Raw genomic sequence first — 69545 nt, forward strand, 5'->3', positions numbered from 1 at the left:
AAAGCAAATATTGGTCAGAAAAAGTGAATCAGATGTGACATATTTCGGACTGTTACACAGGTGAACATGACGCGCTGAATGAAATAATGTGATTTTAAGCGTTGCAATTGATCTTGCCTCTTAAATCTATCACGTTTTGTGTTTTTTTAAACCACCTTATATCTACAAAAGACAATCCAGAGCCACAAGATCATTTCAAGTCACATTTCATAGTGTGAAACATGAAACAAAGACATTTTACCCAAGAGTCAAGAAGTTATACATATATATATATATATATATATATATATAGTACATGTCTGTAAATAACAGCCTTCATAGCTGGAAAATACTTTATATTCTCCCTTTAAATGACTTGATAATAAAACTCATCCAGTTATGATTACGTTTTAATGTTGGAGTCATTTGATTTCAGCAAGTGAACGACTGCTGTTAAAGTGTACTTGAAATACAAGACATTGTGAATTTCTCTTGGAGATCATTAAAGTATTTATCTATCTATCTATCTAAGAACATGAAAAGCAGATCAAGACAAAAAGGTGACTTGTGCTTGTAGAAGTAGCAAAGTAGATTTAAAAGATGTAATATTTTACCTGGGGATGAGAGACATCCCAGACTAGAAAACATAAATGACTGAAGATTTGAAAATGCAATCAACACAAGCCTTGTGGGTTTTTATAGGACTATTGTTTAACTGGGTTACATATCTTTGTGTCTGGGGTCAGAGGTCTGCGTCACAGTTTGACCAGTGAAGCACGAGCCACTTTAAACTCCCTTCATCGATCAATAATTACCAAACAACCCTCTCTATTCCTGGTGTACCATTGGTTCAATCAGAGGGGGGGAAAAAAAAAAGTCCCAAAAAGCCAATGAGAAAGTCACATGAAGGTTGATCCCACTGCAGTGTTCACAGTCTCGCTCTCCGCGGGGACAGAGCTCTTCAGTGTCCAGTCGGATCTTTGTCTCTGGGTCTCCACTGTCTGAAATCAGGATGTCCAGTTTAAAGGAGATATGCAGTGGGCTTCCCCTGGACCCTTTGCCTCCGAACAGGGGACGGGATCCCAGCATACCTCATGCTCCGATTCGGACCCCCAACCTGACTGCAGATGAGGAGCGGGTGAGGAAATAATAATAAAAATTAAAAAAAGATCATGTTTGCTTCTCCGTGTGTCAACTTTGTCAATATTTTGTGAATCAGTAGTCAAGGTAAATTGTTTGGTGTATTTCTTTTTAGGAGTACGATTTTATTTTATGCTGCCTGATGAACATTAGTTTTAGAGAAACAGAATCTTAACCGACAATAACAAGAGCTGCAATTCAAGTCCACACTCTTGCTTTTTTTTATTCTCCTTATGAATTATTTACGATAATACGGCTGTACACTGAGCAGCCACTACTGTACCTCTGTACAATCTCATATTATTTATCTCAGCCAAATTGAACTGATTTATACATATTACTTTAAAAAAAATATATATATATATTTATTTTTTTACTTGAGAGATTTAACTTTTCTAATAATCAACCCTCTCTTGTATGTTGATAGGGTTGCTAGAATACAACAAAAATTTTCATTTAAATCCTTTCTGAAGATCAAAACAACTTTTTTGTGACTGCAGGCCAGATTTGCTTTCACTAAGCATCAATAATTGTAAGATGAGCCTTATTAAAGCGGGAAGTGAATGTCTAACTTGACTTCAGCAAAACCAATCAGACCTCTACTGTGTTATACTTCAAATGTGTTCGACGTGAGAAAATAGTTGATATTATGCCATAGTGTGTGCTGAGTCAGATTGCATCACCGCTGTTGGCTCATGTTTCATCTTAAATATTGATTATTTCCAAAGGTCTTCAACCGACACAGACCAAAGGCTTTGGTCAATAATTGAGAGAGGGACATGCAGAGCTCTCCTGTTTACATAAGCCGAAGAAACAGGAGTAAAACATACACTCATGTCGGTCCACTGTCTTTCAAACATTTCTTCACTCTGACCTACTCTGCCCATGCTTCCTCCCTCCAGCTGGCATTGAGAAATGCTCTGCGCTACTTCCCGCCCTGCCATCATTCAACGCTCGCACCTGAATTTGCTCAGGAGCTGCGGCAGTATGGGCACATATACATGTACCGCTTCTGCCCCGTGCTACGTATGAGGTGAGGGCTTTTTTGTTTAGATGTCAGATCGGGAGTTCAGTCAAATATTTTCATGGACGTGGTTTGGAAAATCTGGCCTTGTTTTGTTTTTTTTCTTTTAATGACAGTGTAATCACTAGTTTCATTCATCAAAACGCTTTAGATGAGTATTTTCAGTCAAATACAGCCTATTGCTGCTGATATGCAGAACATTCACGTATGAACCAGACACATTAACAAGTCAGCCTAAATAAGCCTTCACAGGAACGAAAAATTAAGTTGACACTTTTGTGGCCATTTGAACAATGCTGTGCAAAAAAAAGTAATTGAACAGAGACTATACTTAACGTCTTGTTAGTGCCAAACTGCTGCCAAACACATCTAACTCTTACAGCACATTGGATCCTTATGTAGTTCAATATTTGTTTTTTTGTTTAGTTTTTTTGCACAACAATGATGTGGTCTGGCTTCCTCAGAGCTTACCCAATCGATGAGTACCCGTGTCGCACACGCCAAGCAGCCTCTATGATGCTCATGATCATGAACAACTTGGACCCGGTTGTAGCTCAGGTGATTTGTTTACACAACCTCTATTTCTGTAAAGTAGCAACGCTGAACATGTTTTCAGTTTTTGTTTTATTGTCTCCAAAACATTTCTTGATCCTTCAGTTTCCCCAAGAGCTTGTCACGTATGGGGGGAATGGACAAGTGTTCAGTAACTGGGCTCAGGTAAGCCTCATACTTTCTACAGTTTTTTTGTTTTTTTTTCTTTGATGGGACCATGCAGAGCCTGGCTGGTTTGGTGTGAGAAATTTGAGTTTGCTCTATAACGTGTGACCTCAGTTCCATCTGGTGATGCATTACCTGAGTGAGATGACGGAGGAACAAACCCTGGTCATGTACAGTGGACATCCCATGGGCTTGTTCCCCAGCCTGCCTTCCTCCCCTCGGGCCATCCTCACCAATGGCATGGTAACATCAACGCACACATCTGCTTCAGAGACGTGATGCCCGCATATATAGTCACGCTTTCCTCCTTTGCTCTGCTCAGGTTATTCCAAATTACTCCTCCAGAGATCAGTATGAAAAGATGTTCGCTCTTGGTGTGTCCATGTAAGTTTTCAAGGTGCTCCTTGCCATTCACTTATACGTTTTGTCTCCAGGAGAATGTATTCATATGTAGTCTTTTATTTTAGGTACGGTCAAATGACAGCAGGAAGCTACTGCTATATTGGGCCTCAAGGGATTGTTCATGGCACTATGGTTTGTAAAAAAAAAAAAAAAATTTTAAACAATAAATTTGAAAAGCAACAATTTCCAGCAATGCATTATCACTTCATTTGCTAAACCTATTTTATCACACCTTAGAAAAACTTGTAACTTTTTTAAAGCTCAAAGAACAAAAAAATGTCTTTCAAAAAAATAATACTTCCATTTGGAAGTGTCTTATAATCCACGTTTGTTTTGCTGTGTAGCTGACAGTACTGAACGCTGGTCGGAGGTATCTGGGCTCTGGCGACTTGTCGGGCCGTGTGTTCGTGACCTCTGGCCTCGGAGGCATGAGTGGAGCTCAGGCGAAAGCCGCCGTCATTGCCAGCTGCATTGGCGTGATCGCAGAGGTCAGATGGTTTCCTGTCATTTCCCGTCAGCGCTCACCGCTGACTGAGCAAAAATAGAGGAAGTCCTGTCTGTCCATGTGACTGTGTGCGTCTGATTTGTGTGTAGGTGGACGAGGCGCCGCTGAGGAAGAGACATGAGCAGGGCTGGCTGATGGAGGTCACCAGCAACATAGAGCAATGCATCAAACGAATCAGGTAACAGAGCAAACAATACAAAGGACAATAAACAAGTCCTTCAAGTATCTTATTGCGTCATTTCGTCCCTAAAATAACTGACTCCAATGAACCCCAATGAATGGCGTCAGTATTCAGCTTCAGGGAATGTCTCCATCTTCAAGTTCCAGCATAATTATATTAAATTCAAAGGAAAGAACAGAATGAGACCCTGCCTGCTGAGAAATGCTGTAATCATCTCTCTGTGTTTTACAGAGAAGCTAAACGCTCCAAGACTCCTCTCAGTCTGGGATACCATGGCAACATAGTAGACCTGTGGTGAGTAAAAACCTGCAGGTACACTGATGCAATCCAAGTCTGCAGCTCGAGTGAGTGAATCACCTTTTAAAATCGTTCCACGCTTTCTTCCTGCTCCATTAAGGGAGAGGCTCCTGTTAGAGTTCGAGAGGACGGGCGAGCTCCTGGTGGATCTGGGATCAGACCAGACCTCCCTTCACAACCCCTACAATGGGGGCTACTATCCAGTCCAACTCGGTTTCCGCCAGGCCAACCAGCTCATGTCGACAGATCCTGACCGTTTCAAAACCATGGTCCAACAAAGGTTCCATTCTTCTCCGAGTGTAGATCTGTACGTCTGCAATGCACTCTATCAAGCTAAAAACAGCATGTTTTATATTCTCTAACAGTCTCAAGAGGCATGTAATGGCCGTCAACAAGTTGTCTGACGTGGGCATGTTCTTCTGGGACTATGGTAACGCCTTTCTCTTGGAGGCAAAGAGAGCTGGTAAGCAACACGCGCATGCGCAGTGTCATTATTCGGTTCTCAACATAAAGGAAAATGTACATGTTTTTTCTTCATACAGGTGCAGAGGTTGAAAAAGCTGGAGGAGGAGCAACAGAATTCCGTTATCCTTCTTATGTCCAAGACATCATGGGGTAACATATTCACTTCCTCTCAATCAAGCTTTATTGAGGCAAAAGAGCTGGATTTAGTGACAATATAAGTCTCACAAATGTTTCTCTACAGTTTTTTTTTTGTTTTTTTTTATTGCTTGTTCAATTAATTTTCTTATTTTTGTCTCTAACAGAGATATTTTTTCACTTGGCTTTGGGCCGTTTCGGTGGGTGTGCACATCTGGTGATCCCCAAGATCTCGCCATCACTGACGACATCGCTGCCACCGTCCTGGAGGAAATCAGTGCCCATGTGTCTGATCGCATCAAACAGCAGTACAATGACAACATCCTCTGGATCAGACAGGCTGGAAAACACAAAATGGTTATAATCTCTCAGATGCTCCATATGCTTTAAGGCAATAAAAAAATGTACAAAGACAAATGTACAAGTGACCTTCACCACTTCCTTTTCTTTAATTAGGTTGTGGGATCACAGGCCAGAATCCTGTACTCAGACCAGAAAGGACGAGTGCGCATTGCGTTAGCGATCAACCAGGCCATTGCTGATGGAAGAGTTTCAGTGAGGGGACACAAGATTATTTGACATGTTCTGATCTCTGCATGATTTGACGTTTCCAGCCGTGTCACAGTGGTATCTTTGGTTGCTTCTCTTGAACAGGCTCCGGTGGTCATTAGCAGAGACCATCATGATGTTAGCGGCACAGACAGCCCCTTCAGAGAAACCTCGAATGTGTACGATGGTTCGGCCTTCTGTGCAGGTACCTGATATACGCAATTAATCTAACTTGTGCTAAGCTTGAAGTTAAAATATGAGTTTTATTGTACAAAATCTGGAGAACATGTGACAGATACTGTTTCATAGATGAATGAAACAGTATCACTTATACGATCTATGTTGAATCTGTTACACAGTTACGTTGTTGGTTACATGTTGCCTTTCTCCCATCACCGTGGAAGAAATTACACTATGAATTGAGTTATAGCTCACAGCATCTCTCTGTTGCAGACATGGCCGTGCAGAACTTTGTTGGTGATGCTTTCAGAGGTGCCACATGGGTCGCATTGCACAACGGTGGTGGCGTAGGCTGGTAGGTCTGACTCATCGAAAAATAAATAGCAACCTGCGTAAATGACTATCTATATTCATCAACGCCATATTCTTCCAGTCATAGTATTAGGTAAATGTGTATGCCTTCATCTAAAATCCAGGGGTGAGGTTATGAATGGAGGCTTTGGTCTGATGCTGGACGGATCAGAGGAGGCCGCGAAACGCGCCAGCCTGATGCTCAACTGGGACGTGTCTAATGGGGTGAGAGGACAACAGCAGGAGGAGACTGACAACCTCAAGTAAAAGTCCCAAGTCTGCTTGGCTTGCAGACGGTAGTTAACGTATTATACTCTGTGTGTTTCTGTGTGTTGCAGGTGGCTCGCCGCTGCTGGTCCGGAAACTCCAACGCCTATGAAACCATCCAACACACCATGGAGGAGAACCGGCAGCTGCGTGTCACCATGCCTTTTCCTGTACAGGACGAACATGTGCTGGACCGTGCCCTGCAGGGCTAACAGACACTCAGACAACAACTACTTATAGCTGCATAACAAAAGAGACCAATAACGCTTAAATAGTGATGACTAATAATTAAAAAGGCTCCCACTCATTCAACACAACAGGTTGAAAATCTGCATAATAATTTACCTGTAAAAAAAAAAAAAAAAACAGGGTCTGCCGGGAAAACAGGGAGGTCAAATTAAACTATAGCATTGGCCTTTTCAACAAGAATGTTTTCTGTGTTTTGTGCTGAAAATAAACTGCAAATGCTTACAGAGTGAAGATGGGTTATTTGTGTGTCATTTTGATTTGAAACTATATCAATCACACCGTCAATGATCGATTAATCAAAATTTTTTTTATTGAAAATGAAGATGTAGGATTTAGTTGTACACCGTAAAAAAAAAAAATCCACCACTTTAATTTAACATGATCTCTAACCACCGATGCTTTAAAATGTTGAACTGAAAAGTTCACATTTGTTCTTCGTTGATAGTTGCCCTACTGTTTTTGCATCCATGTATTTGATACATTTTTAGCAACAACACTTTGTAAATAACTGGTTATTGCAGTGCTTCTCAAATGGTGGGGCGCGCCCCCCTGGGGGGGCGTGGTGGGGTGTCAGGGGGGGCGCGAGGCGGGCGCGACTTGTCTTTATTCATGCTTGAAGGATTAAAAAGGGCCTCCAGCCACTAGGTGGCAGCAGTGCTCAAACTAATCAACAGGCTGCCTGTTCAACCAGTCGAGTAGAAGAAGTACTTTGGTACTTTGGAGTAGAAGAAGTACGACACCAACACCGGTGTACAGAGCTGGAGGAGGAGGAGGAGGAGAGGTGGAGAAGTTTCTGACAGGAGTGAAAAGAAAAAAGGATGAGGCGTCAGAGGAAAAGAAAACAGGTGAGAGTAAACATAAAGCTAGTAAGAGCAGGAGATATGACGATGCCTACATAGCCCTTGGGTTTACCGTGAACACGTCGGAAACCAGGAAACACCCGTTTGTGTTTTATGCCTAAAAACTCTGGCAGCGGACAGCATGAAACCAAATAAATGAAGACGGCACCTGAAGACCATACACCTGGAGACCATGCACCACACACCTAGAGACCATACACCCCAGTTATGTCAGTAAGCCACTGGAGTTGTTTCATGGTAAACTCCATGAGTATCGCCAACAAGCCGGTCATTTTGTCAGCGCGGCATCAGTAAGCAAAAAAGCACTGTTAGCCTCTTACAAAGTTGCCCACCACATCGCAAGGTGCAAAAAACCTCACACCATAGCAGATTTATTTTGATAATCAGGCGATTGTATGCAGAATGCTGGTGCCAGCAACTGATACAGTGGTTTATACAGATAAATAAATAAATATTATCAAGTTCTCAATGGTAGTACAATTCGGGGGGGGCCCTGAAAAAAATTATGTCCTCTAGGGGGGGCGTGACAGAAAATAATTGAGAACCACTGGGTTATTGTAACAACGCTACTCTGGACTACTTTTAGTGACATTTTGATTTGTCTAACCTAGGTGCTGAAAATCTATCATTTCGATAAGTCATACATACTATAAGAGCTATACTGATCCAGAAAGTTGGAAACCTGCGTTGTGAAGATTTGGTGTGTAGAAGTTTGTGACCTGGTCATACAGAGGAGCTCAAGAATGACCTACAGCAGGAGGCGATCATAAACAGACAATACCACCCTCTTAAGAGCCAATTACTTAATTAAAAAATTTTTTTATATGCATTTGTGCGTTTTGCACCTCCTCGCAGTGTTCCTAGTCATTTTTTTCCCCATCTGGTGTCTACTTGTCTTGCATCTTGTTCCTTTAAGAAAACTGTGAATGGTGAACTTGAGCCTCTCCGCGCTGACGTTGCTGCCTGGAGAGAGGCTGATGTGCGCCGCAGGAAGAGGCAGATAACGGGGATGGCTTCCAGCAGCCAGACAGGGGAGGGCGATCACATTTGACGTTATCGCTATTTCATTCATTTTTTTTTTTTTCAGTTCTGTGCGTGTGTTTCGTCTCCACGCAAGTGTGCTGTTTTAAACCTGTTAACCGCCTCAGCCGGTGCGAGGGGCCCGTTTCCAGACCTCCGCCCTCCTCTTGCGCACCGAACAGGGGGAGGGGGAGGGGGGGGGGGTGTGAATATATGTTGCCCTCCTCTTTTTTCTTCTTCTTCTTCTTCGTCTTTCCCCTTTCTTCTTCCCTCTACAGTGTGAACTGTGGGGTCACCGCGTCCTGCTCGGAAGCGCAAAAGTCCCGTGAGAATACGCGCGCGTGCTGAAATGCGCCTGGATATTTTCTGCGGCAGAAGCTGAAGACATCTCGTCTCCACTTTTTTTTTGGAGGAAGGAAAAAAAATGCATCATAACCAGGAGGAGCAGGCGGCGAACGCGTCCACGGCGCGCCACGGTGACTCCCACAGCCCGGGCAGCAGCGGCAGCCTGGACGGTGAGGGGGGCACCGCGGACCCCCAGACACCTGCCTTTTCCCAACTGGACTTCAAGAGACACGCAGTGACAGAGGACTATAAAGTCACCACGCAGGTCCTTGGCCTTGGCATCAATGGCAAAGTGCTGGAGTGCTATTGCAAGAAAACCGGCGAGAAATGCGCCCTCAAGGTTTGTTTTGCTTGCCTCTCTTCGGCTTTTTTTTCTCCCTCCCCGGTCATATACATATATGGGGGCCCGGAAATAGAGAGAGCGTTCATCAATTATTCATTTGCACCGTTTAATGGTGTCTTACTGTGCAAAGTAGAAATCAGATCACCATTCCATGCGGGGTTCGTATTTATTTGAAGGTGTCTTGTACAGCACTTGTGTCAAATTTGTGTGATCATATCAGACAGCAAAAACAACAACAAAAAAATGGCTGGTTGGAGAAGTTATTTGAAAGCAAATCCACTTACAGAGTTCAATAGAGTAGATGTGCTGTCTGGGAAGCTTTCAGTTCCTCTCTCTCTCTCTCTCTCTTTCCCTCTCTCTATAATTGTTGCGTGGACAATGGTGTGCTCTGTTATACTTTGCATAATCAACTGTGCCTCTGACATTTCAGCGAAGCAAAAATACATCTATGTCTTTTCACTCGTACTCAACAATATTCAGCTCACGATGTGTTGTTTTTTTTATGTGAGGCAGACAGATGTGTTGAGTAAATAAACAGCTGGCTTTAGGGTTGCAATAAAAGCCTCACAAACCGGAAGAGCAGTCCAAAGGGCACCTGAGTATGTTTACTTCTTGTAAAGTCTTTGGAGGTAAGCCATATCCGCAGTTATGGTGAGATGTTAAAAGCTATGTCCGTCAGTGAGCAGTTTACTGTGGGTGAAAAGTTACATTTGTGCATCAAGGCTTTGGAGGTAGTTTACTTATTGACTACTATCATGAATGGGTCATCTTCTTTTTTGAGCTGCTTTTGCAAATGTATTTTTAACTGGGATTTAAATGCCACGAAAGACAGAATGCCCTCTGCCTCTGGCTGGTATAATGCAGACAGTTCTATGTATGCAATAATTATCAGTTCAGTTGTTATGTTCCCAATACGTTGCCTCTAGAATATAAGCACTGAGCACTTTGCCAGGTATGTTGTCCGATTATAGTCATTGACCCCTACTGTGATATCTGGTTCCCCACCAATCAGGTCCTGGATCCCAGGTTGGGAACGATTGCTCTTATCAATAAATGACTTATTTTCAAATATCTTATCATTTACATTGATCAAACATCATTGTGTTTGCATTGAGGCATATAATCAAATGAACAAATGGCATGAAAGAATCTTCAGATTTGTACTGCTTTGCGTCCACATTGTGATAACAGATCCTCAGTGATACTCCGAAAGCCAGACGAGAGGTCGACCTGCACTGGCGAGTGTCTGGAGGTCCCCACATCGTACGAATACTCAGCCTGTATGAGAACCTTCATCAGGGGAAGAAATGTCTACTTATCGTAATGGAATGGTGAGAAACACTTGATTTAAGTGATTTTTTTTTTTTTTTTTTGTTAAGATCCACAGCAACATGTACACAAGTGTACACTCAGAGGACGTTATGAAATAAATGCATGAAAGCCACTGTTGGATGTATATGTAGCCTTGAGTCTTAATTGGTGGCGGATGAATCATAACTGAATCGATGCCTTTCGTCTGTTGCTTTTCCAGTTTTGTGTTCTTGGTAACTACGTAACGAAATGAAGTGAAACACCCATTAACCCAGATGCGACCAAACCAAGTCAACTGATTTCACATAGGGTTTGCGCTGTACTCTGAGCAGTACCGAGGCACAATGACCTGCTTTGTTTTGGTGCCATGATTGCCATGTTTGGCAGAGGTGTCCATACTGCCCCACTTCTCATCTCTTTGTGTATCCTGTCTCAGCATGGAGGGAGGGGAGCTCTTCCGCCGCATCCAGGCCCGGGGGGATCAGGCCTTCACGGAGAGAGGTGGGTGACGTCATACTTTCGCTAGTTTGAATGTGTTATATTCTGTACTGCGAGCCGCGCCTACACAGCTATGTCATGTGTGTCCATCAGAGGTGTCTGAGATCATGCATGATATTGGCACAGCCATAGACTTCCTCCATCGCATGGACATTGCTCACAGAGATGTAAAGGTATGGCTGCTCCAGTTTACATGTTGGGAGAATGCAGGGGAGATTTTTATTTATTTTTTTTTAACTGTGTAACCTCTACAAAGAATGACTCCATTCCTGTTCCTTTTCTTATTCTGATTCACACTCCAGCCAGAAAACCTGCTGTACACCACCAAGGAGACGAACGCTACTCTAAAACTGACAGACTTTGGCTTTGCTAAAGAGACCAAACTCCACAAATCCCTTGAAACCCCTTGTTACACCCCGTATTATGTTGGTGAGTATTTTGCATAATCAGAAGACTACTGTTATAATAGCCACGCATGTGTGAACTGTCCTTCACCTGTGTATTGTCAGTGTGTGTCTGCATATTACTGACTGGCTGCTTTGTCAATTTGTTTGTCATTCTCAACGTTATTGTCTGTTTATCTTTGTGTCTGTTTGTCCGTTCAGCGCCAGAAGTGCTCGGTCCAGAGAAATATGACAAATCATGTGACATGTGGTCTTTGGGAGTAATAATGTATATTCTGTGAGTATCATGTCTCTGCCTTAATGAAGTAATTGCATCTACTGGTATGCTGTGTTTTGATCAAAGGTCTTCTCTCCTCTCCTCTCCTCTCCTCTCCTCTCCTCTATAGGCTGTGTGGGTTTCCTCCTTTCTACTCAAACACAGGTCAGGCCATCTCTCCCGGGATGAAACAGAGGATCAGGTTGGGCCAATATGAGTTTCCCAATCCTGAGTGGGCCGATGTTTCTGAGGAAGGTCAGACTTTGGATTTGTATATAAATACAGGGAAAAGATTGAATGTTAACAAATTGTGGACAATTTGTGAATTGCTGTGAAACAATGGTAGAAACAATGGGGGAAGTTACAGCATGGATCTGTGCTTTATTGTCATTTGAAACACCACCACTAGATGTCGCCTGAATTTGGCACGCTGGTCAATTAACATCAATTTAATCTGGAACCATTATTGAAATCTAACAAAAACAAAGTGCATTATATTACCTTTAAAAACATCTATATAAAGAATTGAACTTTTATTAGGGGCATATTCAGGAATACTTGAATATGTCCCAAACAAAAGGGAGATATAACAAATATTTTGTCTGATTTCATCATTGTACTTCTATTTTCAATGTTTAGTATTCAACATCAAAATTTAAAAAAGAAAAGATTTGGGGTATATTTTTCTATTTTGTGGTCCACATTTGAGAGATTTGATGTGTCATGTCATCCATCTGCAGCCAAACAGCTCATCATTCAGTTGCTGAAGACAGACCCCAGTGAGCGGATGACTATCGGACAGTTCATGAACCATCCTTGGATCAGTGTAAGTTACCGACTTAAGCCTTGTAGCAGTCGGCTGTATGTGTCTGTCTGCTGTGGAATTGTGAATGCTCATGGTTTCGTACCACAGCAGTCAATGGTGGTTCCTTCAACACCTCTGCACACATCCCGCGTTCTGACGGAGGACAAGGAGCTGTGGGACGACGTGAAGGTAAAGCTATTCAATTTTCCTTTTGTCTTTAGTTGGAAAGGTGATTGAAAGTCAAGCTTCCAAATGCATTAATCTGTCTTCTTCACCAAAACAGAGAAATAGATAAGCTCCCCGGTGGAGTGCAGTGAGAAATTCAATTACCTTGCACAACATGTGTCACAATCGTAGTTACCGAACTTGTGAAATCTACTGCATGTTGAACATTCAATATTTAAAGATCAAGCATCACGCCACAGCTAATATAAAAATCACCATAACACAATAATTATCAGGAAGTTTTACGATGCAAATGACATCTGTCTTACAGTTTGATTTTATTAAGCGAGGTCACATTGAATGACATCTACACATATACTTGAGTAATTTATGATCTTGTTTTATATTAATATCTTCATCAAAATGACTATTAAAGTAGCCTCTGGTTCTAATGGAAAGGTTGCAGCCTATGTATATAGTATTGTGGGTGATTCGAGGTTAGAGCTCATAAATGCTAGAAATATATCTGAAAGAGTGAAGCCGATCCTTGGATGAATCTGTGAGACAATTGCAGAAAGTCGGCTGGATTTCATTATGACATCAAACAACAGAGGCTGCCAAGGTTGCATCCAGGTGTCAGAAAAAAAACACTCTCCTCTGGTCTGTTTATTCTCACAATGTGGACACAAGATGGCAGCAAAGTTCAGATTTAGTACACCAACGCTGTTTCCTTCACAGGAGGAAATGACCAGTGCTCTGGCCACTATGCGTGTGGACTACGACCAGGTGAAAATTAAAGACTTGGACACTTCCAACAACCCTCTGCTCAATAAGAGACGCAAGAGGCCCATGCCAGGAGGAGCTGAAGGAGCCGAGGAGGCAGACAGAGGGGAAAGGTGGAAGAGTGGCGTGTAATAGTCGCAAAGAAGCTGCATTTTCATGGACAGCATGGGGAAAAGTATTCTAAAAAGCTTAAGCAAGCAATATTTTCCCAATGACATATCACGTACGGTGTTGTACTTGTTGTTTGTGTCACTGCTCTCTTTGGTGAAAGGGATGTCACTCAACAATTTTTAAATGATTTTTTTTTTATTTGTTTTTTAATGTTTTGGAACTATCACTTTTAATGTTCAAAGTGTAAAAATCAGTCGACCCTCAGCAAACTGTCCAACACATATGTTGGATTTTAATCATGGAAAGTTGAGGATGAAGACGCACAGTATTGTAGTTTGCACACTCTGGTTCAATTCTGGGCCTTTCTGTGTAGACTTTGCATGTTCCCCTTGTGCATGCATGGGTTTCCTACAGGTCCTCCAGCTCCCTCCTATAATCCAGACATGCGTCTTAGCTGAGGTAGTGACTCCAAATCGATTGTTTGTCGCCCGTCGTAAGTTGCAGTCGGCTTCAGCTCCTTGAATTGAGCGAGTAATGAAGATGGCTGGAATTATATAGATTATGTGGTTAAAAATACAACAAATACATTACATTTTTTCCATTGTTTTAGTAGATGTCAAGAGTGGAAAAAGTAGCATTAGTTGTTTACCTACATGAAAGTAAAATGTGTCATTATATTCCTCTACAGCACTGCAAGGATTGTACCTCAACAAGTGACGATGAAGTGATTCACTTTTTATGGAGAACTTGTTCCATTGTACTTTACAACCACTCAGTATGTTCTGACTGTTTTTTCCCTAATAGTTGTGTCATTGAACATAATAGTGGTAGTATAGCGTGATATACTGTGCTCTGTTTTCATCTATTTCCACTTTTGTCATTCGTGTGTGTATATGTATATGGTGGGCCAAATATTTCCATTCTGCCTTTGAAGGTTTTCTGACCAACTCTTCATTTGTTTACCAGAAGCCACAGTGCCTATGTAGTGTTCATGAATTTGCATGATTCCGTTCCTCACTGGAAATGCAGCTTGTGAAATCAGTTACAAACTGCACTGAATGTGTTTCAGAGCAGCTTCAGGGGAAAGATTTAGGTTTAAGGTTTAAGATAAAGGGAGTTAATAGTCAAAGGGAAACAAGGACGATTATGATGGAATTCAGTGTGATTTCAGATTATGAAGGGTCTCTTGTTGATCTGTCGAAAAGGTTTTTCCTCTTCAGTCTGCTTGAACCTCAGTTCACTTCTCAACTGTCATAAAATCTCACGAGCATTTTTCTTTCAGGTCTTGTCTGTGAGAATATAAACACATTTAAATCAGAAAAAAAAAACTGTTTTGCGTATGTTTTAATCCTTTACATTAAAGAATCATGGACTGAAAATGTATTATAAAATCCTGCCAACCAAAGCTGAACTTGACTTAAGAAGGTAAGAAGTCATCTGAAAAGGGGGCACGCTCTGTGAGGAAGCACTGGCTAAGAAAATCTCTGTTTTGAAAAATCGGAATTTACAACTTCTGTCTCTGAAGTAAAAATAATACTGATTCAAAACTCTTTTTAAAAAAAGAACCCACACTTGAACTGTACACCCACTTTACACATCCCCATTAATTTCATATTCTCTATATGCTGAAGCTGCAAAGCTGTGGTGAATTGTAGAGAAAGTTTTAGTCATATTGAAAAGTGATCTATGGTGAATGTCCAGCCCAAACTCAGACAGACTGTTTCATGGCACATCAAACATGAATCCACTACAATTTCCTGTGTCTACTGTATCAAGGACCTACTACAGAACATGCTACTCCACCCACTCAACTCACATACACATACACAAAAAGAATGAGAGTGTGTCCTACTACTGATGTCCTCAAAGCTTTGAAAGTGTGTACGAGCAGCGCTGCACACACCTCGTGGAGTCTCTAACACATAACTTCCTTCAATAACAATGACGAGGCCTATCATCGTGGGTGTGCCTGTTTTTCTCCTTCTGTAACTCCTCCAGCTGTTTGTAACCACTCCTGTCCTTCCCTCTCATTTATCGTCATCCTCACTTGAACTCACAGTGGGAGCAGGAAGTGCACGTTCTGTTCAAATACACGACTCACACTTTTCCTGCAGCCTTGAGTGACCCTGAGGTTGTATCTTTGCACGTCGTATGCTTAGAGGCTTTCTTTTCCGTTTGAAATAGATTTGCTATGTTCCCACAGGACTACATATCGAAAATGGGGAAAAGTTTTTCCTTTGTGGTTGAAGCTGACCATGGTCTAAATGACAACAACCCTACATTTTTACCATCACACAGCACTGATTCTCAGTGGCCAGTGAACCAGCGAGCATCCCCGTGGCAGACGTCCAAGAAAAAGTATCTAAGATGAAGAACTGACAAAATGACTTCACTCCAGAGAATAGCAGCACAAATTAACTGGCTGCTAAAAGATGGAATCCATCTGCAGCAGTAGTTAACTCATGGGTAGAACAGTCCTAATCATGAAGGACCCACTGAAGAGAACCATCCCATCCAACTGCTGAGTTAGCATGTTCCCCCAGTGGCTGTACAGAGGTTTTCTTCAAATCACATTTACCAAAAACATGAGTAAACAAACAGTTTATCCAAATCAAAGTTGGATATATATTGGTATTAACTTTTTGAATAGAGTTTTCCCGTTCCAACAGTCACTTATACTTGCCCATGTGAATTTGTTGGGTTCTTCTCTGTATGAAGCACCTATAAGTGTAAATGACTGTGTTGTATTTGGTGCTATAATAAATAAAATTGAATAAAAATGTGAGTGTGTGCAAAATGTAGAGCGCGAGAGCGCGCTGACGGGCACGCGGCTGTGGGCGCGCCTCGCCGTGAGCGCGCGCTCTCTGGCTTCATTCATTGCTGCCTGAGAGCTGCTGGAGACGCTCACACTGTCCGCGGCTCCAACAACAACAACAACAGGCTTCGAACTGGGACCATGAGGGGCTCCTGCCGCTCGAGACACGCTCGGGACAGGACAGGTAGGGATAGGACAGGCATGCTGCCGGCCGGAGCCCGTCACTTTTGGCCGTCGCGTATTTCCGTGGCTGCGTGCAGCGCTACGGAGCAGCTGGCTAGCAGGCGGGGTGAAGTAAACAAGTCTGTGTCACGTAGGCTTCGCCTCGGAGCGGACAGGGCTCGAGGACAGGCGGGGACACACTGCGACACGGCCGGGGGACAGGGACTCCGGACCGGATAGTTGAGATTGTTTTGTCGTTGTTTTATCAGACTGCGTGCAAATGGCTGTGGTGGTTTCGCGTGCGGCTTTAGCATCCTGACAATGTGCAGCTGCCGCGGGTTAGTGAGCCAGGCAGTGACATGTGAGAGAGACCGTGTGTACACAACACGTCCTGCCACTGCTCACCGACCACACACACACTAGCATCAAACTGTCTGCGCCTCATCAAAGTTGTGACTGCAGCGATGTTTCTGGGACTGCTTGAAGTTTATCGAAGGCGATATAGTACGAAGATGACGTCTATATTGTGTGGCAGTAGGTGAAAGAGAAAGAGTGAACCTAGAAATACGTCCTGGAAGCCACGACCTTCCTGCTCACCTATAAACCCCATGTGTTATCTCTGGAGGTCTGACGATCCCCTACGAATACACTTCATGTGGACACACTGTCCTGTTTCTCGGAACAAACTCATTTTGGATTTGATTTCGGTCAGCAGTGGCTACGAGGTTCACTGTCCCAGCGTTCACAGCACCGGTTGGGACAGATGGAGAGAAAGATCTTTTATAGGTCAAGTTTGAATCCACCCTCCTGACTAAACAGGTGCTCTGCTGTAATCAAGCCCTTGGAGGTGACGTTCGGTTTGGATCTGCATGCGATTGCCTAATGGTGCTCTAATAATAGTCTGCATTCCAAAAAAACCCACTGAGAATCTGCAGGTGAGTGCTGACAGAATGGGTGAGATAATCCCGTGAAATACTTATTGTAACAGTATGCTGTTATGCAACTCTGCTCCTCATGTATGCTGGAGGGCCTGTTTTGCTGTGCTGTCAATGTTGACAAACACCACGCAGACAGTGCAGACAGATTCACTGCTGCTCTTTGTGTGTGTGTGTCCGTGTGTGTTTGGTCACTGCGCTTTAAATGTCTGTGGCCCGAGCTGTTGTGGCAGATGTACGAGGGATGAACAGAGCTCAGGCTGTGTCGATGAGTAGGAGATGTCCTCTGCCAGGCTGGCTGCCTGTCTGCCTACAGAGAGAGGTGGGGCAGAAAAACAGGAAAAACACACATGAGCATTGCTGTGTGTCTGTGGAGGCTGGTCTGTTTATTCTAGGAGCACAAGTGAACAAATGGAAACAGCTGTTTTGAATTGTAGCTGCAAAGTGTGGTGATAGGAGCTGACCTGCATAGTGTAAATAGTATTGACAGTGTGTTGTTCCTGGAGAAAAACTGCAGCGAAAAACACAGCATTCTATATATGATGTTGCGAGTGTCCGTATGTGTTTGGAGTGTGCAGAGGGATTGAGTCGTTCTCCAGTGGGTGCAGCAGAACCACATTATGTCACTACATGCATGGTTGTTGCGTTGCCCTGCAGGGTGCTCTGCTCACACTGCAAGACCGTTCCCTCTCTCAGTCATTCCCATTGCTTCATTTCTTTAATGCTTTTATCACCATCACATTTCTACAATAAATCTTCAGCGTATCACACTTCCTCCTGTCCTGGTTCACAGGCTATCACTCTCTTTGCTTGCTGCGCCACTCTCCCTCCCTCCTTCCCTCCTCCTCCTCGTCCTCGTCCTCATACCCTCCCTCCCTGTGTCTGCTCTTTATCTGGGGGAAAGTTCACCCGCTTGCTCAGAATCACATTAGAGGCTTCCAGCGAGACTGCAGCCTACACGAGCACTGCCTTTGGAATAACTCTGCAAATGCTTGCAGAATGCATCGACCTAATATTTTGAACAAGTGACCACTGTCTCATTAAAACTGTTCTATTGTCCTGTTCAACCTTGTGAGTGTGGCACTGTTGTCTTTGTGCATTGGAGGAATAAGGCTGGGTTATTTTGGGCTCGAGGAAATCATTCCTTCTGTCATTCTCGGCGCCTTGTGACGCCTCGTAAACACACGACTGATTCAGCATTGCCCTGCTCATCGACAGAAAAGCCCACATTTGATCGTCTTTGTGCAAAGCCATTTGTCCTGGATGTAATAATAATAATAATGATGTGTTTCCTGTTGATTCAATGAGAGGAGCCGCATCCTTTCTATAGCTTATGAAACATTTATGGTGCCTTGGTTTCGTGTTATTCAGTGGATGTTAAATTGGGAGGTATCGTCACGGCATGCTGGGAAATATTTTGAGCATCTTTGGTTCTGTGATCAGAAGCTATTTGTCGGATGGGAAGATCCTGTAATAAAGGCTCCTGTCTGTTACTAAGTGCTGCTTGTTTTTCTCGCTTTCAAATCCTATGCTTCACTTTAAGTTTGAAGGAGTTTACTTGTATTATTATTATTATTACTACCATTACATTTTTTTTTCATCTACCCCATGTTTTGACCAATATTTGTCCAAACGTACCATCGCTGTATTAATTTACCTAATTTATCATAATAGGCATTTTGGTTTGTTTATATTTCACATTGAAGTAAATATTAATGCGGTAATGTTTTAATCTATTGTCAAGTCATAATCTTGTTGAAGGAAATGAGTGATGGCCTTTCTGCTCAAAGGTCACACATTCTTCTTGTGTTGCAGTTTAGTTTACTGGAAGTGTGTTTATCCTGTGTTTCTTGTCCAGTTTCTAAATGTCAGTGGTGCTCGCAAGGGAATGTCCTGATTAGATTGGGGTCAATTCGAGTGTTTTTTCGGTGATCAGCGCTCGGGTGTGAACGACCCATAGAGGTGGCGTTGCCGCGGCTCGCGTCGCACTCAGACACTCACAAGTTTTAGCTGGAAAAGGTTTGAACCGTTCACACGCATTGTGGCTAATTTTAGCTTCTCACCCTACATTTATAAAATGTGTCAAAGTCAGTGAACACTAGGAAATGGAAAGGGGGGGAAAATAGGCCTGGTTCAACAAGCTACAAAAATACAAAGGGAACATAAACATGGTGCTCCTTGTGTCGTCATAGGCGGTTACCATGGAAACGTGACACTTCGCCAGTTTTAACTGGAGCAGCAAAAGCGCTAACTGCTATTTTTTTTTTTAATTTAGAGCACCAAGTGTGCTTCCTGGTTGAGAAACCACCATGATCCAGCTCTTGTTTTCATTTCATACAAAGTAACGGGTCCTGATTCACATGTTACTTTGTAGAAATGTAGCAATTCTCAAAACACTGCTTCTTGGATGGATGATGCAATATCCACTGTCATGAAGTCTCGACCTTCTTGCATTTTTTGTATATATTGGTTTTCATAAAGTCTAATCTACAGTCTACCGTCTATATCTTCTATACAGCTGGCAAGGGAACCCAGACAGATGACTGGTGTAAAGCCCCCCGGCACACTGCTATTTTTGACCGTCGCAGACAAAAGATGGCAACTGTGGGAGAATCGTGGCAAAATCATTGGTCTTGGCACTAAAATCAGTGGTCCGACGTCACGCTATCGGACGGGTTCAATTACGGCCGCGTTCACTTCAGACAGTGTCGGATATTTCGGGTGATGATGGCTGCTGCCACGGCCTGTTTGTTATGTTTACATGTAGTTTGTTTCCTTGTAAAGTAAAGTACCAGAACAGTGGAAGCATAGGTACTTTAAGCTCCCTTTGCGAAATTGACTTTTCAAGATGGCCTCTCTCTCTGAGCCATGGCCCCTTTTTTGTGTGTGTGTGTGTGTGTGTGTGTGGCGGGGGGAGGGATTTCTCGCCAAACATATAAATGCTACAAGAGTTTATGGTTATGTTCAGGATGTGTTGTTATTGCGCAATCAAGACATTCCCCATCTTCGTAAGCTGCGATTCCGCTTTCGTTTCATCATGCAAAATTTATGTTGCGGCCCAAAGTTCATTAGATTCACGTGGAACAATATGACTCGCTGTGAACTTCCGTAGGAGCCTTAAAGGTCTATTTGCGCCACAACATTTCAAGTGGAAATGCGTCGTTTGAAAACAATGTCGTTTTCATGTAGGGCCACTGTTTTTTTTTTATATAATAAAGCCACGTGTGCATGCAGTATGCTATAAACGGTGTGATCCAAACATGTGAGCCAGGTGTTGGTGTCGTAAATGCACACCTTATTGGAGAAGCGCTGTTGAATTCAGTAGCGAAGTGTGCACACTGCATTCTTTGTTATCAAATGAATCCTTCTCGCTCGTGCATGGAACGATTTATTATGACCATGTGCAGTAGCAACGCTTCAAAAATAAAGTTCTGTTTTCACTCTTTACGTGAAGACGACGTATTTTCAAAAAGTTGCTTTCAGTGACTCCACGCACTGTCGTCCTATAAATAAACCTCTGGATCACCTTGAAAGTTTCCATTTTCACTTGAAAACATCGTCGTGTCAACAAGAGCTGCAAGAACTACTTTGTTTGCCACATTGTACCGCAGTGAGGCAAATTACTTTGTCACTTTATGTGTCGAGATTTGCAGTCTTGATTCCAAAATAAACCTGCGCTGGCAAAGAGTTCAGACTGGTGCTGAATTTAACTAACCAGCTGGAGTTTGACAGGCGGCTGTGAAATGTTTTTTAATACAACGCACCTTTGTGCTAATGTCGGCGTGGGTGTGTCATTGTGTGGCTGTTAAGATAAAGTGAACCTTTAGCCACATTCTGCTCCTCGTTCTTCAAAGTCCTCCTGTTGCTGACTGTCTGGACGTGAATAGGTCATGAACAGTCGGATAACGCAGAGGGAATTAATTATATGAGAATGGTAACTATAGCAACAAACCTGTGTGGATGAGAAAGTCGAATAAAAATGTTCTCATAAGTGAGAAGTGAAACCCATTTGAGGTTTGTCAGCAAACACTTTCCAAATGTTGTTTTTGTCATATGTTGTCTGTTCTGTGATCGTACTGCACAGATTTGCATTTTAATTATTGTCACGTCACACCTGTAACATTTGTCAACGGGAAAGGATCTACAGGTTTGGGCACAAATGTGGATATGAGGCCGCGAACTTAACTGACACCAGCTTTATTGGTTAAACTTCTTTAAACACATTTATAAAGGTAGTCTCAGTGTAACTTCACCTATAATATGACACTTGAACTATATTTTGTAGGTGTGCTCAAGTGTACGTCTGCTTTTTGAAAGAATCCCGTGAAGCGGTTGTCCTTTGTCTGGCTGGCAGTGATCAATGCCAGACACAGTGGAGTGAAGTGTCTCTGTGATGGGATTACTGCTGTCAGACACGACCTTTGGTCCTGTTTACTGCTGCACTGGATGCCTGGCTGATGACACACATGCTCTTGTGTGACACACTCTCTTAATTGGAAATTAATTATTACACCGAACTGTGGAGGCTCCCTCTGGAGATGATAAGCTTTTAGGTTTGTGAGTACACAGCACCCTCTGGTGTCGAAACGGTGGCATTAGGAAGAACAAAAAAAAGGCTCTCGAGCCACAGCTCCCTCCTGAGTGCCTTCACTATTTATAAATAAAGCCAGACTACAGATAAAAATGAGACAGAAATCTAAATTAGTTTGTATGAAAATACATCTTGAGAGAGTTTAAACTGTCACTGCGGTCAATCCAAAATGAGCCACTATTTTCCTTAAATGCTAAAATGTCTCAGCTTCAACATCTGACATGCTGATTATGTTGTACAAAGAATAAAATCTGATTTTTTTGCAATCCGCAGATCTTTCCATTATTTTTTGTATCTACTACGGCCCTCCAGGATCTGAGTTTCAGACCCCTGGACCTTTTATGTGATGATGTTGAGCAGTGTCTGGACAGAGAACAATCAAAACTCCCACTGAAAGGCTCCAGTCTGGAATCGAGCTCAAGTACATTTGCTGGGATGCAACACAGCTTACCACTGCTGCACTGTTGCGACATTTGAAAGGGAAGTTTTGAATCGGCTGTCCTCTAAAGTCATGATCAGCCACATGCAGCAGAGTTTGCATTTTTCTCACATGGTCATGTTGTTGTTGCAAAAACTTTAAAAGCAAATACATTTTGAGGTGTGACAGCTGCACAATTGTTAAGTCAACAAAGTTTAGTTCAGGAGTCGTAGTTGACACTATAGGAATCCAAAACTATCTGTTATGAAAACACTTTATCAATGTTTTGCTTTATGCTTTCTCTTTTTTACTATAATACTATGACAATATGCACTTTGAATATGTTACATATTCATTTAAGCTAAATTCCTTTCCGATTTTTGTTTTCACGTAAAGAAAGCAATCTAATGAAATGTTCTGCTGTGTGTTTGTTCCTGAATGGCGTGTGATCACGGGTATTGGGTCTGGGGGACCCGTGACTCCTCAAAACGCCAGTCTTTCAGTTTTCTTGAGCATGTGTTTTTATCTGAGCTTCCCGCAGTTTGCACGCCCTCCTTGTTTCCCCGTCCCTCTCTTCTATTGGCTGCCGGGTTCTGGGTCTCGCCTCTGATTGGCTCGTCTCTCGGTTGCATCCTCTGCCCATGTGTGCTGCATGTGAAGGCCTCGGCGTTTGTTGTTCACAGAATGTGCGCTCTGCTGTCGTTATTACGGTAATTCCCTTAATGAAGAGGAGTCTTCTGAGAAACAGCTGTCTGGGGTGTATGGAGGTGTTTTTCATGTATAATTTAAGGCCAGCACACACTACAGCATTATCGGACCGATTTTAGTCCCGATCTCCACCCTCCCGAGTATCGGGGGCAAAGGCAAAGGAGTTAAGATTGAAAACAATAAAGTAGTACACAATGTACTAGTAATAGTAGATCACCAGTGGTTACTCACAAAATATAGCATAGCTTTGCTTTAATAAATACTGTTTGACTCTTACAATACCAACATAGTTTCCGCTCGTTTCATTTAAATGTAACTGTAAACTATAAGTTCCCTAAATATGCATGCTCATTATGTCATTTTGTTCAGGGTGGACTTTTAATGTTATATGCTTATACCAGTAATCCCTTGGCCCCATTATATATTATTTACACTGTCCGTCTGGAATTTATGGTATTTATGTTCTATTTATTGTCTTTTTCCCTCCCACAATTGGGCTTATCCCGTCGAATTAAACTTATCTTTTAAATTATTTGAGTAAAACATAATGCAAGAGATGTTTGCAGCACTTATTTGTAAACCAACTCGATAAAGTAACGACAAAAAAAATACTGATAAATGTAATGGGACAGCGTGAACTCCCTCAACTCGGAACACTGTGGACTGCGGCGTTTGCGTTGCGCGCATACTGCGGTGTTTACGGTAAGAAGGAGCTGCTGTTCCTCAGCTGACATCCTCCCCCTTGCAGCCGGCCGCTGAACCACACCGCCGGGGCTGAAGCCCACCGCCTCAGTCTGCGCGCATCAGCCGCTAGTCACAATGTTAGACAACGAGGAGTTCATGCTGGAGGCTCTGCCCCGGGAGTTGACCCAGAACCCACTGAGGAAGATTTGGATGCCCTGCAAGACCGGACACATCGCGCACAGACGCGGTAAGATGCAGCCGGCAAGTGCGCAGAGGATGAGACTAGGGGTGGGTGGGGGGGTGATGATGCAGGGCGTCTGCTCATCCCTCTTTTGAATTATTTATCCTCCGTTCATTTATTTATTAATTAATTAATTTTTCATCGGGTGGGGTTCGATATCGGTTTATTTCTCGACCCGTTAGATGAGTCTCGTCAATTGGCGCGACGCGCTGCAGGTTGAGATGATGCGTTTTTTTGCGCCAGGCTGCGTCGCATCATGTTCGGCTTGTCTGGCGCTTTATTACCCGATATCACGTGCACTGAGGTAGATGGGAATCACGCTTTTGTGTGTGTGTGTCATATGTCATGACACGCATAAATCCTTTTCCTCTGGACTTTTGATTTTCCTGGCGGATCGCCCTTGGTGGCCAGTCTGGCTCCGACACTGGTCTGCTTCCCGGCCCCCAATCGAATTTTCTGTCTCGCTTTTGCTCTTTCTCTCTGCTGGTCTCGTTTCTTTCCACCTTTTTTTTTTCTTTTTTTTTTGCTGAGTCAAGTCAAGACCCCTCCCCACTCACCAGAGCTGATAGTTCTCTCTTCTCAAGCTTTCCAGCTCCACCAGAAACAAAATACTTTGTATCTCATAATGTTTCCATGCAAGCGAGGGCACGAATTGAGTTTCTTTATTTGTAAAAAGGAACCGTGCATATTCAGGAACTGCCACATTGAATTAAGACAATAGTGGCATCAGCAGGAGGACATTGAAATGCAAAATCTTTAGAGGAAGGTCTGAATGAGGAGCCATTGTTGATTTCAGGCCAGAGAAGTGATCACTGCAACGTGACCCAACATGTTAAGACGTGGAGGTTGTTTCACTTAATTTGATTAAATGCCTTAATTAGATTGATCAATGCCCACAAGGTTGTTTAAACTTTTCTTCTTCTGTTTCTCTGTGTTTTTCTTGGTGAATAACATGATTTCCTGTTTATTTTCATGGTGAACTGTTTTTTTTTTTCTTTTCACGACCCCTACTTCCTCCTCCAAGGACCAAAGTAGGAAATGCATATGCAATTTAGAAAATTATTATATTGCTCCTTTTTATGCAGGTATCAATTCCAGTAATTGCACATTTCTGTACCTAATGTCATGTACATTGAGAACATTGGCATGCAAATGCACATTGACATGCAAATGACTCAAATTTAACAGGAAGAACAAAACATATTGATAAAAATTTTGTTTGTTTTTTGTTTTTTTTTGTCTCGTCTTTTGTTTCAGTGTGTATGACAAACTGCCCGACCCTCATTGTGACTGTTGGACTTCCTGCCAGAGGAAAGACGTACATCGCAAAGAAGCTGACTCGCTACTTGAACTGGATTGGAGTGCCGACCAAAGGTACAAGCTGCCGCTCCACAGAAGAATCTTTATTTAAAACATACGTCTTCCGAGTATCATCGGTCATTGCGAAGCTTGTTTATGACTGAGTGTTCAGTTGTCTTGGGAGATGATGAAGAACTGCAGTTGTAAAGGGGGAATGAGAAATGTCTGTTGTCCCCCTCCTGTTTAAAATGCATTGCAATGTCGTCCATTCCAGAATTTAATGTGGGGCAGTACCGGAGGGAGTGTCTGAAGATCTACAAGTCCTTTGAGTTTTTCCGTCCCGACAATGAAGAAGGCCTGAAGATCCGACGGTAAATAGACACTCTGGTCCCGTTGGCACAACAACAAAAACGCATTACCAATATGTCCCTGTACTTTGATTGACACGATTCCCATTTGAAATTTTCTTGTATTTTACCTCGTCTGAACTCTTAACGCCACATTTAGGAGAAGTACCACTTCTCTCTCAGTCCAAAACAAACAACCCTTGTACTTTATAACTGAATGAACAGGAAGCCATTCCTGCCATTGGTTGTTGTTGGGTTTTTTTTCCAGGGTTCTGATTGGCTGGCATGGCTTTATGCTTCTCGTTCCACTGCCACTTATGGGTTATAGGGGTTTGTGTGAATGAAATGTTTTTTTGGGTAAAACATAGAGGGGGGAAATGTCCGTTTTTGTAAATGCCAACCAACAAAACACTTGTACCTCTGCACTGCTTCATGAGTGGCTCGTTTGAATAACGGCTGATGAGGTCATCAGCTGGATTGAAAACACCTGCTTGTTTTTTGCTCATGATCGAACTGCCTAAATGTAAAATCTGTCAAATTGCACACACAAAAAAAATCATACGATAATCTATAATGCCACCAAGACTGAGTTCGATCCATTTCAATCCTAAATCTACGTCCTGTGGTTTTCTGCAGGCAGTGCGCGACATCGGCACTGAACGACGTCCGGGAGTACCTGAGTGTGGAGGGAGGACAGGTGGCGGTGAGTCACGTTTGCTCTCCTTGACCTCTGCAGAAAACAGTTGTACAAACAAACGTGCCTGTGCTGCATTGAGGGTGTCTTCTCGTTCTGCCTTCCAGGTGTTTGATGCCACCAATACAACAAGAGAACGAAGAGGGACCATCATCAAGTTTGCAGAGCAAAACGGCTTCAGGGTGAGTTTAAAGGTCTTTTGTGTTTTCACATTCGTAAACGTTTGCGAGTTTCCACCAAGTTAACAGTTTTCTTTCTCTATTCAGGTCTTCTTTGTGGAGTCTGTGTGCGAAGATCCAGATGTAGTTGCTCAAAATATTGTGGTGAGTTTGGCCTCTTTTTCTTTATTTATCAATAAATTCCAGATCGATATAAAAAAAAAAAAAAAGCCTTCAAGCAGGAAAGAGCAGTGACCTTCACGTTATTTCCTTTCTTAACATCCTCTCCTCTGTGTGCTTATTCTTCTTTAGCAAGTCAAACTGGGGAACCCAGACTACATAGACTGCAACTCGGAGGAGGCCGTTGAGGACTTCATGAAGAGAATCAAGTGTTACGAGTCTTCGTACCAGCCTCTGGACGAGGTTCTAGACAGGTGAGGGTGACCTGGAGTGACACACTGCTCGCAGCTCTGCTTTGATCGTGCTTAGAGACTTTTCCGTGTGGCCTTGGGTTGGATTCACTCGGCTCCTCTTGACACAGCTTATTCGACGTCTGGTTTCAGGGACCTGTCCTACATTAAGATAATGGACGTGGGCCGCCGTTACCTTGTGAACCGCGTGGTGGACCACATCCAGAGCCGGATTGTCTACTACCTGATGAATATCCACATCACGCCGCGCTCAATCTACCTGTGTCGGCACGGCGAGAGCGATCTCAACATCAAGGGACGCATCGGAGGAGACTCTGCCTTGTCCGCCAGAGGAAAAGAGGTGTGTGTGTGTGTGCATCTGCATCATCAGTCCCACAGGTTTTTAGCAGAAAAGTCGTCGTTTTTGATTGTGAACGATCCAAATCTTGTTCCTTCCAGTTTGCCAAAAAACTGAGGAAATTCATCGAGGAGCAGAACATCAAAGATCTTAAAGTTTGGACCAGCCAGATGAAGAGAACGATCCAGACGGCAGAGTGCCTGGGAGTGCCTTACGAACAGTGGAAAGCGCTCAACGAAATAGACGCCGTAAGTACGGACTTCTCAATCTTGTCACAAGATGGTGTGTGTGAGCCCTGGTGTGAAAGCTGAACGCATCGTCTCCTGTCCGTCCTCAGGGTGTGTGTGAAGAAATGATGTACGAGGAGATCCAAGAGCACTACCCTTCTGAGTTCGCAATGCGAGACCAAGACAAATACCGCTACCGCTATCCGAAAGGAGAGGTGAGAGTTTAATAAGACCCTCTCCGGAAGTCTTTACACTTTACTTTCTACGCCTCGGGGAAATCCTTCCGAGCGACTGAGCGCCTTGCGGTTTTCCTTCCAGTCGTACGAGGACCTGGTGCAGCGGCTGGAGCCGGTCATCATGGAGCTGGAGAGGCAGGAGAACATCCTGGTTGTGTGTCACCAGGCCGTCATGCGATGTCTTCTGGCGTACTTCCTCGACAAGTCTGCCGGTGAGATGTCTGCAGTTTGTTTCCGACAGTTTTGTCAGAATCGGGATCCCCCCAAAAAATAATTTTTTGAAAGGAATACATTTACTGTCACTCTCCAATGTGATTTATCTTGAAGTGTGCCGAGTCATGAACTTGCTGGAATATAAGAACCTCCTGTATTCTGTCTCTTTCTACAGATGAGTTGCCTTATCTTAAGTGTCCTTTGCACACCGTGTTGAAGTTGACTCCAGTGGCCTATGGTGAGTCGCGGTTTATATATATAAAAAAAAAACACTGCTGTGTGTAATCCGGAAACAAATCTCATCAAGTTTTAACTGCCCTCTGTGTCTTCTTCGCTCCGCCAGGGTGTAAAGTGGAGTCCGTCTATCTGAGTGTGGACGCTGTGAACACACACAGAGACAGACCCGAGGTAGGTATCACAGGCAGCACTTAGAAACGCGTCACTGCAGACGACCCGCTGACCTCGGTGTGTATTCAGGCTGATCTCACGAGGACCGTCTTTTCACACGCCGGAGACTGTGACTTTGTTTCAAACGTGCCTCACGAGATATTTTGGGTTAAGCCCCCACCCTCTCCCCCTCCGGCTGATCCATCCCTTTCTTTCCATTAAAACAAGACGGTAAACATTTCACGCAGAGGCGGAGCAAAGTCCAGTCTCCATCCACCGCCGGCCTCTGACAAGCAATCTAAACTGTGACACCACTTACCTTAAAAGTCTGTCCGGTCAAGAAATGACCGACGCTCCCATTTCAGTTTTATTAGTATGACTCGGCAGACGGTGCAGCTTTACTCTCAGTAGGACGTGCAGAACCGGAATCTAGTTTCAGGCTGAATCCTTCGCTTGTGTGTGTGTCGACAACGACGTGAGAAAGAAATCTGGCATTATTGGAGACTTGCAGGAATTAATTGCTTTTTATTTGCACATCGTGAACGAATAATGTTGAGTTTAGTTAACCGAAGAAATGAATAGCATAGAAAAAAGGAGTGCGTGTGAATATATTATCGAAACTCTACAAGATTGGAGAAACCTTCTTAACTTTTGAAATAGTACCTGAATCATTTCTGTATCACTTTTGTTTTCTTTGTATTTTCATGGATGTGTGTCGTCTTGCCACTTCTTTAAAACTGTGAATGATGCTTTTCGCCAACGTTTCTACCGCGTCTAAAATTACGCACAGTTCATTGTTTGGGTAAATCCCGTGCTTGAAGCTAAATGTGTATCCATCCTCATTGTTGTTTACATTCTAAATGTGAAGGGTGATATGCAGTGTTGACCAAAATTTCAAACCTTTTGCACATTGAAGAACGCGACCTGTTTTGATTCTGGAATGCGTTGACTGTTTGAATCAAAAGCTCCATCGATTTGATCCATTGTAACTCATTCTAATGTTTGTAAAAGTTTGCGAAATTGTAAATCTATGAATAAATAGGTTTCTAAGCTAAAGATCTTCTTTTTTTTTCTTTTTTTTTTTTCTGGTGAAAACATTATTTTGTCCCAAAGCCAAATTTCACTCTCGCATCTCCCACCATCACCAGCCTCGTGCTCGTCTGCAGTTTGTTCAAGCCCTTCACAGGATCACGTGTAGCCGTCATCCCTTCATCATAACGGGACACGTCATCTCTCTGAGTATTGGGAGTATTTTCTGTCCGCAGCAGGAAACACTACCGAGTTTCCATCCCGCGTGTTTAACTCGTACTACAAACCTTAAACATGTTTTGGACCCAAGTTCTCACATTAGTGTTTCGTTGTGTAGCTTTAAATACTGTTGCTGTTCTCAAACAGGATTTTCTGGCAAAGAAATTTCTTTTGAGCTGCTTTACGGGGGAAAAAAAAAAAAAAAGAAGTCATCTGTGGCGACATGCAGTCACATCATCTCGGCTTTGTTCACATGAAACTGTTTAAACCTGCAGATCAGGCGTGTAGGACTGTTAACAAGCGTTTCCCCTCTCGCCACTGTTTCAGAATGTGAATGTGCAGCGCAGCACTGAAGACGCTCTGCAGACAGTCCCCGATCACTTCTAGCAGCACTCCAGACCTCTGAGCAGCTTTATGGGAACGCTGCCGCCCCCGCCTGCCCGTCACGGCAGCTTCTTCACTCGTACCCACATTTGTTCCCAGCGTCCCACACCGTAAAGCACTTTCACCAACTTTCATCCAGTTTTATACGTGTTTTGTTTGGATTGTACAGTAGCTTTGACTCTGTGGGAGGGGGGGGGAAAGAAAAAAAACGAAAGGCAAACGCCATTATTTTTGATATGTGGTTCCACTGTTCATGGTGCAATAATGACATTATCACGTTTTGACAAATTCCTCCCATCTTTCTATTTAATATCCACTGTATATTGTGACTGTGTGTACTGCCACCAGAACATGTTCTTACAATATGAAGATCACGTATATGTATATATAAAAATAATCCCAGAAAAGTCAGGGGACACTTAAATTACAAGTGATTATCTGTGTTTTAACAGTTTTCTCCATTTCCTGGTTGTTGGTTTCTATTTTGTAGTTTGAAAAAGTAAAAAAAAAAAAAAAAAAAAAAGCAGCTGTGATGGTTCTGTGTATGTGAACAAACTAAAATGAAGATCTTTTAACATTCCAGACGAGAAGATAGAATTCTTCACTGCGAGAGCCACTAAAACAATAAGGCGAAGGAAAAAAAGATGCATGAATACATGTGAGGTTTTTTTCCCCCTTTACTGCATTTCACATGCTTTAAAAAATAATCTTTACTGTTTCTTCATGATTGCTGTGAAATTAACTATATTTTGAGGTGTGGGGTTTGTTTTTGTTTTTTTCCTCCTCCAGCACACAATGGAAAGTGATGTCTCAACCAAATGTCACACTTAGGACATCTTTAGGCCACTAAATTATTTTATGTTACAATACCTCTTTTTATGTGGGAATCTAAAGTCCGGTACTGTGTATGCATGTTTGTGAAATAGCTTCCATGTGTTTTATTCCTTTTTTTTTTATGAGAACACTGTACATTGTATATGATTGTGCTTAAAAACTATTTTCAAAGGCCTTGTTTGTTTGTTTCAAACTGTCAAAATCTCAATAAAGTGGAATATTTCTAACTCGTTCAAGACTTGACCAGCTTAGGAAAAAAAAAAACCATACAAAGTATTATAGATTTTATTTGTCATTTCCAGCAAGTCGACATCTTTTGTGTAGTCGTGAACCAAAATAAGAAAAAAAAAAAGTACTGATTTCTTCTGTGGTTAATGGTTTGTTTCAACCGAACACAGCAAAATTAAATTGATGCACTTTTAATTAGATATATTTATATATATTTCTTTATTTAAAAAACATTTAAATTATTAAAAAAAAGAAAACAATTCCATCCACATCGTCCTGTGCTCATTTATATTGAAGAGTATCTTATTAGGAAAGCAAGCAAAGGCGGAAAATAATGTCTGATGGTGTGCATATTTATCATATATGTACAAATATCAATATTTCTGAGCACAAGAGACTTTTTAAATTTAAAGGGAAAATCCCCATTGGCCTGCACAATTCCTCCTTACTGTACATTGTCTGTTTCTCAGCGTCTCTCGGCGAAGCAGCTCGTCTCTCACTCCAACATGACGGCCAAGACTCAACTGGAATATTTCCGGGAGGTGGTTTTTTTTCTCTCTCTCTCCATTTCAGAACTGAAAAAATTAAGACCAACATGTTTTAGCTGCAAAACCTCTCACAGAAAGACATGCATGCGATTAATTAATAATTGGCAGTTGTTTTAATAAAGGATGATGAAGCAGACACGCCACCTCAAAATAAATACAATACTGTACAACTCACATTTTTAAGGAACTCCTCGGCGACGATACGAGCTCTGGCGTTAACGGACAGCTTCATTTCACTGATCTCTTTATCTATTTCCTCCATAAAATGAATGACGAAATCCACTAGTTTATGCTTGTACATCTGCTCGGTGTGGAAGTTGGTGATGAGGAAGCTGATGTCGTAACCCTGTTAAATGACGACAGAAGAATGGAAACGTGTTAAATGATCACAAAAAAAAAAAACAATATGCAAGGGAGGAAATCAAAGTTTTTCCATTACTTAGCTTTAAGTACTTAGCATTGCTGCCTCACAGGACGGCCAAATTATCAACATATAGTTTATATTAGTATTGAAAGTTATTTATTTATTGTTTTAAACAAAATGAGTGCAGTACAACAGTATTTTTTACTACTACATTACAAGATATGTTTATATATTCAACAGTTTGTTTATTGAACATGTTCAATAAATGCTGTTCCAAAATCAAAAACGAGCAGCCCCAGCAAATAGTACCAAGGTTTAAGTTTGTCGAGCAATAAAGTTTGGTTTCCGCGTGACTTTCATGTCTGGATGTGTTTGAGCGCCGAGCACCCACCTCCACCGGCTTTCTCCTCAAGATGAAGAAGTTCTCTGCTCTCATCATCATGAAGCGCATGAATTTATGGCACAAGATCTTCTCAATCTCATCGGCCTACCTCAGCAGGATTAAAAAAGAGAAAGAAAGTATGACGAGCACTGTTATTAATTAAACATCTGATTTTCGATTTTTTTTTTTTTGACTGACTCAGCAGAGCTCGACCGACCTGCTTGACGGCAATACTGACTCGGACCGAGTTGATGGAGCCCTCGATCAGAACTTTCTCCTTTTCGTTCCGGCTGATGATTACAGGCTGGAGCAGTAGTTCTTTACTGCTCCTGTGGGGAGAGAATTAACACCGACACAAGTGAGTCCACGGGAGTTTGAAAGCGACACGCGGTCACTTCTCCAAGGCGAAGCTGCTGAACTCACCTCACTTCCACCTCGGGCTTGTTGTGTCTCTCCACCACCTGGGACGAGAAGTTCTCCAAGCAGAGGGCGGCCTGCAGTGTGGCACGCACTGCGTTGAGATAGGGGCGTAAGGTAGCAGTCTGAGACCGGGAAGAACACAGGGGATGAAAAATCCAATGAAGAACATCCACATCATCCAACTACACAAACGTCCAAGATTGTCTTCACCTGGCGACAGCATGTTAAACTGTCTCCTTTCGCACAGAATGAGTATTTCAGGTTGTAGGTCTCTGGGAACAGGTAAAGTGGTGTCTTCAGAGTTAATCGCAACTTCGTTGCATCAATTCTGTGCTACAAATACAGTATAATAAAAGGGGGGGCTGTTGTGTGGCAAATGTGGCTCTCATTCAAAAATTCATCAGAATGAGAAAGAAAAGAGAGAGAGAGAAAAAAACAAAATCAAGCCAGATGTCTACACATTCTTTTTGGTATAAATCCATCTAAAAATGTGCTATTCATATAATGCTGAACTTTCATATTTAGACGTCAATAAAAACACAGTAGACATATGAAAAACAATAGTATTTACAATATTCATTAATAAAACGCATGTTTACACAACCATGGCCACATAGTTTCATAGAAAATCAATTAAGGCTTTCTCAAAGAACATGTTTGAATAAAATATCCATCCTTTTTTTTTTCCAATAAATCATCAAATAGATCCAGAGGTGCAACGCGACTTCACATCTGACCCTCTTCCTCCATCCTCATCCTCATGACAGCAGTTCCATATTTCACAGCTGGCCCTCCTTCTCCATCATCATCATCATCATCATGATGATCTGTTCTGTCCCTCAACAACAACCGACACCCACAGACTCGCAGGTCGTCGTTGTGATCAAACAGACGATGATGGATCCTTCAGCTCCACTTTGACTCTCAAACCGAGCAGCTAGCGTTAGCATGTTAGCAACCCGCCTTCTTCAAACAGGACCAGGGGAAATAAACGAGTCGCGTCTTCCTCCGTCACCGTCGTTTCAGTCCCGGGACGGTAACAAATCAACGGTCTATCATGTCTCCGGTCTGTAATTGATCATCGTTTATCATAATTTGTCAAATTCCTCTTACCATTTCTGGGTATCAGGAGAGGCGGCTAAAGCAGGAAGCAGCTTCTGAGTGCGCGCGCTCGTTCCGTGAACATACCGGAAATGAAGAGCCGCTCAACTCGCTGACGTGTTCGCAGCCAAAACCATAGACGCGATAGACAGAACAGTCACGAGACAGACGCCCCACAGACGAGCTGACGTAGAAGCACGGCCGCCATCTTGGATGGGGCACCCATGTGTCCGCAGTGCATTTCCAATTACAACAATCATATAATACGTGCTTTTATGGCGAAATCCTTTGTAATATAATAATATTATAGTTCTTGGCATCCCTCTTTTCACCAAGTGTAGTCTCAGGATACTTGACTTGAGGTGGAACTCTCCATGTAAACAGTATTTGACCTGCATCCACGAAAGATTTGACAAGTCTGCAAAAGCCAAACAGCTTTTGAGCGTTTTCTCCAGAATAGTTTAGTTTATACACAAAACACACCATCAAATGAGAAAGGCTTTTCTGTGAAATTCAATTTGTTTTAAAGTAATCATCAACGAGAAAACAAAGTCATAGATTAAATACAGAAATAATTTCAGGCCAGAGATATATATTCAAGAGTTTTATTTGACGTCTGAATTTTCTTAACATTGTTGGCATTGCAGTAATTTTTTTCTGTAAGGAGTAGGAGTAATACCAGGGAAAACATTTGAGATTTTCAGTAAATGGAAAGAGTGAACATCCATTTCAGTTCAGCCTCTCACCTTTGCCATCTATACACCGTTATTTGCATTCTGTTAAAAATATTAAGTACTTAGCCAACCTGAGCTACAAGCAGATAGCGAGAACAGCAATAACAAAGATGTGAATGATGACAGAAAGGTGGTGTGCCGTGTTGGTGATCGCATATCGTAATTTCATAGCACTGAAAGATGCCTAATGAGGGATGTAACACATACAGCAGGAATAGTAGCAGTACAAGTAATGTTACATAAAAAAGCAAATAATATATCAATGATTAATCCACATTTTACACTGTAACTGCTTTATCGGTTTTTACATGTCTACTTACAACACTTGCAGTGTGAGGCAGTTATAAACCCATTAATGCACAATCTTGAAGGGAAAAGGCAATACAATCACCAGAGTGTTTGAAGGACTCTCAGATATTAGACAGAGGGAAAAAAAAAAAAAGACAAAAAAACAAGTGAGGAGATATAATTTGAAGCTTACCAAATGGTGTGTGGTAGCAGATTTTGTTCAAAATCAGTCATCCCTCTTAACATTTGAAGGCAAAAAACATAAAAGTGCAAAACAAGTATGCGTTTTAGCTTGGCGTGAGAGACATCAGCCAAATTATTCTAAAATTATATATTCTTATAGATTTATATAGTTGAACTAGATTATTTCTCGACAGGCAAAAGAAAGCAAAAACAAAACAAAAAACAAACAAAAACAAATAAAGGATAGGATACTTGGGATGCCGACATTAACCAACACCGTCTCACATTAGAGCACGAGCCAGCTGGCCTGCAGTTCCTAATTGCACTGTGAACATGATGCCACTGGGCCTCTTGGGTTGAGAGTAGAGGAGCCACAGTTGGACAAATAGGTGACAAGGACAGAAGATCACTCACTAGCACGTCAGGGGCCGTGGGGGCAGGAGGGCCGTCATTCTTTTCTCATGTGATCTTGTTTTTTTTGGGGGGGGGGGGGGGATTTGTGAAGCGGAGTTTGAGAGCACGCGAGTGTATTATTTTGTGTGTTAAGTGGGAGGGTGGATACATCCATGTGCGGCGTGCTGTGTGTGTTTTGGGGGGGGGGGGGGGTCGCGTTGACGGAATGAACAGTGGCTTGAAGGAGGAAGACCAGTAGGAAAGTCCGCTCCCTGGGCAGGATGGTGTGGATGTGATGGGACTTGGTGACAGGGTGTTTCAGAAAGCCAAGAGAGGAGACGGTCCAAGTTGTCCCTTAGCAGCTGCAGCTTTCTGCAGAAGGTTTCGCTCTGTCGTTCCTGTCCAGCTTTATGGGCTCTGGAAATTCGTTATACAACTCCACCTCTGTCTCCTGTGGCACATTTGGGAGAGACGGCGTTCAGTGTTGAGCGAAAACAGGTGGATGGTTAAAGAACTGCTGCCGAATAAGTTATAACAGTATTTGAAACGGGAGCTCACCTGTTTGAGAGCGTTGCGTGCAATTGTCTGGAATGCCTGTTCTACGTTGATTGCTTCTTTGGCGCTGGTCTCGAAGTAGGGGATGTTGTTCTTGCTCTGACACCAAGCCTGAGCCCGCTTGGTGGTCACCTGTGAAGGAAGTGGAGGAGAGACGGGAACAATTTCAACCAAATCACACAGTTTCTCCCTTTTTCCCTCCCTTGAATATTTCTTAACATAACAGTAAAGATACAGGCACTATCCATTTTACATTTCCTCCAATTCCAGACCGTGCCGCCTTTTGTGCACGGGGATTATTGACAATATAATAAAATGAAGCCTCACGTCTATGCAGAATGGATGTCAACAAAAAAAAAGAAAAACAATTGACAATTAAGCTCAAAATAGAGACTTAAGAAAGTGTAAATGCACTTCACAGCATCGCCATGCTTTATTGTACGTGTTCAGTTCAAATCAGACTAGTTAAGGAACATCACACTATTTCTATTTTACATTCACAAATGGAGCAACCAACATGAACCACAAACACAAAATTGAGTCAAGCACTTTGCTTGCTACAGAAAAGTGGCTGTTCAAGACAGGTCACTTTTGTCCTGCCATTTTTCTGAAACACCTTTGCTGATCAAGGGGGGGCATTTTCAGTAGAATCCAGAAAGAAAAGACCAAATGCCTGATCGTTCCATTAAATGCACAGTAGCCAAAGAAAGTAGCCTTCGTTTGCAAATGGGCTCAAAAGTGTAGCTTACAGCTTCACACTCGTATGTGGATATGCATGAATGACCTATTTTTCAAGTGTGTTAACTTGAGCCCCGTCTCCACCGCACAGAAAGTACCAGCCTAGACGGGTTTAAACCGCTCCGGCTCGCGTCTCACGACATGTAATGCAGTCTAAACCGCTCTAGACCGCTCCAAAGGCGACCGCTTTTCCGCTACCCATCCGTTGGGGTGCCGGGGACCATGGAACGGGTCTGAGGTTGAGCTGCTGTCTGCTGATTGGTCAGTGATTTACTACACGCCCTCAATATTTTAATGTGCTGGCTGGATGAAGCCTCTGCTGTCAGTGTGGTCAGCTGTGCACTGGTTGTTTTTATTTTCCTTTTCTTTGCTTTGCTGCTCAACTTTAGTGTTTGTTGTGAAAGAGCGGACTTGAGGCACGGGGGGGGGGTGGGGGGGGGGGGGGGGGGGAGGGACTTTGCATCGCGTTGGAGTTTTCTGTTTGCAGCATAGCGCTCGCCGTGGCGCTGATGTGCGTCCGTGACACCGGAGTCTGGAGCTTTCGTCTCCGGCGCTGACCGCTCCGCTTTCCAGAGGCGGTCAGCGTTCTGTTCAGCCGCGGTCAGTGGTGCTTTATCGCGGGGACAGACCGCGGAAGCGATGAAAAGTAGCTCGGAGCTCGGCGCCTCCGTGTTCCGGCGCTGCGGCGCCGGAGTGGAAAACCTCCTGGGTTTTGAGCAGAAAGCTCAGACCCCCGTGTCTGTGCCTCAACCAACCGGGGGGAACGCTCCGGCCACTTGCCCCACACTCGAGCGCTCGAGTGCGAGGCAAGTCGCTGGCCAAGCGGCCGAGCGACTCGCTCTCTCAAAACAAACACGGAAGTTGCGCTGCAGCTCTCCACTGCAAAAAATGACTGCTGCAAAAAATAACTTTTTTTTTTTTCCGCTGCAAAAAATAACAGTGCAAAGTGGAGAATTTAAACAACAACAGAGGATTCATAAGATCTACATCTGACGACGTTCTTTTCTGTTATAATGTCACATTTCTGCGGAGCTCATAAGCCCCGCCCACTTTTCATGCTCCTCTCTGCTGTGGAGACACGACCCAAAATTTCGGTCGGGGTTGTGCTTCCGAACTGCTCCGAACCGCTCCGCTCCGCCCCGGCACTTGTGTGCGGTGGAGACGGGGCTATAGTCACTGAACCTGTACCTCAGCATCTTGCGAATCAGGACACATGGCAAAAAAACACACTCGTACCAACCTGTCTATTCTCCAAGTCAATCTTGTTGCCTAGCACCACAAAGGGGAAGTTCTCAGGGTCTCGGGGGCTGGCCTGGATCAGAAACTCATCCCTCCAGCTGTCAAGCGTCTTGAAAGTGTTTGGTGCAGTCACATCAAACACCAGCACACAGCAATCGGCTCCACGGTAGAACGCAACACCCAAAGACTGGAACCTCTCCTGGCCAGCTGTGTCCCAGATCTAGACGAAGCACGAGGGGAAATGGAATTTGAAATGTCCCGTCAAGACGCTCAATACAGCCACGGCCTACATTACTTGGACGATGTCAATTCTCCTCACCTGCATTGTAACAAGTCGGTCATCCACCATCACCTCCTTGGTCAGGAAGTCTGCTCCTATTGTCGCTTTGTACTGGTTACTAAACTTCTTGTTGACATACTGGTTCATGAGGGAGGTCTTTCCCACACTGCAGGAGAAAGGCATAACAGGACACAGTATGAGGGAACTGGAGCCAAAAAGTGGAGCGACGTCTTTAACCTCGACTGCCATAGAACACAGAAGAAGAAGAAATTTATTTGTATAGCGCTTTTCATACATGTCATGTAACACAAAGTGCTTTACAGATCAACAGATCAACGCTAGTGGTGCAGTTGCCCGAGCAGGACCGACCACGTGAAAATGGACAGTTGTAACTCTGGGTTGGTTTAATTTAGCATCCGCTTTAAGTCACCGACACTAACATACATTTGATCTCTCCTGTTTTGTGGCCTTCAATTCTTATCCGAATGCATTTGAAACCCAAGCTGGAAATTGCTTTTTGAATTGGGATTAATTGTTTGATTAGTGCTCAAACATGCAGGCTTCAAACTGTGGCTGGCAGTGTTCAGGCAGGGGTCTCCGGCCCTGGTCCTCGAGGGCCCCTGTCCTCCATGTTCTAGCTCTCTCCCAGTTGCAACACACCTGATTGCAATGAAGGGCTTCGTTAATGGGCTTTTTCACAACCCTGGTGATGACATCATCATTAGATTCAGGTGTGCTGAAGCAGGGAGAGAACTAAAGCATGCAGGACAGGGGCCCTCGGGGACCAGGGTGGGAGACCCCCGAACTGGAGTGACTAAATCTGACAAGTCTGATCACAACTTTAAAAAAAAAAAAGATTTGCATTTAAGCACGTGTTCATCATTGATAATCTAATTTGGAGTCAATGCATCTTGCAATGTGGATGCTTGCTTCTATATGAAATTTCCACGTTGAAGAGGTTTTATACATCTATTGCCACTTTCACTCTGAAACTGATCTGCTTAGCAAATGCAAAACACATTGGTATCTGTTGCACTGACTGCAAACGTGGATACAAATAACCTTCCACGGAACATGGAAAAACATTCATGTGGTCATGACAAAAAAAACTTTAGTTTTTTTTTTTTTTTTTTTACATGGACAAGCGCTTACAAACGCATAAATCATTGCCTTTGTTTGACGATTCATTTGATGGTGATAAAGACAGAAAACCTTTAATATATCACAACAGAAAACTCGAGAAAGGCCTGTGAAACCACACTCCGCTCATTAATAACTGCTTTGAAATATGCAGTGAATACACTACCTGCATGATGCACCAAAGTAAGGACATCATATCAGTTTCATATTCTTTTTATTTACCATGAGTAGGACATCTTTTTCTCACATTGTAAATGCAATGAAGGGAATTCCACAGGCAGATTAAAAATGAATCCAAAAAATCCCTTATCACAGTAGCAAAAGAGGTAGTCATTTCAAAATTATTAACATTTTTACCTCATCACAGAGCCTGTGCATCTATATACACAATGTTAATATCTCACACAGTTGTGAAATACCTAATGACTTTTTCATAGTCTGAATAATTGATAACGCCAATTCGTTTCCATAGGCAGCACAGAGCAGAGAATAAAAATAATAGCAGTGATTAAGTATGCTCATATTAAATGTTAATCAGAAAGTGTAGAAGCTGAGCTCAAAGCAGAAGCATTTCTTCTGTGCCATGAGACAACTGAGGGCACAATAGTTGTTTTGTTTTTGTTTTTTAACAAGGAAGCAACAAAATAAGGTTTCGAAAAAATGGATTTAATTCCAAATGTCACATTTAGTTTGTGATCTCAATCAAAACATTTTAGTACTAAACACGGATTGCCACGCTAATTTCAGCATGCAGAAGAAGAAAAAAATACACACACACACAATGTTTGTGTGACTCACCCAGAATCTCCAAGGATGATGACTTTCAGGAGCACTTTCTTCCTGGATGTCATTTTGCTTCAGCTGCAAGAAAGAAAGAAAGAAAAAAAAAACATGAATTAAACAGATCTCGGGGCCATTCTGACGGTTAATCACAAGTCACAACATATTCGCCAGCTTTCTATTGTTCATGAACGTTAAAAAAAACAAAACAAGAGTGAATCTGTTACCAAGGAGACTGGCCTATTGGAAAACATTACTCAACAAATTTGTGTGTTGCGTTTCAAGCCCCAAGACCAATCAGAATTGAATGCCATTTATTCCAGTCATGTGCTTTCTAAGCTGTTGGGCAAATCACGAGGAACACATCATTCTTTCTCTCAAACATGGGAAGTTACGAGATCGGGCTTCTCCTTACTATGCAAACCAAAGGGTACATCTGACATCACTGTCCACATACTACCACTACTACTACTACGCATGTTCTTTCACCTGGAGTTAAAAAGCAACATGGCCAAAAAACACTCTACAGGTGTCGATACAACATAATACCAACTTAAATGGCTACTGTATGTGTCTTCAGCTGAATACCCACTTGTACAACAGAAGTATATTTGGGGATGGGAATCAAAATTTCACACTGATTTAATTAGAAAGTGGGACGAGGTATAAATCAGGGTTCTCCGTGGTCTAGGTCACAATAAAATGATTGCATTACGATGCACTATTCTATCAGGTGTACAGGTTTGATAGAGAGCATCTTTTTAATTACAACAAGAACTGACTTTTGTGAGCTTTGGGCAATACACAATTTCCCCAACTCTAAATGCATTCTGCTATGCGGCAACGGCCATCATTTCTAGTAATTGTCAAAAGGAAGTCTACAAGATGTGTGCCATTACTGAACAAACGAAAGCAACTCATAATACCATGTGCTGGGATTACTTTGAGCAAACGTGGCGGTTTCTCGGTACAAAGCAGGACTGCTCTCACTTTAAGTGGAATGATATTCTTCCACATTCTTGCTCGTCTCTACGGCTCTGGTCAACGTGTACATAAGCGTCACGTCGTCTCGTTTGGGCAAACTAAAACAGTGTACTCTACGTTTCACAGAAGATATCTTGATAAGAAAATACAGTGTAGGGCAGTCAAATATTTCCCACCTTTAGCTGCAATCTGTTAACCTATCTTTGCACAAACAGGCAAAGGAGACTAGAATGAAGTGATTTCATAAGAAGCTGTAGAATGGGTTTTCACACCTTTGCTCTGTGAACTGTCATCACCCTGCTTTTGACAAACCTCGATAAATCTACGGTCGGTGTGAATGCCTTCGGTGAGAACAGTAGATGTGGTCAGTTCACATTAATATAACATCTTCCAGGCAGTAATGGCCACTCGAAACAATTCACATGTGACAAAACCTTACCATTGCACAAGGAAATATATATTTCATTCCGTTTGTAAGGACAGATTGTATGTCACGTATTTTCATTGGTGAAATCTGAACACAATTTCCATGATTTAGGTGAACGAGGGATCACCGCCATAAGCAAAGCACACAAAACCTGCTAGACAACAGCTTAACTGAAAACCTGACCACTTCCCTTTACCTTTAATGTGGTGCAACAAAGTAGAAAGACGCTTTAGACATACAGATATACCAACTCAACCAGATTTCTCGACATACTCGGTTATACAACACAATTGTGAGAACCAAACCTAAAACCATGACAAGCTGAATATCAACAACACAAAAAGATATTTCACTTACTGTCAGTACCTGTAAAGTACATGCACATTCCTTCTTTCTGAGCAACTTCAGCTCCAATAACAACACTGAAGCAAACCGCCGACAACAGCTGACATCTAGGTGTGTTCAGGCCATAGTCACATGACTGTAAAAGATACCAAGATGGGCCTTTGATCATTGATAAACAGCACAAGACATGAAACTCTAAATTCTAATCAATGCATTATGTGGCAGACATTATGGATTGTATTGTCAAAGAAAAGAAACAAGGTGGAGAAACCAAGATGAATTAAAGACCACATACATTACAGTCTTTAAATGACCGTTTATGCCAATTCAGTATTCTGAAATGAGAGCTGCAGGATAGTGCTTAAAGTGTGATGAGCAGTTAATGTCTTTTCTCCCTTTCAATGCCACACAAACATTTATGAGTTACTGCAGCATTAAATATGCTCTCAGTTAATTGTTGCAGTATTAATCTGCTTTGTTCTCATTTCACACAACCATGCCATACAGCTCCCCAGACAAGTAAACATTATTGTACTGAGAACACACAAATGTTTTATTCCAAGTTCACCACACAACTAGATCATACAATTTGCAATTCTAAGAACTTTGAAGAGATCACATTTTACTTTCGTTCTCTCTGTTGATGCCGCAATAGCCTGGCAAAAAAAACAACAACAGGTAGAGCTGGAAATCACCTGTGACATGGAATATTGACTCACAGCGAAAGACAAAGTCTGTACCAAATATATATTCGGAAAGCAGAGTTAATCTAATCTAATCTAAACGCTCTGTAAATCACCCAACATCACTCAGTTTGACCATCTTCAGGTCTGCTGGTGAACTATATCCCACATGACAAAGCAATGCTACCAGGGGATAATTAAATCAAAATGTTGAGTCAGAAGTCACAACCTAAAAAGGAGTAGAAGAGGTTAATATAAAGTGGCATATTGAAGAGTTTTACCAAAACACAATCGGGGGAACATTTATTCCAACATTCATATTATATATTCCATGGAAAACGTGAATAAAACCAAAAGATCATTTTCTAAATGAGGCTGCAGACACACCTGCAAATTCAACTTTAGATTTTTTTCTCTCACAGAGACCTGTCTTGAAGGCATGTACTGCAATATGAAGGTAAAGTTAAAAGTACTCTCATGCATGTCGAGGGTACCCAGAGAAGAACACCACCCGGTGGGCATTCAGAAAGCGCCACAGGATCAAGTAACCTGAGACCCGCCGTTTGCCCTCTGGGAGTAGTCGCCAACAATTGCAATCAATTATTTAAAACGGATTCAAAGGGCACAGACATATCTCAGTCTTCCTGCTGTGTAAAAACGTGATTTTTCTGAAACGGAACGGTCAAAACAATTTGGAATCACAATGCCACTCGGGAAAATAAAATAAAAGGCAAAGACGCCACTTCAAATAGCATCAAACTGTCGTTTTTATTAATCGTGTTGATCTTGAGTGGATCCTAAAAAAAAAAAAAAAAAAAAAATCAACCTTTTGAGACAGAAGCGGCAAAGAGAGCGACGTGTACCTGCGTGACCTGCGAGTCACTTATAGGCAACAAACACTGGCAAAACACATGACATGTCACGTCTGCCTGGCAACACTGCCACCGCGACATGCAAACAGTTCGGGAGACCTGTTGACAGAAAATGTACTTGTCAGCGTCGAGGCGAGTTACCAAATCACCCTTCGACGTACGATTAAACAACTCGACACAGATTCATAAACGTGAGGGTTTTAAAGTCGCGTCTCGGCTGTTTCGAGCACATGCCAGGCGTATTCATTAAACGTAGAAATCGTCGAGAACTTCACAGTTTGAACGAGGCTTTCCTCTACTGGGTACGGACACCCCGGTACTCCTTCGTGGCTGGAGGCGACCCAGAGGAGTCACAGGCCGTGGTTGTTTTTAACCAGCCAGCTTCTCGGAAAAAAAAAAAAACACTGCACCACCATTAGCGGCGACGTTGGCAGGGATAATAAGCCACCGAGCCACGTTAATGAGTCAGCAAACATCATGCGTGTTTGCACACTTGTCATTCAAGAGAGAAAAAAAACAATAACTTACTTTCGACTCGTATCGCGGCGGAGAGGAGACTTCTTGGTCGTGTCGGGCCGGCTGCGAGCTAACTAGCTGTTATTGTTCAGGACAGCTAGCGTCAGCGGCTAACTCGGCGTTACGCTGGCTAGTAGCGCTGATTTGGCAATGTCGAGTTTCGAAAGCGTACAAAAACGAGTTGTTGTCTTGAAAAACACTCACAAAAACGCGTCCTAAGTCAGCGAGACTCTTTATCGGCAACCGCGGTCGGAATTTGGCACTTTACTTGAACGCTCAATCGCGGAACAGCCAGCTAACTACCCTCTGCCCCAGCTCTGTCTTCTTCCCCTTTCACTTCCTCCTCCAAAACAACGCCTGCGCCTGACGTCACAGGCTGCCCGCCAATCACAGGCCGTATCTGTGTCAGGCATGAGCACGCGCGCACACCCTCGATAGATAGATAGATAGATAGATAGATAGATAGATAGATAGATAGATAGATATATAGATAGATAGATAGATAGATAGATAGATAGATAGATAGATAGATAGATAGATAGATAGATAGATAGATAGATAGATAGATAGATAGATGGGCCACGGTAGAGTCTGGAAACATGCAAGTACATGAAAAAGCAAGTAAATAATTTCAATTCCATTTTATTTCTGTGGCACCAAATGAAACACAGTTATTTCGAGGTACTTTTACAGAGGAAAACCCAAGCATTCCATGGGAGCAAGCATAAGCAAGGGAAATATACCTTTTAACTGGAAGATTGCTTTGCAAAGTTACCAATTAACTTCAAATACACATGTGTAGTCTATAGGATTAAATCAATGTACATGCACATTTGAACTAGGGATATTCTCTTGGTGAGGCGAAGGTGCTCCTCATTTCATGACCAAACAACCCCAATGCCAAACATGAAAAAAATAAATGCTATTTAGTAGTTTCATGGCCAGACATGAGAACCACTGATGCATATTATCTGGTGGGAAGAATTGTAACTGGAATCCTAAATAACATTCTTACATAAAATGACTGATAAAGTAACTTGTGCAGACAGTTCATCTAAATCACACTGCTCCCTCACTGATGAAGATTGTGAAACTGAATGATGATTGGTGGTGGCCTTGATGCCTTTTTGCAAAGGTCATTACTTCAGTGGTTCTGCATGTCTATTTTCACAGTTAAAAAAAAATGTAATCACTATGCAATAATAAAATACTAAATATTGTAACTTGAAGTTAAAAATACAATCTCAAAACCCAACTTGAAAGAACTTGGATAGTTTGTTTTTGCCATTCTGCTATTTGTCTTTTACAGTATTTATATTCACCCAGTGGATTTGTTTTTGTGGAATATGAATTAAGTTACTCTGCAGAAGATGTATGCTTTCAACATCTTGGCAAATCCATTGGCTAAATTTGTTTCAATTTGAAGTTTTGATAAGTTTTAAGCCCATCGCCAGCAAGCAAGAAAGTCCAGAAAGAAAGTTTCAGGAATGCATGAACTTACTTGGTAACTTACACTGACATATGTTTAAAAGCAATAGTTTATTATAATTTCAGGGTGAGGGTAAATCCTAACCCTGTCTCTGAAATTTTTGTACTTAAGCTAAATCTAACTAAGCCTACCAAACTGTAGTAATGCTGATACCACAATCATGGATATTTGATCATGATCATTGATTTTTTCATCACAGTTGCTCTTGGACAAATTCCTCCATTGTACCAGGTGTGACCCTCATCAAATCACTGATTGACATAATGGCTTCATCAGACTCTTTATGAAAAGTTTCATTAAGGAGCCTTGCAAATATTTCTTTCATAAATTGTTAATACCGGATGTAATACATATTTCTGTTTCCATTTATCTAAAACCAAATTTAGGAAGACATGCAAACCAAAACAACCAGAGCACATTGACTCATGTTTGATGTCATTACTGGAATAAAAGACACTAGTGAGAAGGGTGTGTACTTTTGTTTCTGTGCAAACATGTTTGTTTTTCTTTGTGCAAATTTAGATCTAAGAAAAGCATTGTATGTAGTCTTCACAATAAGAGTGCGATTGTGTAGCACCCTGCCAGGCAATCTGCATGACAGTTTAATGTTAATTTTACTACATCTGGAGATACTAGGAGTTCCTCAACTGCTGCGAGTATGTCTTCTCATGTTGGAGTTCAGTGTATTGTGAATGTCCACATAATAGTGTCGTGATTAGTGCTCGTTGGAGAAAGCAGTATCGAAATGGATGAATGGATAGATGGATCTAAGCACATAGGAGAGCTGAGATAATCCACCACTAGAGGGCACTGATCTCATTTTTACTGGTTGAGCCGGAAGCTTCAGGCTTGCATGGTTGAAAACAATTTTGTGTTGTCGTTTCAACTACACGAAAACAAAAGGTTCACATTAGAAAAGATTTAGAAAAAAAAAAAAAAAAAAAAAATGAAACGAGATTTGACTAAATTGAATTTCATATGGAAAACGTATGTTGTGTGTCTGGATATAAAAGTGTCACTCTGACAACTGATGGGCAAAGTCTTATTTATTATAGACATATTCTTGACATAAGGTAAGGTATGCTGGAGGTAAGACGACATGATCTTGAGGTGTGGAATGTCTTTACCAGAGGTGGAGAGCATTAACAGTTGGCTCAGACATAAAAAAAATATCATGAAGAAACGAACACAATGACAATAGCCATTAGTTTAGAAATGAAATAATGCTATATATTTTATATCTTAGAATGCTATACACGATAATAGCCCAATATCTTATTAACTGATGATTGTCATCACAAAACTGACTCCGGTTGATTTATTTATTTTTTCATTTACATCTTTATTGTATGTTTCTGTGTGTCCTCACACCGACACAGCTGACAGCAATTAGTGGCTCGTTATCAAGCCTTCTGCAGAGCCTCATCATGAGAACTCAGGCGTGTTTGAGGAGGGAAACATCTAAAACATGCAGGACTGCGGCTCTCGAGGACCAGGGTTCCCCACCCCTGATCTAGGCCAACAAACAAGATCAGAGTGCTGCTGAACAAAATGTTTTCTCATCTTATTTCAGTACAACAGCACTGAAGAAAAGGCTGAAACTGTAGCCAGGCTTGTTTTGGTTTTCTTTTTTAAAGTGTAATGTCAGTGTGTGTAACGTTACACCTAAGCACTAATGTATTATATTAGATATTATGTGTGACAAGAAGTCAGTATGTGAGCAACGTATTGCTGCAAATGACAGGAGGAAAAACATTTATTCTCTTTGGCTTAGGCAAGTGTTTTTCAACCTTTTGTGTGTCATGGCTCATGGCTTTAACACTGAAGAAATCCTATGACATGCAGATTATTGAGTGCAGGGCTGTAAAGTGCAGGAGCACACTGAGTGTCAGTGAGGCACTAAGCTTGTCTATTAGATGTGAGAGGGATCCCTTTTATCCACTTCTGATAAACAGACCTTTGAACTGAACCATATGGAGTTACTGGAAAAGAACAAATCTTGTTTTATTTATTAGACTTAAATTTGGTGTATTGAATTTCAAACTGAGTAGGTCTATTCTGTAATTGTATAATATTATATTATAATATTATATTATATTAACACTAAACATTTTAAGCATCTGATATTCAAAAGTTAATCACATTAGTTAGTCACATAATTCATGGTTTTATTTCATGCCAGAAAGTTGGGACTGAAAGAACCAGTTCAATTGCCAGACATCTAAGTAAATATAACCAAATAGATTTAGACCAATAAAACATGTGAAACTGTGCACCTGTGTGTGCTGCAAAATGTGTCTTTGTTCTCCCGAAATATTTAGCTTGCTCGTCCGCATACCGTCCTGTGATGACATAATCATTATGCTTTGTTTATAAGACCCAAGCCATTTTGTTCAGGAGAAAAGGGGAGAAGCGTTTTTTTTTTGTTGTTGTTGTTTGTTTTCCTGAGTGGTTTGTAATGCAGTTAATTGTTGACATCTCTGCTTAAACTATTTATGGATCTGTCAAGTGTCCTATATGTTGAACTCATTCCTACGCCCTTGCACAGGAGAGAGGTGGAGGCCACATATTTGAAGCATCTGCTGGACTTTCTTCTCGACACTTTGACACCTCGAGAGTTGAGAGCGAGAGGTGCCGAAGAAGTCAAAATGTGATATAGCCTTAAAATACATTGAGAATGGCAAAGATCTCCACAGTAGTAAAAAGCGAAGTTAATTTATTTCTGAGGGTCAAACATTAAGACATGTTGAACTGTGGCACATCGCATGCGCAGGACAGTGGGCTTTAAGTTTGTGTACTCGGTGTGTGTGTGTGTGTGTGTGTGTGTGTGTGTGTGTGTGTGTGTGTGTGTGTGTGTGTGTGTGTGTGTGTGTGTGTGTGTGTGTGTGTGTGTGTGTGTGTGTGTGTGAACATGCATTTCTTGGCTGTGTGGGAGGGGAGGAGAGAAAGAGATGAGTAAATGAGGTGGGTAGATTGGTGTGTGTGTGTGTGCGTGTGTGTGTGTGTGTGTGTGTGTGTGTGTGTGTGTCTGTGTGTGTGTGTGTGTGTGTGTGTGTGTGTGTGTGTGTGTGTGTGTGTGTGTGTGTGTGTGTGTGTGTGTGTGTGTGTGTGTGTGTGTGTGTGTGTGTGGTATTAGGGGGTGGGTGCATTAGTCCGTGTCAGACAGCAAAGAGTGCCGCATTTATCTAGGAATCTGAACCAGGAGCACCCTCACAAACTCAGAACAAGCAGGAGAAAGAGGATGATGACAAATGAAATGAAGTGAAAATTTAAAAAAAAAAAGAAAAAAGGGAGATGGCAGAACCATGCAGAGTAGAAAACAAGACCGACACAAAGATTTAAGCTGAAAGGACAAGTCTGCGAACTCTTTTTACCTGAAGATTGCTTTGAATCACAAACAGAAAAGCAAAAACCGCCTGGAGGAAATCGTCGGACCTCTGCTCAAGAGTTTGTCGGGAAGAGAAAAAAAAAACAACAACCGACATCATCTTTGTATTTCCCATGATTGGTTTTACTTCCCTGAGCATGCTTCCACTGCTGTCACTGTATATCGGAGCACTGCTGTCCTCAGATGCATCTCCAGCCTGCCTACATCCTCCCTGCAGGGAACGTCTCGTGGCTGCACCCATCCCACCAGGGACCGGAGCAGGATCGGGTGCTGGAGCCTGTGAAGGTCAAACAGGGACAAGTGTCTGCAAGAGGGGGGTTTCACTTCCAACCATCTCAGATGCTCCTCGGAAAGCAGGGTCTGGACATGATTCCCCCCAGAATCAACACAAGGTAAGTGACGTACTGTACATATCTTGAATCGGGTTTTTGGTTTCCAAAGTAGAAAATCTTGAAATGTCATTGTAGGAGAAAATACACGAGGCCACATTTAACTCAGCAAGTGAGACGGTTCTACCACACAGACAGACAAGGTGATTCAGATACACACCTCTGGCTTGTGCATTCACATGTGCCAGGGGGGAATTAGTGGGGGTACTATCAAGCACATGCCAGCAGGTCCTCCCCGTGGGACACTAAACTTGGCACTACCTAAAAGCCATGGAGTGGTCGTCTGCAATCAAAGAAGGGATAAAATTAGGTCTACTTTAAAAATGTCCTCATCATATGGTTGTGATGAGCTCATGTAGCAACAGGTGCACAACGGGCATGATTACAAAGTCTGACGTAAGTGTAAGAGACAGACAGAGTGACACAGACGGGAGCTGGAGGGTTTATGTGTAGCCTGAGGACGAGGACATAGTCATTCAAACTCAAAAATTGAAGTTTATGCACAGGCACTTCATGCATTATGTAAAACGATATTAGTGTATTAATAATGAAGACAATTTGGTGGTGTTGCGCTATCATGAGTGAGGAAATACCTTAAAACGGTGTCTCACCCAGAAGTACCCATGAGGTCACTGTCTTGCAGAGTGCAGGTGTCAAAGACCGGCTGGTTCGGCTCCAGCGCTGCATGCGCTCTCTCCAGGAAACAGGGGCACCCAGGAGCCACGGGGGTCAGGAGAGCAACTCTCTCGGGGCCATCCTGGCTTTAATGGCAGCTGTGCTGACGGAGTGTGACCTCCACTGTCACAGTCAGGCCCTTGGGGCGATGGCCAAGCGACTGGGTAAGTAGTACACATTTATATCCCTTCGCCTCTGCAACACACACACAGACACGCATGCACACGTGCGTGTGTGCCTATGTGTGTGTGTGTGTGTGTGCACGGCGAGCATACACATGCACACAAATGCCAGGGCAGTCACTCCCCCGCACATAGTAAACAGAACCTCAATGAGGCCTGCTAAGTGTCGGTCATAGGTGAGCGCATAGGAATTCAACCGCTCTGGGAAGCTTGGCAAAACTGTGTGCGCATGCACACGCACACGCATACATATTGTATGAAGCCTCAAAGAGCTTTTACACAAGCCCCCTGTGACGTGCATTGAGACAAAGCATCTATTTTCAGGCCCCCCCGACGACAGTGTGATGTGTCCCACTGATAAACCTAATCTTTTTTCTGGGTTAACAGAAAGTGCAGCGGTGGGAAGAGAAGGGGAGAAAGACCTGCTTCTTCTGCTCAGGAGCATCACACAATATCCGCCCACAGGTGAGGGTTCCAGGGAGGAATCGTATGAATTCGAATTGGTTGATAGTCTGAATTAATAAAAAAAACAATCAATGTGCTGTGGCTCTCAGTTGCCCCGTTGGAGAGGTTGCATCCTCAGGATTGTGCAGAGATTTACAGGCACGGGATCAAAGAGGATGGAATCTACACCATCCAGCCTGACCTACATGGACCAGCAGTGGAGGTATTTTTTGATTGACCATGCTCATAAAACACACAGATAGACCCTCATTCTCACTCCTCTTATTTTAGAGTTCACCGTGTTATCTATGGATCAGTAAAAATCACCGCTTCATAACATCAGTCATTGTTTTGTCTCAGGCTAAATGTGACATGGAGACGGCGGGTGGCGGGTGGACAGTGATCCAGAGCAGGCAGGATGGCTCGGTGGACTTTAACAGAACATGGCAAGAATACCGGGAAGGCTTTGGCAGTCTGCAGGGAGAACACTGGCTGGGTAATGCGGCTCTGCATGCGCTCACCTCCGCCGGCCAACACCAGCTCCGCGTTGAACTTGAGGACTGGCACCAGCAGAGACGCCAGGCTACCTACAACAACTTCAAAGTGGCCTCAGAGCCCCAGAGGTGAAATACACTGCAGACACATACACACTCTATGGAAAGATGATTAAAGCTACCCCGAGATTAAACAGAGCCCTGGAGAAAGACATCCAACGAGTGCAATTTTTGCTTTGTGTGTCTGTAGGTTATTTGTCCAACCTGAAAGGCATTTGAATCATTGAGAAAAGGAAATGTTATATCTTTTCAGGCTTATTTTAGGATTTAGTCAGATTTGGCTCAAAATCTGTCAAGAACAAAGCTGCTGACGGTTACGTAATAATAAAAAAAATACTATCAACTATATTTTTAAATGTCGATTCATTGATTTAGCTCACAGTGTTCCTTGTTTTGCCTTGAGTGTAACTTGCGTGATTGTATTTCTTGATTACATGAACAGCAGTCAGTTGACAAAACATGTATCTGATGCACATTTGTGTGTCCAATATTTTTTGAAAATAAAAAATATGCTGCAAGACAGTTCTTAAAAATATGAATACTTTTTTTTTTAGGGTGGGAATACTTAAAAAAAAAATGGTTATGGTGCCTTAAGAATCACAATTTTGTGGGCTAATAAAATTGAATTGGTCAGACGGATACTATATTATCGACAAAAAAAAAGAAAATGTTGTGCTCTTTCTGTCCTGCAGATATCGTCTGACCGCTCGAGAGTACTCTGGGGATGCAGGCAATGCGCTGAGCTACAGTAAGCGTTACAACCATGATGGGAGGCCCTTCAGCACAGCTGACCGGGACCACGACCGTTACACATCTGGAAACTGTGGTCAGTACTACGGTGCAGGCTGGTGGTTTGATGCCTGCCTGGCGGCTAACCTGAATGGACGGTATTACCGCGGGCGCTACAGTGGGATCACCAATGGTATCTACTGGGGCACGTGGTACATCCTAACTGACGGGGGAACCGGAGAACGCTACTCCTTCAAGAGGGTGGAGATGAAGACAAGGCCGAAGAACTTTGTGGGGATGCAGTAAAGATAACAATAAGACACTCGGCACAATGGATTTATATTGTCAGCACTGATAATAAATACTCTGTTCTGCAACTTGTTTTCACTCAATAGATTTAGTGACTGAGCGTGCTTCACTCGATTTAAAGAGGCTTCTCATGTGACCTATTAGGATTGTACAGATGGAAGCTCACTCGAAAAAGTGCAATAAATATTGCTTAAATGCTGTTTCAAGTTAAACTCTGTCACAGGTCTTTTCTCTTGCCATGCATGTCTTGCAATTTGACTGACAAAGACAAGGAAATCACCAATAAATCTATTGCTACGGTAAAATGCTACTAACCGTACTTGGTTCTGTCTTGAGAGGTGTGAGCTGTTCGTCTCGTCAAGCACACGAGTGATAAATTGAACAGGTTGATGCATTGAGGCCGCTCCGTGAGCTCTGATCCAAACTCTCAGAGACACTGCTGATAGACTCAGACCTCACCTGATAAAGTACGTATTACTCAGGCACACACCGATTACGCATACACTGGGGCCAAGAGCCGATCTGATAGCAGTCAAAAGACACAGTCCATGCAAGATGAACACAAACATTCCCACCTATGAGCAACTTAAAGTTATCTATTTGCTCAATATAAATGGATTCACCCTGTGAAGGGGGAAGACATTGCAGTTGGAGAAAAAGTTACACACACTTAGAAAGAACATGCAATTTCACTGACGAGATGTTTCCCAAAATCTAACCAATCTCCCTATAAGGTGAAAGTGTTCAAAAACTTTTATAATGGCTTACATATCTTGTTATTCTGAGAAACAACGGGACTTCGTTGACACATATCTGAAGAAAGCCACTTCAGTAAGTAGGATTTCACATTGGATTTATTTGATTTAAAAAAAATTTTTACTGAAGAAAATGCTACATTGTTCACAACATATTTTTAGATGTTAAATTAAATGTGAAAATTTTCAGGGTGTACTTGTATTTATTCATTTAACATTAAGAGAAACCATTTGAGTTGTATATTGGACTGAAAAGTTATAGGGTCTTATGCTGGCTATTGTACTGATTCCAGTTCAGATCACACTGATCCCCAAACTAAATGAGTTAGACCTCTTTACACTAATGGAACATGGTCTCCATAATCTAAATAATCTCAGTGTGTAAACGGATTTCAGTGACACGCACGTACGCGCACACAATGAACACATAGCTATGCCACAAAGAAAGATGTGGATGGCTTCATAAATCATGGTTCAAATTGTATATAATTGTTGTCTTCAAACCACATGCTGATTTTGCCATTTTCTCAGTTTTACTCAAACACACACACACAAGCATTTAACCATAAGCAATCACGACCAGTCACCCATGGAAGCCATTATACATATCAGCTTTCTCATTTGATTTGGCCTGCACGTCTTCCTGTGCCCAATGGGAGCAATAAAGTGCTGAACGACAGAAGAGCTCCCTGTTCTGCCCCCTGCTGGCTCCTGAACACACAGGAGAGAATGAAAAAAAAAAAAAAAATTGAATCAGCTGAACATAAAGGGTCAAATGTGAGCTTTAAAGGTTCAGACAACCAAAGAAGATCGAGGACGAGATCGAGATGTTGCGTCAGTTTCTTTATTGAACGCTGAAACACTGAACCCATCAGATTCTATCCGATGCCTGGAAATTGGAAACTCCCAAAGAGAAATCAATATTGGAATGTTTTCGCTCATTTCCATTTGTGATATGTTCTTTTTTCCCCTCCTTTACATCATCTCCTCATCTGTCTCATCTACCTGCACAATCTTTGCACCCTTGTTTTCATCTTGATCCTGCGATCTCTCCACCACACCGAGTATAGATACGTCGTCTTCTTTTATCCTCGTCTCCACTCTGCATCCATCTGTCTTATTGACAAGGGAGGAACACAGGCTCAGGGTTGTGTCACCACAGTATCCTGGCACAGTGTCTGGAGTGGGGTGATAGTAGATGTGCTGCAGGGTGTTACGGGTGCCGAGAGGCTCTGCTGCCCCAGGGCCGGAAGCCTAAGGCCGGGCAGCGGTTAGCCAGCACATCCCTTTGAGAAATACTGCACTCCTATAAGGGAACTTCCCCTGTGATCTATGCCACTCATCTCTGAGAGGCACAAGAAAATGTCACACTGAAAACTATGAAGCGTAACGTTTTTTTTTTGTTTCATGGGGGTGCGTTGACCTTTTGACATGGAAGAATTGCAAATCGTTTCGGGGATGAAGATGATTTATCTTTGAATGCGTCATAATGGACAACCACTTTGTAAAACAACATTGTTCACCGAGGTTTTATAAGGCAGTGCAAACAAATAGATTGTGGCTGCTGTAACAACACATCAGTCAGTCACTCTCTGGCTGTATCAGGAGAATTTTGTGTGACGGCAAAATAAGGCTGTGTATTTCATTACTTTAACTAAAACAGTGTTTTCATGTAACTCAAATGATATAAAAGTTGAGTCTACTAAAATAAAAGCTGTTGAAGTTATGAAGTATTTAGATAGCTGATTCATAAAGGTAAATATTCTATTCAACTGTATAGAAGAGCAGTTTATAGATGAGTGGCTCTGCTTGACTACACCTGACTAAAGTAATATTTAGCCACTTCTGCAGATTAACAGCAGGCGGCAATGTTGCGAGGAAGAAACCGTTAATAACAGTTTTCCACATAAAGAACTGCCCCCTTGAACCAAGCAAAAAAAGAGAAAAAAAAAAACAGACAGTCAGTGAGAGATGACAATATGAGGAATGCTAATATAAGATACCCTGCGTGAGAAGAATATCCTGTCGCAGACAACATCTGCCAGGCCAATGTGAGGGTTAAGTGAGCAAAACGGTGTGCTTGAAGGGGAAAGGAAAGGTTGATATGTTTCCTCATGAAAGGTTCATGAGGAAAAAAAACTTTCTTTGGTTGTGTTTGTTGTACGAGGGTATTTCTAATCGCATCTTATTTTAGATCATTTCAAAACACAACAATGTTTTATATTGGGAATAAACGTATAGGTTTTGTCTAAATTTATTGGAAAACACTGCACCCTTGTGGCTCTAAAAATTGTGGATTGGGGGCATCGCAATTTAAGTTGGAGGTCAAAGGACACTGACAGTCTGCAGTCATGTAATAATAATAATAATAATAATAATGATAATGATAATGATAATGATAATGATAATGATAATGACAATAATAATAAAATAAATTATTTGATTCAATAGGACATGATGAACTTACAGATACCTGCAGTAAAAAGAGCTTGTTTGCTCCCTGATGTGCCTCACAGGTCACAGGGACGTTCACGGCAGCTGTCATGTGTTGAGGAGGGGAGGAAGGCTCGGGGGAGAGGGGTTACTGGAGGAAGCCAGGGCGGGTGAGGTTTGAAAGGTGTGTGAATGTAACAGGCCGTTAGTGGTCCTGTTCCCTGACCACAGGACCACTGAGAGACAGCATGTGCTTTCTTTTAATACTGGTCCTGCAGAAAACCAGAGTGAGGCAGTGTTCCGTTTGAAACCGGAATCCACCAGAACAAGTGTATCCTGATGTGGTGAGGAGCTGGGGTGAGGAAGGGTGAGGAGGGGTGAGGAGGGAAGACACAGAGGGTGCCATGTGGCAGGCCTCACTACATCTCCTATCTAAATCTGCACGTAAAAGTGAAGCTTGAGAGCTTTTGTGGGCGTGAAGGGAGAAGACAGTGGCGGCTTTGCTTTGTGATTGTTTTTATGACAGAGATTTTAAACTGATAAACATTTTCTGCAGTCGATGAGACAACAGATTCTGACATATTGGAGATAATTGGCTGTCTGATGTAGTCATGAAGTTGTTTTTATGGAAGCATTCAGGGTTGGATTAACTTTTTTTCTGTGAGCAGGGAAACTCCTAATGAACTTATAGTGATGAACTGCAGGTTTTTGACAAGAGAAAACATGTTGTTTTCTTTTTTACATGGTACTATGAACAGATTTAAGTATGCACATTCGCTCAGTCACATACAACATAAAGACCATGTATGGCCTTCATTATCTTTTCAAAACCTTGTCAGAAATATTTTTGTTTCACAACAAAGTCATTACTTTTTCTGAAGGCTTCTAATGGCTGAGATTGCATATCTGTGAGATCCAGTTACCATTTTAACAGTATTCCTTACAGAAATTTACTGATTCTGATTAGATTTTAGATCAGATTAGATCACAGTATTTGTAACTGAGGTGCAAATTAGTATCATAAAACAAGTGCATGAAAACCAAGTAGTGATTTATTTTCTTTACAGACATAAAACTCAAACAGCAAAAGCTCTGAAACATTTTATCCATGGATAAGGCATATTTGACGATCATTTGTGACACTGTTTACTTTAATCCATGTGGCCCTTAGCGCTTCCTATAGGGGCATCACAATAGGAAATCATTTTTGATGCAATTTGCTTTGCATCAACAAAAAAAGAGGGATTATTACACCTTTCCAGGGAGAGATACTACTACTTTGCTCAACTTAGTCAATGTTTTTTTGTGTTTTGTGCACAAATTGATATAATGTTCATCTTTTTTGTGATGCTGTCTTACAGTGTTCGGCTAAAATGAACCTCAGGAGAATCCCTTTTCCCAAAACAAGATTATACTAACAGTTTTACCCCACTTCTGTAATTATGACACGGTATACAAGTGTGTGTGTGTGTGTGTGTGTGTGTGTGTGTGTGTGTGTGTGTGTGTGTGTGTGTGTGTGTGTGTGTGTGTGTGTGTGTGTGTGTGTGTGTGTGTGTGTGTGTGTGTGTGTGTGTGTGTGTGTGTGTGTGAACTGATAGAACTGCACTGAACTCATTTTTCTTTGCAAAAGTTCTTTGACTTTTCCCGGCTGACAAGAGTGAAACCTGACATGGCCTCAGTATCATAAGATAATATTTCAAAGCTGTTTTCCTCCTGCAGTTCTCCTTATTCTCGCAGTATCAGGAGCTGCCTTTTCAGTATAATCCACCCAGCTGTCACACTGACTGGAGGGTAAGAGGAAGAGAATAGCAGGAGAAGCGGTGAGATTGATGGTGCCGATCAGGCAGCCTTTTTTCTGCAAATCAAAGGATTATCGAATCTGATAATACCCACTGAAAACACAGCGAGAAACCAACCTGTAGATCACGTCCTCATAATGCAAACTATGTAACATGTGGCTTTTTATTTATATTTTGATATTTTTTGTCCGGAATGTCCACAGAAAGCATGAAAAACCCATAATGTGCGTGTAAACAATAAGATGCAGACTGGAGGATGTGGTAAAGAACGTTGATGGTCAGCTGTGTTTCTCTTCTCTCTGTTACTTTCTGTCACACCTCCGACCTGCAGCCTCGTTACTTTAAAAAAAATTTTTTATTTAAGAAACCAGTATGAAGGAAATGGATCAGATCTGACTTTTTCAGAGTCTGTTTGTGTGTGTGTTGCATGTGACTGATAGGATGGGGAAGCTCCATAGAATCAGCTTACGCAAAGCAGCAGACATTTTTTTTTTTTCCACAGGAGGAGGAGCTCGGGGGGGTTTATAGTCTTAGAATCAATGAGGATCAGACATACTGAGCTGGGAGATGCAAACTAAAACTTGAAACAAAGCAGGCATGCACACACACACACACACACACACACACACACACACACACACACACACACACACACACACACACACACACACACACACACACACACACACACACACACACACACACACACACACACACATCGTGACCGGTGTCTGTTTAACAATTCATAGAGCAACATAGGCTGCCCCTCAATAAGTATGCGTCTTCCAACAGACAGAGAAGCCTCTTTCCTTTTGCAGTTATTGGTTTTCATTGTTATTCATTTTCTGTATGAACTGTAAAAACTATAACTTCACAGCTATGGATTGGATTTCCATAGATTTTGCACACATTTATTCCCACAGGCGATGATTTCCTATGAACTCTGGCTTCTACTTTCATCTGCAGCCCCAAGTTTTCATTCAATGAAACATAAAAAACACACACACACACACACACACACACACACACACACACACACACACACACACTCACACACACACACACACACACACACACACACACACACACACACACACACACACACACACACACACACACACACACACACACACACACACACACACACACACACACACACACACACACACACACACACACACACACACACACACACTTGGCTAGTCCCACATGAGGGTAAACATTCACGAGGCTTGGAATTGGAAGGAAAAAATAATATAGAAGATGGATGGAACTCCTGGTATTTCTACGGAAAAAAAAGTTTTTTTTATCATTTCAGTGGATCATTGCAAGTTTTCATCACTTTCCATTATACTGTAACAAGATATGTATTTAAAATTAGTCACAGCATATTTAACTAACTTTATTTCATTATTCTGCTGAATCTTTCTTGTATATCATCCATCCATCCATCCATCCATCCATCCAACCATCCATCCATCCATCCACATCACAGGTCAAACAGAGAGACAGACATGCATCTGCTTAATTTAGCATCACCAGACATGAATTCAAGTGATCATATTAATTATCTGTATATTAGATTTGGTCCTGAGTTAGGACTTTTACAGCACGCACTTAGAAAATCTTCATTATGCACTCAATCACACACAACCTTAACTATGCTTGAGCATATTTCGGACTCCAACATTAGGGAATCTAAGTGCCTTCAGCCATAACAATTTCTCAAGCCTTGAAAGCAGATTTTGGATGCAACAAGACAGATCAGTGTGTTTCAAATCCCACAAAGAGATGAAATGAGTCGATACAGCCACACATACATACACAAACATACACACACAGACAAAATAAAGACACCAGAAACTAATGAACAGTCCAAGTTACACACCCCCAACAAAGTTGTTTTGAATTCTACAAATCCCTGGACAGCGTCAGTGAAAGAGAGATTGATTGACAGGTGGTTTGTGACAAGGTGTTGTAAACTCTCACTTCCTGCTGCTCTCTTGACAGGAAGCAAAGTGTTGAACCTCTGACCTGTAATAACTTTGAAAAGATCTTTTTCAAGACTATACTCTGCAAAGTCTGAGATCAAGTGGAGACATTGTACTCAGAGCACCTTTTTTCCCCCTCAGGGAATTGGATTCCAGAATACAGAACAAATGCAATAAAAAAAAAAAAATCAAATTTAAAAACCCCAACAACTTTTAAGACAATGTATTGTGTTACCTGATTTAATCTAAACATACTGTATATAGATGAAGTGCTCGTGGGCTCATTTTATTGAAATTATTTACTGCTGATTTATTAGTAAAATAAGACAGATGGTGAATTACTCAAAAGGATCCCTTAAAGATAATGCTAACAAATTCAAGGCCGAACACAATCAAAAGTGTCTACAGTGTTTGATCGCCAAATAAATCAAATAGATAACACGGTTTCTCGCTAAAAGGGCACATTATAAGCAGAGAAAGCGTCATCAAATTGATGTGAAGATGAACAGAGCTGCTCCCGTCCTGTAGGTGTCGCTATCGGCCTGATAATCCGTCCTGCTTTTTGAGCAGTTTATTCAAAATCTTCATAAATGAAAAAAAATACTTCTCACTGGACATTCCAAAAGCTTGAAGAGAAGGCTTCACTGGAGAGAGAGGAGAGATGGATGATTTCATGTTTCTAAACTGTATTACTTCCTAATCACTAATCGACATTAAAGTTATTTTCATAATTTGATAATTTCATTATTTGTTTCCATTTTTTTTTTTTGGGGGGGGGGGGGGGGGGTGCATGACATAAACTCAAAAAAAAAAAAAAAACGTCCTTTAATTGAAGTGAAATATAGACAACAACATTAAGGAAACAAATAAAACAATTAAAAAAATACCTTTCAAATCATTACAATTTTCAATTAGCATGATATCAAAACTTACCAAAGCTATACAAGCTTGCTGGCTCAGTTAATACATTGTAAACATAATCTGTTCAATGCCCTTAAAATGTGCTTTATTTGTTAATTTGATTGTTTTTATTTATCATCCCCTTAATGAATGTCAGACAAATGTGGTTGTAAATAGCTCATTATTGGCCTAAGTAATAACCAGCTTATCAGCAATACAAAACACATTAGTCTGAATCCACGGACTTTCTCGGCTGTATAAATAATGAAGTCTCTCTTAAAACAATCTGTTAGTTTCAATTGTACTTTTTTTTTTTACTCCCTGGGGTGAGGCAGCACATCACCATCATCATCAAAGTGACTCTGGAGTTCACGTCTTCACAGATTTAGGGGAACAGCAGAAAAGTTCCACCAGACCTCCCACAGTCAGCTCATATATGACGTCATTAATGGGCATTTCTCCTTTAGTTGAACTGTAAACCATATGTCAGATTTGAGAGAGCTGATATATTCAAAATTAATTATATGACTATTTACAATCCACTTGGCTTTTATGTGAAGGTATGAATGGTTGGAAGCAGTTTATTGAATTTCTGATTCCACTGATTTCGGTTAGTGAGTGGTGCCTTAGCAAGGCCTCTCCTCTGAGTAATTAATACAATTATGAAAGCATGTATGTGAGTATGGAGGTACATTTCCAAGTATGGCTGAATCTCTTTGTGGGGATTGTAGGAGAGCTTGTCTATTCAGTTTTATGTCTATGGATTTATTTAAAATGTAGTTTAGGTTGGTACAACATGCTTGAATTATGTAGAATATAATAAGACAGTTACAATCTGATTTTAACCTGATATAGTCAAATGTTCCACTGAATTATTGATGATGAAATCACCAAATAAATCTGTTTATTACGACATGTTTCTGGTCCCATGTCAAAAAAAGAAAATATTTTGCCACTGAAAATGGATGAAGTGAATTGCTTCATGTGAATAGCATGTGACATTGAAAGTATATGATTTTTTTTGTTAAACAGTATGATGGTTAACTAAGAAAAAGAACTGTGAAAAATCAATGTTCAATTCAAACATGACAAAAATAAGAATAAATATAGACTGTTTGTTGTCTACTGTGGGAGGTTCACATCTATCAAAGTGTGTCAGCAAAGGTTATCACAGTGGTTTTACTATAGATAATATAAAAAAAGTGACATGCTCTGTCATTGTTGGGGGATGGGGTATGGGAGGAGGAGGAGGAGGAGGAGGAGGAGGAGGAGGAGGAGGAGGAGGAGGAGGAGCACTCCTGGCTGGCTTGACTTTATGTTTGACCTTTTGGGGAAGGAGAACTAATCCTTGAATATAATAGACTGTAAGATATGGAAAATGACTGTGCTGTTATCACTGTTTCCCTGGAGACCATCAGCAGCACCCAGGGCTGCTGCAGCTGCCAAGTTATTAAGCATCCAGTTTGTATATATTGGAGGAAAAAAAATACCTTTTTCTGTCATAACCGGTCACTCCATGTGTGCACCCTCATGCTCATAGGTGGGGTGCTACTATAAATGTATTTCTTCTTTTAAAACCAAAACAATCAACTTTTTATGCTAAAACTACTTACAACAGCCTTCAAAGTTCAAATTCATTTTCATTACCTTTGTGTTTACATTAATGATGAAATAGTCTTTACAAAAATGTATAAATCCAAAGCAAATTACAAATCTTTAGATACAAATATAAAATTGTGTAGGTTTCCCATTTGTACAATATTGTTTGTATGTTTTTTGAAAAACTAAAAAAGTTCCTCTTTCTTTTAGACTAACTGCATTGTGGTGTGTAAATATTGGAGTGAAATGAAATAATCCAACAAACAACTGACTGATCGTCCCAGTTTTGTGTCTTATAGTTTCAAATGACTCTAAGGAGGCCTTGATGCTTCAGTATCATTTCATCCACGTGGCCCAATACCGCTGGTGCTTGCATTTTCCATTTGCTTAATTTCCAACACGTGAAAACATTATTCAAATATATATTTCTGCCTGGGTGAAGCGGCTGCGTCTGTTTAACTCTTATCCAGCAAAATCCCAGATGAAAGGAGAGAGATATGGCAACAAAGAACCGGAACCTCAGATGGCTCCTGCAGATAACCTAAAAAATAATGGCAAAGCGAGCTGTATTTTATGCCGTTAATATACGCTGAATAAAGACTTTGCACATGCAAAATATTATACTTGTAAATAATAGTCAACACCATGATCCCTTTTTCTTGCACCCCCCCACCTCTTGTATCTATACATCTATCAATCATCCACACAGATCTCGTCCAGTAAGTGATGCATTCGCTGCATTAGATGTATTTGTTGTTCGAGTTTGAAAAGGCGGCGATAATCTGGAAGACAGAGATAAGAAATGCCATTTATTCGGCGGCACTTTGGAGCCTATTTCCCGGGCCGATCAGCCCCATTCTCCCCGACACCTCCAGCAGCTCGCTGATAACGATTAGGCTATTTATTATCTTCACAAAGAACAAAGATTAGCCAGCACCGATGAAAAATTACCCCGGGATGGGCTATAATCAGTTGGATCCAAGGATCCTACCAGCAGTGGAGCTCTCTCTCTCTCTCTCTCTCTCTCTCTCGCTCTCTCTCTCTCTCTCTCTCTCTCCCCTCTCGCTCTCTCTCTTCAATCTCTTATTTAGTCACCAATCGTTGCTGCTAAGCAAACATTTATTTTTATACACAATTCCCATAAAGGAATTATAAAAATTAAAATTGGTACGCAACAACAACGACAACAACAACAACAACAACAACAACAACAACAACAACAACAATAATAATAATAATAATAATAATAATAATAATAATAATAATAATAATTTAGCTTTAAACTGGGCAACATTTTATCTGATATAGCCTGTATATCAAAGTGACATTTCAATTATATTTCTCTTTATTAGGTGAATCCGCTTGATCTTTTTTTTTTTTTGGCCCATAATAAAATTCTCAGAGCGATCCCTCGTTCTCTTGAGCTCGTGTGAGAAAAAGAGCCGTAAATAAAAGGCAGGATTGAATTAATGTCAAATCCTAAAATGGAAGTGGATGTTTGCTGCCGATAAGGTTTTATCGCCAGGCCAGATCAAAAGGGCTCACACTCAAAGCATGTGTATTTCCACATTATCATGCTGATGAGCTCTAATGCTGCTCGCTCGTCCCTGTGGTATATGTTCTGCTTTCCTCCGTCTATATTGTAGCTTTCCTCTTAATGCTGCTTACAGAGAATTGTCTCCTATCGCTGAATAAAAATTTGGCTGAGTTGTTTGTGTGATAGTCTGAATTCAAATAAAGGGGATGTAGCTTACTAAATAATTTAATTGTGTGTGTATGTGTGTGTGGATATATATATATATATATATATATATATATATATATATATATATATATATATATATATATATATATATATATATATATATATAGAGAGAGAGAGAGAGAGAGAGAGAGAGAGAGAGAGAGAGAAATATTGATAGATAGATAGATAGATAGATAGATAGGTAGATAGATAGATAGATAGATAGATAGATAGATAGATAGATAGATAGATAGATAGATAGATAGATAGATAGATAGATAGTTCATAAGTCTCGAAGCAGCTCTTGTTTACTCAGTAATTTGTTCTTCATTTTTCTCTATAGATTTCCCAGAAAAAAATAAATCAGATTTTACTTGTAATTTTGCATCATTCATTCTTTTCTGTGCAGACTTTTGTCATTTTGGTCTATTGATGGCTCTGTATAAAGAACAAAACCCTCTAAAACATCTAAACAATGTATTGTAACTCCACTTAATATAATCTACAATATCTTTTGACGTTAACTGTGAGTATGAAATCACAGCGGGCCCAGGAGGACGTAGGCTATTGATGTATTATTTATGCCGCCACAGTGTAAATATCAGTTGCAGCGTCCTTCCTCGTGTTCATCCGCTGGGACAGCTTCAGACTCCGGGCAACCCCTGTCCCCATCTCTCCCTCTCTCATCCTCACTCCTTCTCCCTCTTTCTGTGCTGGAAAAAGTTCAAGTCTGTTGTTTTTTGTTTTTTTTCTCTAAGATGCGCTGACGTCAGGAAACGGCGTCAAGCAGGCGGCACTGCTGGCTGGCCAGGGCCGCGCGCGCTCCCTATCCAATTATTGTCTGTCAATCAAGCACTAGACTCTAGACTCGAGAGAGAGTGAGAGAGAGAGAGAGAGAGAGAGAGAGAGAGAGAGAGAGAGAGAGAGAGAGAGAGAGAGAGGAGACTGTTATTAAGAAAGCCATTAAAACTTTCAAATACTCACAAGACAGACATATTAGGTCCACAGCATGTGGACAAGAGGGCCGGACCCCCCCCCCCCCCCTCTATACTGGAAAAACACACAAATGCAAATGAAAATGTTGAAAATTGATTATATGATGATAATTGAAATACAAATCTGGTGCGCCACTATTAATAAGTCGATAGGAATCTATTAGTGGACGTCTCTCCACTAAACAATGACGACATTTCCGCCTTTGGGCCACAACGCGAGTGTTCAATAGAAAATGAGTAGGAATTTCAAAAATGTTATTGTTCAATTACATTTTAAATGGATAACACATTGAAAGTGCATTTTGTGCAGCTGGGAAGTTCACGTTTTGAACAATTGAGGTTCATTTAATCTAAAATAGTCTTGGTTTGAAGTAATGAGGTCTAATCAAGTAGGAAGAGTCTACCTGTTTCGAAAAGGTGTGCAGCTTAGTAAATTCAGATTATTTGTTTGGTCAAAAGTTCGTTTGAAAAGGTCAAAAAATTAGAGGCGTATTTGAAAGTCTGGATTAAAGAGCCCAAAATGAACCTAGATCTGTCTGTAAACGTCCGCATTTGAAAGAGTCCTCCTCAAATGTAAAATAAAAGTCCAAATCAGGTTTAACGTTTTATAATTTTAAAGAGGCCTGATTTGGTTGACAAGGGGTGAAGTATCCAGGTATATTTCAAGAGTCTGACCCTATTGCTTGTGAGGTTGATGAAATACATTTTTACATACATTGCTGTTTTTCTTTGAGATGACGTTAAAGGGTTAAATTCTTATCACCTCGCCCGTTAATCGGGGTGAGCAGGGGTCTGATTAGTAGACCGCCTTATTAAAGGAGGTTTTACAATCTTTGAAATGAATGCAAACAAGCTGCAGCTTTATGCAGAACTCAAAATAAAACAATAACATTCGGGTTAAGTTAAAATACAGAATTGCTGTAAACCCTTGCACCTGTTTATGGAAAACGTTTTAAATTGTGAAAACGTTGTTGCACAATTACATTTAAAAAAAAAAAAAAAGAAGGCTTTTTACTTGACAAGTAAAAATGTCATACCTCAAAATGCAATACAAGTGATTGCAGGCTTGGTCCCAAGCAGAAAACATCTATAGTGGATATCAGAATAACATCTCAGTGATTTTCTGGCTGAAGCAACTGTCTCCGAGGTTTGGTGGAGGGAGATTGCGATTGGCTCGACTCGAAGCTTGATTGGAGACTCCGCCCCTGAATTTTAAAAGCCTTCCCCCCTCACTGTCAGTCCGGGCTGTACATGTTGCGTTAAGTCCCAGTGGGCAGAGTTCACTCCGACAAAACACCACGCCAAAAAACTGGAGAGGGGCTGCTGCGACACAAAACAGACAGAGCGCGCTTTTCCAGACAGGTGTGAGATGATCCGAGGCTGAGGACCAAACGTTGGCAAAGGTACGACGTGTACGTGTCATGTGGACTCAAAGCGGCCAAGCGTGGGGCTGTTAGAAAACAAGTGATTCAAGCAGTGGATGTGTGTAAACGTGGTCGGAGAGGAAGAGCGTGACAGATCTTTTTTTTTTTTTTGCATTTTTTTCTTCCAAGTTGCATCTGTACGCGCAACAGAGAAGATGTGTGCGTAAAGAGGACTGGTGCTCAGAAACCGATAGGAAGCTGCTCAAGACCCATGCTTTTAAAATATTAACATGTGATGTTTGCTCCCTGCAGGTTTCCAGTGTTAAACTCGACTCCATGTCCAGAAGAAGAGAGGAATTTAAGTTAGAGAACCAGTAAGACCAAGCAGCACACCCAGTGCACGTGAATGGACACAGAGGAGATCTCATAAAGGACAGATTGTTTCGACTATCCCGAGTATCGTCCCTGGATATTCAACTGACTTTAGACAAGGCGCAGCAGAAAAGCCGTGGAGATGGATGTGGCTGCGGATCAGCCCCGCTGGATGCACCACCATGCCGTGCTGAACGGACAACACCCGGACAGTCACCATCCCGGCCTGGGCCACAACTACATGGAGCCCACGGCGCAGCTCCTGCCTCCGGATGAGGTTGATGTTTTTTTTAATCACCTGGACTCGCAGGGAAACCCGTACTACCACAACTCAGCCAGGGCCAGAGTGTCCTACAGCCAAGCGCACGGTAAGGAGGCGTTCAAATATCAGAGCAACTTAAAATGTAATACATGAATGCTTGAAAATAAACGGTCCCATTTGATAGATTTTAAGATAAATACGATTTCAAACATGGTTTTTGAACGATTTTAATATAACAAGTGTAAATATGGGCCAATTTCTCTGTATTTGGGAGTGTTGTAATGTCAATTAAAACGTATTTTTTTAAATAATTATTCTCTGAGCCACGAGCTTGATTTATTTGTTTATTTGGTTGCAACGTTTTGTACATTTTGCAATATTCATTCTTATACACCAATCCCCTATAAATTTAAATATACTGTGTGAGAATTGATATTTTATTGAATATCTAGGCCTGATTCATGATTTAAAAAAAATGTTGCCATCATTTTCTACATTTCAGTGAGTTCGTCCTATTTATACTTGTTCAACTAACGCGAAGAATCAACAAGTCTCGGTTATTATTCCACCCAGACTCCACCGAACAGAATCAGGATGTCACGGTCTCCACGATAAACGGTCTGTCGTTGTTCCACAGCTCGTCTGACGGGGTCCCAGGTCTGCCGGCCTCATCTCATCCACAGCCCGGGGATCTCATGGCTGGACGGGGGGAAAGCAGCCTTGTCGGCTCACCACCACCACAACGCCTGGGCCGTCAGCCCGTTCAGCAAGCCCAGCCTGCACCACCCGGGCTCCGCGTCCCCCGGCGCGCTCTCGGCCGTCTACCCGTGCAGCGGCAACCCGAACCCGGTCTCCGCGTCCGCGCTGACTCCGCCGTCACACTCGGGCTCCCACCTATACACTTTCCCCCCGACGCCGCCCAAAGATGTGTCGCCGGACCCGGGGGCCGCGTCTCCGTCGTCCTCCGTCACCAGGATGGACGAGAAGGAATCTATCAAATACCAAGTGTCGCTCCCGGAGGGCATGAAGATGGAGGGCTCCAGCCCGCTGAGGAGCAGCCTGGCTTCAATGAGCGCGCAGACCCCCTCCACCCACCATCCCATCCCGACCTACCCTCCATACTCTCTCCCCGCGGCCCACGAGTACGGCGGCAGCCTGTTCCACCCGGGCAGCCTGCTGGGGTCCTCGTCCAGCTTCAGCATCAAGAATAAAGGCAAGACACGGTCCTGCACCGGTGAGTCTGCAGCAAATACCCCAGATCAGTCCCAGAACCGAGGAAATTAAACCCGGACCTCTGTACGCCTGCGTTTGCACGCAGAGATAGATATTGGTGATCTTATCAAAAGCTTTGCTGTTTGGATCTAAAGCGAGCCAGTGTCAATTTAACTAAGTATAACCTGAAGCAACAACAAACGTAATTTTAAAACACCCCGGAGCACTCCGGTGTGGAAACAATCTGTGTCTGAGGGACAAAGAGGAGCTTGTTAAAACAAACTCAAACTTTGCTTTCTTTCACATTGTGTGCTTAGAAAAACAACCCGCCAAAAACCTCACGACGTTTTGATTTGTAATGCAGTCTTCTTTTTATTTATCTTTCATGCTATTTCAAAACAAAAATGCCATGGCACTATTTTAGTGTGTATTTATGCACTGCACTGAGCATAAATACACAATACTCTTAATCAACAAATAAAATGGTCAAAGGGGAAGAACATTAGAAGAATTAAACGTTTTGGATTTTTTTTTTTTGTTGCTAAAAATTCAAGCGTTAATGGGAAATGATGAAAAATGCAGCTGTCAGAATCGTCCCGCCTTTTAATTCCAATTAAATGATAACAACCCAAACCTATTAATTGTATTGAACATTGCTTAATTGAGAATTGTATGGTTAATGCCTTCAGTATGTCACTCAGTAAATGAGAGATTAAACCTGTTCATTGCATTTTGCAGGCTGTGATTTGAGCAAGGATATAATGCTATAACCGTCTTTGGAATTTCGTTTAAACAACAACAATAAAAAATTTTTTTAATTGTGCACAATAGCAGGAGCAATATTTTCCCTCAAAAATAAATAAATAGAGACTAAGCCCGGAGCTTGCTCTCGACGGATCTCCAACACGGAGCCGCTTTGATAATCCTCTTTTGTTAACCGTGACTTTGTAATGATGTCTGAGCTGGATGCAGCGCACAGTGAACTGGATCCAGCCCAGAGGTGTGAAAGGGAAGATCCGCAGGCGCACCGAGCCAAAACCACAGTATTTAGGCTGCGGGTCGCGCCTCTGTTACATAAGACATTAACGCATTGTCCTGATTGTTATTTGATTACAGAGCAGGGGACTCTCACCTGCAGGTCTGAGGCAGCGCAGCCAAACAAAAACTCCTGTTGTCCTAAAAGCAGGGCAGCTCATCTTATATTTTGTTCTATAATGTGAATGCATCTTGCTTAATGAGCAGATTAATTTCATAATCTAGTAAATTCCTCATTGGAAATAATTAAATAAACGAAACATTCTCAACAAATTAAGCATCTGTTGTTGTTTTGATCCCTAATAAATTGACGGTTAAAACACAAAGCGAACTTTACCTGGCGTGCCTTGTGTAATTTCCAATACACTGTCTCTTCCTCCACGCAAACAGCCACTTATAAATTCCACGAACGCGTTCAATTCCTAATGGCTATGTTATCCATGGGACTGGGCTAAAAAAAAAAACGATAAACCACAAGCGTCTGCAGTGAAACTCACACTCATCACCAACAACAAAAATCCCAAAACTCAACATACAGGCATAATTGATGTATTTACTCACATTATATTGGGTTTTGTTTTTCTTCAGAGGGACGCGAGTGTGTGAACTGTGGCGCCACATCCACACCTCTGTGGAGACGCGACAGCACCGGCCACTACCTGTGCAACGCTTGTGGCCTGTACCACAAGATGAACGGGCAGAACAGACCACTCATCAAACCCAAACGCAGACTGGTGAGTAGTGGTGCCCCCCCCCCCCCCCCCCCCCCCCCCCCCCCCCCGCCCCCCGTCCCTCCTGCGTGGACATGAAAAAAGCGAGTGTGATGTGAAAGGTAGTAAATAAAAGCGAGCGCGAGGTGAAGGGTGAGGGGGAGAAGGCACAATTCCAGGAAAGTTATATTTTCCCAATCAGCTTCCAGGAATTGTCTCTCCCCTTCACCTCTTGCTTCTTCGGCTCAGACTGTGAGCAGAGTGGGATTATCTGCGTTGTTTCTCTTATCATTATTACAGCTACTTCTGATGCTGCCATTGATA

At 42.0% G+C, this 69545-nt stretch overlaps 7 protein-coding genes across 11 annotated transcripts in view; 5 read left to right on the forward strand and 2 right to left on the reverse strand.

The window, feature by feature from the left end:
- Positions 1-991: 991 nt before the first annotated feature.
- uroc1 (urocanate hydratase 1) lies at positions 992-6404 on the forward strand (the record flags this gene model as incomplete). The annotated part of the gene is made up of 19 exons (XM_080494974.1): positions 992-1117; positions 2022-2152; positions 2608-2701; positions 2801-2860; positions 2975-3103; positions 3183-3244; positions 3328-3394; positions 3607-3750; positions 3857-3945; positions 4180-4242; positions 4346-4525; positions 4611-4708; positions 4788-4860; positions 5013-5202; positions 5302-5400; positions 5500-5599; positions 5848-5929; positions 6051-6150; positions 6264-6404. The coding sequence occupies 19 exons, from the start codon at positions 992-994 to the stop codon at positions 6402-6404; spliced, it is 2028 nt and encodes a 675-aa protein (XP_080351100.1).
- A 2180-nt stretch (positions 6405-8584) lies between these two features.
- On the forward strand, positions 8585-14650 carry LOC308129174 (MAP kinase-activated protein kinase 2-like). 2 transcript variants are annotated; one of them, XM_080494980.1, is made up of 10 exons: positions 8585-9006; positions 10201-10340; positions 10757-10821; positions 10912-10991; positions 11121-11247; positions 11424-11499; positions 11609-11733; positions 12219-12304; positions 12392-12472; positions 13187-14650. In XM_080494980.1, exons 1-10 carry the CDS (start codon positions 8746-8748, stop codon positions 13361-13363), a joined length of 1218 nt encoding a protein of 405 aa, XP_080351106.1. In that variant the 5' UTR covers positions 8585-8745; the 3' UTR covers positions 13364-14650. The 2 variants fall into 2 exon arrangements, with proteins under 2 accessions (XP_080351106.1, XP_080351107.1); XM_080494981.1 differs by having other exon boundaries at positions 12395-12472.
- Positions 14651-16232: 1582 nt separating this feature from the next.
- pfkfb4b (6-phosphofructo-2-kinase/fructose-2,6-biphosphatase 4b) lies at positions 16233-30900 on the forward strand. Of its 2 annotated transcripts, none has more exons than XM_080494978.1 (14): positions 16233-16341; positions 25154-25270; positions 25470-25566; positions 26179-26245; positions 26344-26418; positions 26503-26559; positions 26707-26828; positions 26958-27165; positions 27264-27410; positions 27500-27604; positions 27708-27837; positions 28014-28076; positions 28182-28246; positions 29801-30900. In XM_080494978.1, exons 1-14 carry the CDS (start codon positions 16299-16301, stop codon positions 29858-29860), a joined length of 1356 nt encoding a protein of 451 aa, XP_080351104.1. In that variant the 5' UTR covers positions 16233-16298; the 3' UTR covers positions 29861-30900. The 2 variants fall into 2 exon arrangements, with proteins under 2 accessions (XP_080351104.1, XP_080351103.1); XM_080494977.1 differs by lacking the exon at positions 16233-16341 and adding an exon at positions 23738-23902.
- A 60-nt stretch (positions 30901-30960) lies between these two features.
- On the reverse strand, positions 30961-33816 carry arpc4 (actin related protein 2/3 complex, subunit 4). The gene is made up of 6 exons (XM_080495582.1): positions 33747-33816; positions 32637-32755; positions 32431-32542; positions 32223-32318; positions 31643-31813; positions 30961-31494 (listed from the first exon to the last, which is right to left on the reverse strand). The coding sequence occupies exons 1-6, from the start codon at positions 33747-33749 to the stop codon at positions 31489-31491; spliced, it is 507 nt and encodes a 168-aa protein (XP_080351708.1). The 5' UTR covers positions 33750-33816; the 3' UTR covers positions 30961-31488.
- Positions 33817-34341: 525 nt separating this feature from the next.
- LOC308129059 (ras-related protein rab7) lies at positions 34342-44215 on the reverse strand. Of its 2 annotated transcripts, none has more exons than XM_080494818.1 (6): positions 43904-44215; positions 40083-40145; positions 38184-38310; positions 37866-38084; positions 35891-36019; positions 34342-35783 (listed from the first exon to the last, which is right to left on the reverse strand). In XM_080494818.1, exons 2-6 carry the CDS (start codon positions 40133-40135, stop codon positions 35688-35690), a joined length of 624 nt encoding a protein of 207 aa, XP_080350944.1. In that variant the 5' UTR covers positions 40136-40145; positions 43904-44215; the 3' UTR covers positions 34342-35687. The 2 variants fall into 2 exon arrangements, with proteins under 2 accessions (XP_080350944.1, XP_080350945.1); XM_080494819.1 differs by lacking the exon at positions 43904-44215 and adding an exon at positions 41833-41865.
- Positions 44216-48648: 4433 nt separating this feature from the next.
- On the forward strand, positions 48649-52196 carry LOC308128961 (fibrinogen-like protein 1). The gene is made up of 6 exons (XM_080494686.1): positions 48649-49160; positions 49801-49996; positions 50402-50479; positions 50569-50681; positions 50819-51081; positions 51705-52196. The coding sequence occupies exons 1-6, from the start codon at positions 48882-48884 to the stop codon at positions 52045-52047; spliced, it is 1272 nt and encodes a 423-aa protein (XP_080350812.1). The 5' UTR covers positions 48649-48881; the 3' UTR covers positions 52048-52196.
- Positions 52197-66144: 13948 nt separating this feature from the next.
- gata2b (GATA binding protein 2b) overlaps positions 66145-69545 on the forward strand; it is a gene marked incomplete at both ends in the record, with an annotated part of 6768 nt that continues 3367 nt past the window's right edge. For both annotated transcript variants that reach the window (XM_080495491.1, XM_080495492.1), the window contains 3 exons: positions 66145-66370; positions 66902-67498; positions 69100-69245. In XM_080495491.1, coding sequence (XP_080351617.1) covers positions 66145-66370; positions 66902-67498; positions 69100-69245 — 969 coding nt within the window. The remainder of the gene's footprint in view (positions 66371-66901; positions 67499-69099; positions 69246-69545) is intronic.

This window comes from Blennius ocellaris (genome assembly GCF_963422515.1).
Source record: "Blennius ocellaris genome assembly, chromosome: 4".
NCBI lineage: Eukaryota > Metazoa > Chordata > Actinopteri > Blenniiformes > Blenniidae > Blennius > Blennius ocellaris.

Excerpts from the sequence above, each read along its gene's own strand:
- arpc4 (XM_080495582.1), bottom strand. Across the intron at positions 32,543-32,636 it reads AAGCCCGAGGTGGAAGTGAG|GAGCAGTAAAGAACTACTGC; the intron begins GTGAGTTCAGCA and ends CTCTCCCCACAG. Across the intron at positions 32,319-32,430 it reads TCAGTATTGCCGTCAAGCAG|GCCGATGAGATTGAGAAGAT; the intron begins GTCGGTCGAGCT and ends CTGCTGAGGTAG.
- LOC308129059 (XM_080494818.1), bottom strand. The coding sequence starts at position 40,135 with ATGACATCCAGGAAGAAAGTGCTCCTGAAAGTCATCATCCTTGGAGAT. Across the intron at positions 38,085-38,183 it reads ACCGACTTGTTACAATGCAG|ATCTGGGACACAGCTGGCCA; the intron begins GTGAGGAGAATT and ends TGCTTCGTCTAG. Across the intron at positions 36,020-37,865 it reads TTGACTTGGAGAATAGACAG|GTGACCACCAAGCGGGCTCA; the intron begins GTTGGTACGAGT and ends CTTCCTTCACAG.
- pfkfb4b (XM_080494977.1), top strand. The coding sequence starts at position 23,791 with ATGTTAGACAACGAGGAGTTCATGCTGGAGGCTCTGCCCCGGGAGTTG. Across the intron at positions 26,560-26,706 it reads TAGTTGCTCAAAATATTGTG|CAAGTCAAACTGGGGAACCC; the intron begins GTGAGTTTGGCC and ends ATTCTTCTTTAG. Across the intron at positions 27,838-28,013 it reads CTTCCTCGACAAGTCTGCCG|ATGAGTTGCCTTATCTTAAG; the intron begins GTGAGATGTCTG and ends CTCTTTCTACAG.
- LOC308129174 (XM_080494980.1), top strand. The coding sequence starts at position 8,746 with ATGCATCATAACCAGGAGGAGCAGGCGGCGAACGCGTCCACGGCGCGC. Across the intron at positions 10,992-11,120 it reads TTGCTCACAGAGATGTAAAG|CCAGAAAACCTGCTGTACAC; the intron begins GTATGGCTGCTC and ends TTCACACTCCAG. Across the intron at positions 11,500-11,608 it reads GGAGTAATAATGTATATTCT|GCTGTGTGGGTTTCCTCCTT; the intron begins GTGAGTATCATG and ends TCTCCTCTATAG.
- LOC308128961 (XM_080494686.1), top strand. The coding sequence starts at position 48,882 with ATGATTGGTTTTACTTCCCTGAGCATGCTTCCACTGCTGTCACTGTAT. Across the intron at positions 49,997-50,401 it reads GGCGATGGCCAAGCGACTGG|AAAGTGCAGCGGTGGGAAGA; the intron begins GTAAGTAGTACA and ends CTGGGTTAACAG. Across the intron at positions 51,082-51,704 it reads GTGGCCTCAGAGCCCCAGAG|ATATCGTCTGACCGCTCGAG; the intron begins GTGAAATACACT and ends TCTGTCCTGCAG.